The sequence below is a fragment of the Balaenoptera borealis genome, assembly GCF_965194805.1.
Source record: "Balaenoptera borealis genome assembly, chromosome: 5".
NCBI lineage: Eukaryota > Metazoa > Chordata > Mammalia > Artiodactyla > Balaenopteridae > Balaenoptera > Balaenoptera borealis.
The window spans coordinates 14,428,097-14,500,185 of NC_138862.1; the positions used below are offsets into that span (position 1 = coordinate 14,428,097).

At 37.5% G+C, this 72,089-nt stretch overlaps 1 protein-coding gene across 1 annotated transcript; it reads left to right on the top strand.

The window, feature by feature from the left end:
- Positions 1 to 5,182: 5,182 nt before the first annotated feature.
- On the top strand, positions 5,183 to 40,876 carry LOC309629010 (uncharacterized protein; the record flags this gene model as incomplete). The annotated part of the gene is made up of 3 exons (XM_082392582.1): positions 5,183 to 5,299; positions 9,866 to 9,991; positions 40,853 to 40,876. 3 exons carry the CDS (start codon positions 5,183 to 5,185, stop codon positions 40,874 to 40,876), a joined length of 267 nt encoding a protein of 88 aa, XP_082248708.1.
- Positions 40,877 to 72,089: the final 31,213 nt, after the last annotated feature.

A 72,089-nucleotide genomic window follows, 5' to 3' on the forward strand; every position in this document is an offset into this window, starting at 1 on the left:
GGCAGAACACTCTTTGACAGAAATTGTAGCATTACTTTTTTGGATCTGTATCCCAAGGCCAAAGAAATAAAAGCAAAAATAAACAAATGGGACATAATTACACTTAAAAGGTTTTGCACAGCAAAGGAAGCAGTTGAGAAGATAGAAAGACAACCTATGAAATGTGAGAAAATATTTGCAAATGATGTGACTGACTCGGTGTTAATGTCCAAATTATACAAACACCTCATACAACTCAAAGGCAAAAAAAACAAACAACCCAACCAAAAAATCAGTTACTGGGCACACGATTCTACTGAGACAATTCTTCAGCAGAACAAATTAAAATGATGCTCTTTAAATAAAACTGGAGTATTCAAACTAACGAGCTCATTTTAAAGGAACTATTACTGACTGTCACCCGTGACCGGCATATAATGGTTGCTTGCATATTTGTTGTCTATGTCAGGGAATGAATGGTATGCTCTGCCAATTACTGGCAGTATATAAAGGTCCATGGGAAGTAGACGACACACACACTTCAGAAACATCCTCTTGCAACCCACCTGAATCCACTTCCCTTGACAACATGTGTTGCAACTACTACGGCAACTCTTGTGGCTATGGCCATGGATTTAGTCCCTATTACCGCTGTGGATATGGGACTCGCTATGGCTGTGGCTATGGCTCAAGATACGGCTGTGGATATGGCTCCCCTTATGGCTGTGTTTATGGACCAGGATATGGCTGTGGATATGACACTGGCCGCTGCTGCTACTGGCCAGTTTGCCACTGGAGATGTTATTCTCCTTGCTGCTAAAACGTCACCATCCAAACCTCGTGTGTTCCTGAAATGACACATCTAAAGATAATGAGATTCAAGGATCTATAACCCATGATTTCTATATCCAGGAAACTACATGCCTAACAGAGGCTTTGACCTCCAACTACCCATTTTTAGATTGACATCTTTGTGGCTGGAGGTTCCATGATAGCGTCTGCTTATTGTCTGAAAGTTAGCCTTTAACTTCCTTAATCTCTGATTCACTGTTATGACTGTGTTGATGATCCTAACATCCTCCAGTTGGGGAAATCACTCATTCTCAATAAAAAAGGTGCATTGTTTCTAACAAACCTTTGTGTACTTGCTTGTGAATTAGTCATTTTTTGAGATGTTATGGCCTCTGGTGCAAGTTGGGTAATATCTTGCCTGAACCTTGAGTTCTTCCTTGATATAATACAAGCATTTCTTCTTACATTTGCACCAGAAAAAATGTCTCCTCCTCCTATTTCTTGTTTCTCACATACTCAGGCGCTCATACACCCAGGCACAAATCTCACAGTATTTCACGACTGTGCTTTGCAGATCCCACTTTGTCTAGGTTGGAGCTGGAGGGGAAAGAGGAGGGGGAATGACACTTTATTCAGGATGTGAATGCAGAGTCCAAGGTAGAGAAGAGGTGCCCTGAGTGCTTAAAGGAATTGAAGAGATATTTTCCAGAATTAATGAGGAATTAGAATTAGACATAGGTATGGAAAACACGAGAATAAAGAACTAAGCAACAGATAAGTGAGAATAAACATATTCTCTTATATCACCTGCTTTTGATGGAACTGAAAATGTATTTGTTTTCATATATCGTGGTTGAGGAAATTGATTGCGGTCACTTAATTGACAAATAGTTTTGAGTAGTTTAGAAAGGGCCTCATCTTAGTGAAGACAAAGTAGGAAAATTATAGACAAGTTACTTGCTCTCACAGTGTTTATATTCTAGTACGTTAAGATAGAAAAACAGAGAGTAAAAAACAATTAAGCTGATTTCAAACTGACAGTTGGGAGAGGGGACTAACACCGGTTGATGGGAAAGAGAGTAAGGATCGAAGTATCAGAGGGATGGTTCAGGGAGGTATTTTGAAGTTGTGATGAGCTGATGCCAATGGCAAAGGAAGATTAGAAAGGGCAGTGGCAAGCGTAAAGTGGGAAAAGAAGTCCGTGAAGTTTTGGCAGAATATGATTTATTAGGCATGTATGAGTTCACTTATATATCCAGAAAAGAGTCTTCACGAACCCTTCCCATACTTTCAAAGTCATAAGTGTTGTGACTCCTTAGTTAAAGAACATCTGAGACACTCAGCTTTACAGAAGTGAGAAAATGGTGATAATATTTACAAGTATCCTCTAATTTATATGTGCCACACAAATGTTTGACTTCATATTCTTATCGGAGAAATATTGTTTGAGTGTAAGTTATGTGCCAGGCACTGTTCTCAGAGCTGATTATGCAGTGATGTACAGAATAGATATGGTTTCTCTTGTTTTGCATCCATATCCAGATGTTTGAATGGAAAGGTATTCGAAGTAATGCAGTAAAGGTAGAAGAATTTTCACTAACCCATGGGTATTGTGGAAGGAAAGTGTGTGTTGGCAGGGTATTGAAAAGTGGCGTGCGTATCACAGGTAATTTGTGAAGTAAAATTGATAGTTTTGAATTTAAAAGATGACAGAAAAGGAAAGAAACTGAAGAATAAGAAAAATTGGAGTGGAGGTGTATTTTCTTTATGTTTATTGTTGTGGATTAAACATAGCAGAGTGATCAGATTAGAGCAGTGACGAATATCAGAAAAAAATAGGTAGAAAGATTTCTCAGCTGAAAGAAAATGTTCCAATCATGAATGTTCTCAGAAAATGAAATCAGCAGCTTCGTGAAAATTCCTGTTGAAGCCACTCTATAGACTACTGGATCATAGCTCATTTTGTGTTGTTGAAATGTGGGATTCCAGTGGAAGGAATCACCTTCCAGAGTTTATACTCCCTTCCAACTTGGATTTCCTAATTGTTACTATAAAAAGTTACTTTCATTTTGATCAGAAAGGAAAGAGGAGAAATAACAGCTGATACCACAGACATACAAAACATCATAAGCAATACTATGAACAGTTATATGCCAACAAATTGGACAGCCTAGAAGAAACAGACAAATTTCTAGAAACATACAGAATGACTAGACTGAATCAAGAAGAAACAGAACATTTGAACAGATTGATCACTAGAAGTGAAGTCGAATCTGTAATTTGAAAAACTCCCAGCAAACAAAAGTCCAGGACCAGAGAGCTTCACAGGGGAATTCTATCAAACATAAAAAGAAGAACTTATACCAATCCTTCTCGAAATGTTCCAGAAAACTGAAGATGAGCAAACACTCCCAAATTCATTCGACAAGGCCACCATTACCCTGATACCAAAGCCAGACAAAGAGATTATAGATAAAAGAAAATTATAGTCCAATATCTTCGATGAACAATAGATGCAAAAGTCCTCACCAAAATATTAGCAAACCAAATCCAATAATACACAAAAGGATCATACGCCATGATCAAGTTGGATTTATTCCAGGGGCACAAGGATGGATTAGCATGTGCAAATCAATCAATGTGATACACCCCATCAACAAAAAGAAAGACCAAAATCACATGATCACATCAATAGATGCAGATAAAGCATTGGAAAAAATTCAACTTCGATTCATGATAAAAATCCTTGCCAAAGTGGGTGTAGAGGGAAAATACATTAACATAATAAAGGCCATTTACGACAAACCAACAGCCAACACAATACTCAATGGTGAAAAGGTGAAAGCCTTCCTCCTCAATTCAGGAAGGAGACAAGGATGATGACTGTTTCCCCTTCTGCTTAAATTGGAAGTTCTAGCCGCAGCAGTGGTAAGAAAAAGAAATTAAGTGTATGCAGATTGGAACGGAAGAGTTAACACCGTAACTATTTGCCGATGATATGGTACTTCATATAGAGAACTCTACAGTCTCCACCCAAAAACCATTAGAACCAATAAACAAATACAAGATTAACATACAGAAATCTGTTGTGTTTCTATACACTAATGAGGAAATGTTAAAAAGAGAAAGTAAAACAAATCCCATTTAAAACTGCATCAAAAATTACCTAGGAAGAAACTTCAACAAGGAGGTGAAACACCTATGCTCTGAAAACTATAAAATTTGATGAAGGAAATTGAAATTGATATAAAGAAAAGGAAATATATCCTTTGTCCCTAGATTTGAGGAACTAATGTTATAAAAATGACCATCCCTCCCAATGAAATCTACAGATTTAATGCAATCCCTATGAAAATACCTGTGACATTTTTCACAGAACTAGAACAAATATTTTTAAAATTCACAGAACTAAGACGCATAATCCTTATACAACCCTAAAATTCATAGAACAACTATTTCTAAAACTAGGACAACAAAAGACCCCCAGTTTTCAAAGGGCTCTTCATAATAAAGGACAAAGCTAGAGGTTCAACCCTACCAGACTTCAGACTATACTACAGGGTGGTATTTGCTCCAAAACAGACACATAGGTCCGTGGAACAGAAGACAGAGCCCAGAAATAATCCCGCACACTTATGATCAATTAATCTGTGACAAAAGAGGCAGGAATATACCAAGAGAAAAGACCGTCTCTTCAACAAGTGGTGCTGGGAAAACTGGACAGCCATATGTATAACAGTGAGAGTAGAACATTCCCTCACACCATATACAAAAACAAACTCAAAATGGGCTGAAGACTTAAATGGAAGACCTGAAAATATAAAACTCTTAGAAGAAAACATAGGCAGAACACTCTTTGACAGAAATTGTAGCATTACTTTTTTGGATCTGTATCCCAAGGCCAAAGAAATAAAAGCAAAAATAAACAAATGGGACATAATTACACTTAAAAGGTTTTGCACAGCAAAGGAAGCAGTTGAGAAGATAGAAAGACAACCTATGAAATGTGAGAAGATATTTGCAAATGATGTGACTGACTCGGTGTTAATGTCCAAATTATACAAACACCTCATACAACTCAAAGGCAAAAAAAACAAACAACCCAACCAAAAAATCAGTTACTGGGCACATGATTCTACTGAGACAATTCTTCAGCAGAACAAATTAAAATGATGCTCTTTAAATAAAACTGGAGTATTCAAACTAACGAGCTCATTTTAAAGGAACTATTACTGACTGTCACCCGTGACCGGCATATAATGGTTGCTTGCATATTTGTTGTCTATGTCAGGGAATGAATGGTATGCTCTGCCAATTACTGGCAGTATATAAAGGTCCATGGGAAGTAGACGACACACACACTTCAGAAACATCCTCTTGCAACCCACCTGAATCCACTTCCCTTGACAACATGTGTTGCAACTACTACGGCAACTCTTGTGGCTATGGCCATGGATTTAGTCCCTATTACCGCTGTGGATATGGGACTCGCTATGGCTGTGGCTATGGCTCAAGATACGGCTGTGGATATGGCTCCCCTTATGGCTGTGTTTATGGACCAGGATATGGCTGTGGATATGACACTGGCCGCTGCTGCTACTGGCCAGTTTGCCACTGGAGATGTTATTCTCCTTGCTGCTAAAACGTCACCATCCAAACCTCGTGTGTTCCTGAAATGACACATCTAAAGATAATGAGATTCAAGGATCTATAACCCATGATTTCTATATCCAGGAAACTACATGCCTAACAGAGGCTTTGACCTCCAACTACCCATTTTTAGATTGACATCTTTGTGGCTGGAGGTTCCATGATAGCGTCTGCTTATTGTCTGAAAGTTAGCCTTTAACTTCCTTAATCTCTGATTCACTGTTATGACTGTGTTGATGATCCTAACATCCTCCAGTTGGGGAAATCACTCATTCTCAATAAAAAAGGTGCATTGTTTCTAACAAACCTTTGTGTACTTGCTTGTGAATTAGTCATTTTTTGAGATGTTATGGCCTCTGGTGCAAGTTGGGTAATATCTTGCCTGAACCTTGAGTTCTTCCTTGATATAATACAAGCATTTCTTCTTACATTTGCACCAGAAAAAATGTCTCCTCCTCCTATTTCTTGTTTCTCACATACTCAGGCGCTCATACACCCAGGCACAAATCTCACAGTATTTCACGACTGTGCTTTGCAGATCCCACTTTGTCTAGGTTGGAGCTGGAGGGGAAAGAGGAGGGGGAATGACACTTTATTCAGGATGTGAATGCAGAGTCCAAGGTAGAGAAGAGGTGCCCTGAGTGCTTAAAGGAATTGAAGAGATATTTTCCAGAATTAATGAGGAATTAGAATTAGACATAGGTATGGAAAACACGAGAATAAAGAACTAAGCAACAGATAAGTGAGAATAAACATATTCTCTTATATCACCTGCTTTTGATGGAACTGAAAATGTATTTGTTTTCATATATCGTGGTTGAGGAAATTGATTGCGGTCACTTAATTGACAAATAGTTTTGAGTAGTTTAGAAAGGGCCTCATCTTAGTGAAGACAAAGTAGGAAAATTATAGACAAGTTACTTGCTCTCACAGTGTTTATATTCTAGTACGTTAAGATAGAAAAACAGAGAGTAAAAAACAATTAAGCTGATTTCAAACTGACAGTTGGGAGGGGGGACTAACACCGGTTGATGGGAAAGAGAGTAAGGATCGAAGTATCAGAGGGATGGTTCAGGGAGGTATTTTGAAGTTGTGATGAGCTGATGCCAATGGCAAAGGAAGATTAGAAAGGGCAGTGGCAAGCGTAAAGTGGGAAAAGAAGTCCGTGAAGTTTTGGCAGAATATGATTTATTAGGCATGTATGAGTTCACTTATATATCCAGAAAAGAGTCTTCACGAACCCTTCCCATACTTTCAAAGTCATAAGTGTTGTGACTCCTTAGTTAAAGAACATCTGAGACACTCAGCTTTACAGAAGTGAGAAAATGGTGATAATATTTACAAGTATCCTCTAATTTATATGTGCCACACAAATGTTTGACTTCATATTCTTATCGGAGAAATATTGTTTGAGTGTAAGTTATGTGCCAGGCACTGTTCTCAGAGCTGATTATGCAGTGATGTACAGAATAGATATGGTTTCTCTTGTTTTGCATCCATATCCAGATGTTTGAATGGAAAGGTATTCGAAGTAATGCAGTAAAGGTAGAAGAATTTTCACTAACCCATGGGTATTGTGGAAGGAAAGTGTGTGTTGGCAGGGTATTGAAAAGTGGCGTGCGTATCACAGGTAATTTGTGAAGTAAAATTGATAGTTTTGAATTTAAAAGATGACAGAAAAGGAAAGAAACTGAAGAATAAGAAAAATTGGAGTGGAGGTGTATTTTCTTTATGTTTATTGTTGTGGATTAAACATAGCAGAGTGATCAGATTAGAGCAGTGACGAATATCAGAAAAAAATAGGTAGAAAGATTTCTCAGCTGAAAGAAAATGTTCCAATCATGAATGTTCTCAGAAAATGAAATCAGCAGCTTCGTGAAAATTCCTGTTGAAGCCACTCTATAGACTACTGGATCATAGCTCATTTTGTGTTGTTGAAATGTGGGATTCCAGTGGAAGGAATCACCTTCCAGAGTTTATACTCCCTTCCAACTTGGATTTCCTAATTGTTACTATAAAAAGTTACTTTCATTTTGATCAGAAAGGAAAGAGGAGAAATAACAGCTGATACCACAGACATACAAAACATCATAAGCAATACTATGAACAGTTATATGCCAACAAATTGGACAGCCTAGAAGAAACAGACAAATTTCTAGAAACATACAGAATGACTAGACTGAATCAAGAAGAAACAGAACATTTGAACAGATTGATCACTAGAAGTGAAGTCGAATCTGTAATTTGAAAAACTCCCAGCAAACAAAAGTCCAGGACCAGAGAGCTTCACAGGGGAATTCTATCAAACATAAAAAGAAGAACTTATACCAATCCTTCTCGAAATGTTCCAGAAAACTGAAGATGAGCAAACACTCCCAAATTCATTCGACAAGGCCACCATTACCCTGATACCAAAGCCAGACAAAGAGATTATAGATAAAAGAAAATTATAGTCCAATATCTTCGATGAACAATAGATGCAAAAGTCCTCACCAAAATATTAGCAAACCAAATCCAATAATACACAAAAGGATCATACGCCATGATCAAGTTGGATTTATTCCAGGGGCACAAGGATGGATTAGCATGTGCAAATCAATCAATGTGATACACCCCATCAACAAAAAGAAAGACCAAAATCACATGATCACATCAATAGATGCAGATAAAGCATTGGAAAAAATTCAACTTCGATTCATGATAAAAATCCTTGCCAAAGTGGGTGTAGAGGGAAAATACATTAACATAATAAAGGCCATTTACGACAAACCAACAGCCAACACAATACTCAATGGTGAAAAGGTGAAAGCCTTCCTCCTCAATTCAGGAAGGAGACAAGGATGATGACTGTTTCCCCTTCTGCTTAAATTGGAAGTTCTAGCCGCAGCAGTGGTAAGAAAAAGAAATTAAGTGTATGCAGATTGGAACGGAAGAGTTAACACCGTAACTATTTGCCGATGATATGGTACTTCATATAGAGAACTCTACAGTCTCCACCCAAAAACCATTAGAACCAATAAACAAATACAAGATTAACATACAGAAATCTGTTGTGTTTCTATACACTAATGAGGAAATGTTAAAAAGAGAAAGTAAAACAAATCCCATTTAAAACTGCATCAAAAATTACCTAGGAAGAAACTTCAACAAGGAGGTGAAACACCTATGCTCTGAAAACTATAAAATTTGATGAAGGAAATTGAAATTGATATAAAGAAAAGGAAATATATCCTTTGTCCCTAGATTTGAGGAACTAATGTTATAAAAATGACCATCCCTCCCAATGAAATCTACAGATTTAATGCAATCCCTATGAAAATACCTGTGACATTTTTCACAGAACTAGAACAAATATTTTTAAAATTCACAGAACTAAGACGCATAATCCTTATACAACCCTAAAATTCATAGAACAACTATTTCTAAAACTAGGACAACAAAAGACCCCCAGTTTTCAAAGGGCTCTTCATAATAAAGGACAAAGCTAGAGGTTCAACCCTACCAGACTTCAGACTATACTACAGGGTGGTATTTGCTCCAAAACAGACACATAGGTCCGTGGAACAGAAGACAGAGCCCAGAAATAATCCCGCACACTTATGATCAATTAATCTGTGACAAAAGAGGCAGGAATATACCAAGAGAAAAGACCGTCTCTTCAACAAGTGGTGCTGGGAAAACTGGACAGCCATATGTATAACAGTGAGAGTAGAACATTCCCTCACACCATATACAAAAACAAACTCAAAATGGGCTGAAGACTTAAATGGAAGACCTGAAAATATAAAACTCTTAGAAGAAAACATAGGCAGAACACTCTTTGACAGAAATTGTAGCATTACTTTTTTGGATCTGTATCCCAAGGCCAAAGAAATAAAAGCAAAAATAAACAAATGGGACATAATTACACTTAAAAGGTTTTGCACAGCAAAGGAAGCAGTTGAGAAGATAGAAAGACAACCTATGAAATGTGAGAAGATATTTGCAAATGATGTGACTGACTCGGTGTTAATGTCCAAATTATACAAACACCTCATACAACTCAAAGGCAAAAAAAACAAACAACCCAACCAAAAAATCAGTTACTGGGCACATGATTCTACTGAGACAATTCTTCAGCAGAACAAATTAAAATGATGCTCTTTAAATAAAACTGGAGTATTCAAACTAACGAGCTCATTTTAAAGGAACTATTACTGACTGTCACCCGTGACCGGCATATAATGGTTGCTTGCATATTTGTTGTCTATGTCAGGGAATGAATGGTATGCTCTGCCAATTACTGGCAGTATATAAAGGTCCATGGGAAGTAGACGACACACACACTTCAGAAACATCCTCTTGCAACCCACCTGAATCCACTTCCCTTGACAACATGTGTTGCAACTACTACGGCAACTCTTGTGGCTATGGCCATGGATTTAGTCCCTATTACCGCTGTGGATATGGGACTCGCTATGGCTGTGGCTATGGCTCAAGATACGGCTGTGGATATGGCTCCCCTTATGGCTGTGTTTATGGACCAGGATATGGCTGTGGATATGACACTGGCCGCTGCTGCTACTGGCCAGTTTGCCACTGGAGATGTTATTCTCCTTGCTGCTAAAACGTCACCATCCAAACCTCGTGTGTTCCTGAAATGACACATCTAAAGATAATGAGATTCAAGGATCTATAACCCATGATTTCTATATCCAGGAAACTACATGCCTAACAGAGGCTTTGACCTCCAACTACCCATTTTTAGATTGACATCTTTGTGGCTGGAGGTTCCATGATAGCGTCTGCTTATTGTCTGAAAGTTAGCCTTTAACTTCCTTAATCTCTGATTCACTGTTATGACTGTGTTGATGATCCTAACATCCTCCAGTTGGGGAAATCACTCATTCTCAATAAAAAAGGTGCATTGTTTCTAACAAACCTTTGTGTACTTGCTTGTGAATTAGTCATTTTTTGAGATGTTATGGCCTCTGGTGCAAGTTGGGTAATATCTTGCCTGAACCTTGAGTTCTTCCTTGATATAATACAAGCATTTCTTCTTACATTTGCACCAGAAAAAATGTCTCCTCCTCCTATTTCTTGTTTCTCACATACTCAGGCGCTCATACACCCAGGCACAAATCTCACAGTATTTCACGACTGTGCTTTGCAGATCCCACTTTGTCTAGGTTGGAGCTGGAGGGGAAAGAGGAGGGGGAATGACACTTTATTCAGGATGTGAATGCAGAGTCCAAGGTAGAGAAGAGGTGCCCTGAGTGCTTAAAGGAATTGAAGAGATATTTTCCAGAATTAATGAGGAATTAGAATTAGACATAGGTATGGAAAACACGAGAATAAAGAACTAAGCAACAGATAAGTGAGAATAAACATATTCTCTTATATCACCTGCTTTTGATGGAACTGAAAATGTATTTGTTTTCATATATCGTGGTTGAGGAAATTGATTGCGGTCACTTAATTGACAAATAGTTTTGAGTAGTTTAGAAAGGGCCTCATCTTAGTGAAGACAAAGTAGGAAAATTATAGACAAGTTACTTGCTCTCACAGTGTTTATATTCTAGTACGTTAAGATAGAAAAACAGAGAGTAAAAAACAATTAAGCTGATTTCAAACTGACAGTTGGGAGGGGGGACTAACACCGGTTGATGGGAAAGAGAGTAAGGATCGAAGTATCAGAGGGATGGTTCAGGGAGGTATTTTGAAGTTGTGATGAGCTGATGCCAATGGCAAAGGAAGATTAGAAAGGGCAGTGGCAAGCGTAAAGTGGGAAAAGAAGTCCGTGAAGTTTTGGCAGAATATGATTTATTAGGCATGTATGAGTTCACTTATATATCCAGAAAAGAGTCTTCACGAACCCTTCCCATACTTTCAAAGTCATAAGTGTTGTGACTCCTTAGTTAAAGAACATCTGAGACACTCAGCTTTACAGAAGTGAGAAAATGGTGATAATATTTACAAGTATCCTCTAATTTATATGTGCCACACAAATGTTTGACTTCATATTCTTATCGGAGAAATATTGTTTGAGTGTAAGTTATGTGCCAGGCACTGTTCTCAGAGCTGATTATGCAGTGATGTACAGAATAGATATGGTTTCTCTTGTTTTGCATCCATATCCAGATGTTTGAATGGAAAGGTATTCGAAGTAATGCAGTAAAGGTAGAAGAATTTTCACTAACCCATGGGTATTGTGGAAGGAAAGTGTGTGTTGGCAGGGTATTGAAAAGTGGCGTGCGTATCACAGGTAATTTGTGAAGTAAAATTGATAGTTTTGAATTTAAAAGATGACAGAAAAGGAAAGAAACTGAAGAATAAGAAAAATTGGAGTGGAGGTGTATTTTCTTTATGTTTATTGTTGTGGATTAAACATAGCAGAGTGATCAGATTAGAGCAGTGACGAATATCAGAAAAAAATAGGTAGAAAGATTTCTCAGCTGAAAGAAAATGTTCCAATCATGAATGTTCTCAGAAAATGAAATCAGCAGCTTCGTGAAAATTCCTGTTGAAGCCACTCTATAGACTACTGGATCATAGCTCATTTTGTGTTGTTGAAATGTGGGATTCCAGTGGAAGGAATCACCTTCCAGAGTTTATACTCCCTTCCAACTTGGATTTCCTAATTGTTACTATAAAAAGTTACTTTCATTTTGATCAGAAAGGAAAGAGGAGAAATAACAGCTGATACCACAGACATACAAAACATCATAAGCAATACTATGAACAGTTATATGCCAACAAATTGGACAGCCTAGAAGAAACAGACAAATTTCTAGAAACATACAGAATGACTAGACTGAATCAAGAAGAAACAGAACATTTGAACAGATTGATCACTAGAAGTGAAGTCGAATCTGTAATTTGAAAAACTCCCAGCAAACAAAAGTCCAGGACCAGAGAGCTTCACAGGGGAATTCTATCAAACATAAAAAGAAGAACTTATACCAATCCTTCTCGAAATGTTCCAGAAAACTGAAGATGAGCAAACACTCCCAAATTCATTCGACAAGGCCACCATTACCCTGATACCAAAGCCAGACAAAGAGATTATAGATAAAAGAAAATTATAGTCCAATATCTTCGATGAACAATAGATGCAAAAGTCCTCACCAAAATATCAGCAAACCAAATCCAATAATACACAAAAGGATCATACGCCATGATCAAGTTGGATTTATTCCAGGGGCACAAGGATGGATTAGCATGTGCAAATCAATCAATGTGATACACCCCATCAACAAAAAGAAAGACCAAAATCACATGATCACATCAATAGATGCAGATAAAGCATTGGAAAAAATTCAACTTCGATTCATGATAAAAATCCTTGCCAAAGTGGGTGTAGAGGGAAAATACATTAACATAATAAAGGCCATTTACGACAAACCAACAGCCAACACAATACTCAATGGTGAAAAGGTGAAAGCCTTCCTCCTCAATTCAGGAAGGAGACAAGGATGATGACTGTTTCCCCTTCTGCTTAAATTGGAAGTTCTAGCCGCAGCAGTGGTAAGAAAAAGAAATTAAGTGTATGCAGATTGGAACGGAAGAGTTAACACCGTAACTATTTGCCGATGATATGGTACTTCATATAGAGAACTCTACAGTCTCCACCCAAAAACCATTAGAACCAATAAACAAATACAAGATTAACATACAGAAATCTGTTGTGTTTCTATACACTAATGAGGAAATGTTAAAAAGAGAAAGTAAAACAAATCCCATTTAAAACTGCATCAAAAATTACCTAGGAAGAAACTTCAACAAGGAGGTGAAACACCTATGCTCTGAAAACTATAAAATTTGATGAAGGAAATTGAAATTGATATAAAGAAAAGGAAATATATCCTTTGTCCCTAGATTTGAGGAACTAATGTTATAAAAATGACCATCCCTCCCAATGAAATCTACAGATTTAATGCAATCCCTATGAAAATACCTGTGACATTTTTCACAGAACTAGAACAAATATTTTTAAAATTCACAGAACTAAGACGCATAATCCTTATACAACCCTAAAATTCATAGAACAACTATTTCTAAAACTAGGACAACAAAAGACCCCCAGTTTTCAAAGGGCTCTTCATAATAAAGGACAAAGCTAGAGGTTCAACCCTACCAGACTTCAGACTATACTACAGGGTGGTATTTGCTCCAAAACAGACACATAGGTCCGTGGAACAGAAGACAGAGCCCAGAAATAATCCCGCACACTTATGATCAATTAATCTGTGACAAAAGAGGCAGGAATATACCAAGAGAAAAGACCGTCTCTTCAACAAGTGGTGCTGGGAAAACTGGACAGCCATATGTATAACAGTGAGAGTAGAACATTCCCTCACACCATATACAAAAACAAACTCAAAATGGGCTGAAGACTTAAATGGAAGACCTGAAAATATAAAACTCTTAGAAGAAAACATAGGCAGAACACTCTTTGACAGAAATTGTAGCATTACTTTTTTGGATCTGTATCCCAAGGCCAAAGAAATAAAAGCAAAAATAAACAAATGGGACATAATTACACTTAAAAGGTTTTGCACAGCAAAGGAAGCAGTTGAGAAGATAGAAAGACAACCTATGAAATGTGAGAAGATATTTGCAAATGATGTGACTGACTCGGTGTTAATGTCCAAATTATACAAACATCTCATACAACTCAAAGGCAAAAAAAACAAACAACCCAACCAAAAAATCAGTTACTGGGCACATGATTCTACTGAGACAATTCTTCAGCAGAACAAATTAAAATGATGCTCTTTAAATAAAACTGGAGTATTCAAACTAACGAGCTCATTTTAAAGGAACTATTACTGACTGTCACCCGTGACCGGCATATAATGGTTGCTTGCATATTTGTTGTCTATGTCAGGGAATGAATGGTATGCTCTGCCAATTACTGGCAGTATATAAAGGTCCATGGGAAGTAGACGACACACACACTTCAGAAACATCCTCTTGCAACCCACCTGAATCCACTTCCCTTGACAACATGTGTTGCAACTACTACGGCAACTCTTGTGGCTATGGCCATGGATTTAGTCCCTATTACCGCTGTGGATATGGGGCTCGCTATGGCTGTGGCTATGGCTCAAGATACGGCTGTGGATATGGCTCCCCTTATGGCTGTGTTTATGGACCAGGATATGGCTGTGGATATGACACTGGCCGCTGCTGCTACTGGCCAGTTTGCCACTGGAGATGTTATTCTTCTTGCTGCTAAAACGTCACCATCCAAACCTCGTGTGTTCCTGAAATGACACATCTAAAGATAATGAGATTCAAGGATCTATAACCCATGATTTCTATATCCAGGAAACTACATGCCTAACAGAGGCTTTGACCTCCAACTACCCATTTTTAGATTGACATCTTTGTGGCTGGAGGTTCCATGATAGCGTCTGCTTATTGTCTGAAAGTTAGCCTTTAACTTCCTTAATCTCTGATTCACTGTTATGACTGTGTTGATGATCCTAACATCCTCCAGTTGGGGAAATCACTCATTCTCAATAAAAAAGGTGCATTGTTTCTAACAAACCTTTGTGTACTTGCTTGTGAATTAGTCATTTTTTGAGATGTTATGGCCTCTGGTGCAAGTTGGGTAATATCTTGCCTGAACCTTGAGTTCTTCCTTGATATAATACAAGCATTTCTTCTTACATTTGCACCAGAAAAAATGTCTCCTCCTCCTATTTCTTGTTTCTCACATACTCAGGCGCTCATACACCCAGGCACAAATCTCACAGTATTTCACGACTGTGCTTTGCAGATCCCACTTTGTCTAGGTTGGAGCTGGAGGGGAAAGAGGAGGGGGAATGACACTTTATTCAGGATGTGAATGCAGAGTCCAAGGTAGAGAAGAGGTGCCCTGAGTGCTTAAAGGAATTGAAGAGATATTTTCCAGAATTAATGAGGAATTAGAATTAGACATAGGTATGGAAAACACGAGAATAAAGAACTAAGCAACAGATAAGTGAGAATAAACATATTCTCTTATATCACCTGCTTTTGATGGAACTGAAAATGTATTTGTTTTCATATATCGTGGTTGAGGAAATTGATTGCGGTCACTTAATTGACAAATAGTTTTGAGTAGTTTAGAAAGGGCCTCATCTTAGTGAAGACAAAGTAGGAAAATTATAGACAAGTTACTTGCTCTCACAGTGTTTATATTCTAGTACGTTAAGATAGAAAAACAGAGAGTAAAAAACAATTAAGCTGATTTCAAACTGACAGTTGGGAGGGGGGACTAACACCGGTTGATGGGAAAGAGAGTAAGGATCGAAGTATCAGAGGGATGGTTCAGGGAGGTATTTTGAAGTTGTGATGAGCTGATGCCAATGGCAAAGGAAGATTAGAAAGGGCAGTGGCAAGCGTAAAGTGGGAAAAGAAGTCCGTGAAGTTTTGGCAGAATATGATTTATTAGGCATGTATGAGTTCACTTATATATCCAGAAAAGAGTCTTCACGAACCCTTCCCATACTTTCAAAGTCATAAGTGTTGTGACTCCTTAGTTAAAGAACATCTGAGACACTCAGCTTTACAGAAGTGAGAAAATGGTGATAATATTTACAAGTATCCTCTAATTTATATGTGCCACACAAATGTTTGACTTCATATTCTTATCGGAGAAATATTGTTTGAGTGTAAGTTATGTGCCAGGCACTGTTCTCAGAGCTGATTATGCAGTGATGTACAGAATAGATATGGTTTCTCTTGTTTTGCATCCATATCCAGATGTTTGAATGGAAAGGTATTCGAAGTAATGCAGTAAAGGTAGAAGAATTTTCACTAACCCATGGGTATTGTGGAAAGAAAGTGTGTGTTGGCAGGGTATTGAAAAGTGGCGTGCGTATCACAGGTAATTTGTGAAGTAAAATTGATAGTTTTGAATTTAAAAGATGACAGAAAAGGAAAGAAACTGAAGAATAAGAAAAATTGGAGTGGAGGTATATTTTCTTTACATTTATTGTTGTGGATTAAACATAGCAGAGTGATCAGATTAGAGCAGTGACGAATATCAGAAAAAAATAGGTAGAAAGATTTCTCAGCTGAAAGAAAATGTTCCAATCATGAATGTTCTCAGAAAATGAAATCAGCAGCTTCGTGAAAATTCCTGTTGAAGCCACTCTATAGACTACTGGATCATAGCTCATTTTGTGTTGTTGAAATGTGGGATTCCAGTGGAAGGAATCACCTTCCAGAGTTTATACTCCCTTCCAACTTGGATTTCCTAATTGTTACTATAAAAAGTTACTTTCATTTTGATCAGAAAGGAAAGAGGAGAAATAACAGCTGATACCACAGACATACAAAACATCATAAGCAATACTATGAACAGTTATATGCCAACAAATTGGACAGCCTAGAAGAAACAGACAAATTTCTAGAAACATACAGAATGACTAGACTGAATCAAGAAGAAACAGAACATTTGAACAGATTGATCACTAGAAGTGAAGTCGAATCTGTAATTTGAAAAACTCCCAGCAAACAAAAGTCCAGGACCAGAGAGCTTCACAGGGGAATTCTATCAAACATAAAAAGAAGAACTTATACCAATCCTTCTCGAAATGTTCCAGAAAACTGAAGATGAGCAAACACTCCCAAATTCATTCGACAAGGCCACCATTACCCTGATACCAAAGCCAGACAAAGAGATTATAGATAAAAGAAAATTATAGTCCAATATCTTCGATGAACAATAGATGCAAAAGTCCTCACCAAAATATCAGCAAACCAAATCCAATAATACACAAAAGGATCATACGCCATGATCAAGTTGGATTTATTCCAGGGGCACAAGGATGGATTAGCATGTGCAAATCAATCAATGTGATACACCCCATCAACAAAAAGAAAGACCAAAATCACATGATCACATCAATAGATGCAGATAAAGCATTGGAAAAAATTCAACTTCGATTCATGATAAAAATCCTTGCCAAAGTGGGTGTAGAGGGAAAATACATTAACATAATAAAGGCCATTTACGACAAACCAACAGCCAACACAATACTCAATGGTGAAAAGGTGAAAGCCTTCCTCCTCAATTCAGGAAGGAGACAAGGATGATGACTGTTTCCCCTTCTGCTTAAATTGGAAGTTCTAGCCGCAGCAGTGGTAAGAAAAAGAAATTAAGTGTATGCAGATTGGAACGGAAGAGTTAACACCGTAACTATTTGCCGATGATATGGTACTTCATATAGAGAACTCTACAGTCTCCACCCAAAAACCATTAGAACCAATAAACAAATACAAGATTAACATACAGAAATCTGTTGTGTTTCTATACACTAATGAGGAAATGTTAAAAAGAGAAAGTAAAACAAATCCCATTTAAAACTGCATCAAAAATTACCTAGGAAGAAACTTCAACAAGGAGGTGAAACACCTATGCTCTGAAAACTATAAAATTTGATGAAGGAAATTGAAATTGATATAAAGAAAAGGAAATATATCCTTTGTCCCTAGATTTGAGGAACTAATGTTATAAAAATGACCATCCCTCCCAATGAAATCTACAGATTTAATGCAATCCCTATGAAAATACCTGTGACATTTTTCACAGAACTAGAACAAATATTTTTAAAATTCACAGAACTAAGACGCATAATCCTTATACAACCCTAAAATTCATAGAACAACTATTTCTAAAACTAGGACAACAAAAGACCCCCAGTTTTCAAAGGGCTCTTCATAATAAAGGACAAAGCTAGAGGTTCAACCCTACCAGACTTCAGACTATACTACAGGGTGGTATTTGCTCCAAAACAGACACATAGGTCCGTGGAACAGAAGACAGAGCCCAGAAATAATCCCGCACACTTATGATCAATTAATCTGTGACAAAAGAGGCAGGAATATACCAAGAGAAAAGACCGTCTCTTCAACAAGTGGTGCTGGGAAAACTGGACGGCCATATGTATAACAGTGAGAGTAGAACATTCCCTCACACCATATACAAAAACAAACTCAAAATGGGCTGAAGACTTAAATGGAAGACCTGAAAATATAAAACTCTTAGAAGAAAACATAGGCAGAACACTCTTTGACAGAAATTGTAGCATTACTTTTTTGGATCTGTATCCCAAGGCCAAAGAAATAAAAGCAAAAATAAACAAATGGGACATAATTACACTTAAAAGGTTTTGCACAGCAAAGGAAGCAGTTGAGAAGATAGAAAGACAACCTATGAAATGTGAGAAGATATTTGCAAATGATGTGACTGACTCGGTGTTAATGTCCAAATTATACAAACACCTCATACAACTCAAAGGCAAAAAAAACAAACAACCCAACCAAAAAATCAGTTACTGGGCACATGATTCTACTGAGACAATTCTTCAGCAGAACAAATTAAAATGATGCTCTTTAAATAAAACTGGAGTATTCAAACTAACGAGCTCATTTTAAAGGAACTATTACTGACTGTCACCCGTGACCGGCATATAATGGTTGCTTGCATATTTGTTGTCTATGTCAGGGAATGAATGGTATGCTCTGCCAATTACTGGCAGTATATAAAGGTCCATGGGAAGTAGACGACACACACACTTCAGAAACATCCTCTTGCAACCCACCTGAATCCACTTCCCTTGACAACATGTGTTGCAACTACTACGGCAACTCTTGTGGCTATGGCCATGGATTTAGTCCCTATTACCGCTGTGGATATGGGACTCGCTATGGCTGTGGCTATGGCTCAAGATACGGCTGTGGATATGGCTCCCCTTATGGCTGTGTTTATGGACCAGGATATGGCTGTGGATATGACACTGGCCGCTGCTGCTACTGGCCAGTTTGCCACTGGAGATGTTATTCTTCTTGCTGCTAAAACGTCACCATCCAAACCTCGTGTGTTCCTGAAATGACACATCTAAAGATAATGAGATTCAAGGATCTATAACCCATGATTTCTATATCCAGGAAACTACATGCCTAACAGAGGCTTTGACCTCCAACTACCCATTTTTAGATTGACATCTTTGTGGCTGGAGGTTCCATGATAGCGTCTGCTTATTGTCTGAAAGTTAGCCTTTAACTTCCTTAATCTCTGATTCACTGTTATGACTGTGTTGATGATCCTAACATCCTCCAGTTGGGGAAATCACTCATTCTCAATAAAAAAGGTGCATTGTTTCTAACAAACCTTTGTGTACTTGCTTGTGAATTAGTCATTTTTTGAGATGTTATGGCCTCTGGTGCAAGTTGGGTAATATCTTGCCTGAACCTTGAGTTCTTCCTTGATATAATACAAGCATTTCTTCTTACATTTGCACCAGAAAAAATGTCTCCTCCTCCTATTTCTTGTTTCTCACATACTCAGGCGCTCATACACCCAGGCACAAATCTCACAGTATTTCACGACTGTGCTTTGCAGATCCCACTTTGTCTAGGTTGGAGCTGGAGGGGAAAGAGGAGGGGGAATGACACTTTATTCAGGATGTGAATGCAGAGTCCAAGGTAGAGAAGAGGTGCCCTGAGTGCTTAAAGGAATTGAAGAGATATTTTCCAGAATTAATGAGGAATTAGAATTAGACATAGGTATGGAAAACACGAGAATAAAGAACTAAGCAACAGATAAGTGAGAATAAACATATTCTCTTATATCACCTGCTTTTGATGGAACTGAAAATGTATTTGTTTTCATATATCGTGGTTGAGGAAATTGATTGCGGTCACTTAATTGACAAATAGTTTTGAGTAGTTTAGAAAGGGCCTCATCTTAGTGAAGACAAAGTAGGAAAATTATAGACAAGTTACTTGCTCTCACAGTGTTTATATTCTAGTACGTTAAGATAGAAAAACAGAGAGTAAAAAACAATTAAGCTGATTTCAAACTGACAGTTGGGAGGGGGGACTAACACCGGTTGATGGGAAAGAGAGTAAGGATCGAAGTATCAGAGGGATGGTTCAGGGAGGTATTTTGAAGTTGTGATGAGCTGATGCCAATGGCAAAGGAAGATTAGAAAGGGCAGTGGCAAGCGTAAAGTGGGAAAAGAAGTCCGTGAAGTTTTGGCAGAATATGATTTATTAGGCATGTATGAGTTCACTTATATATCCAGAAAAGAGTCTTCACGAACCCTTCCCATACTTTCAAAGTCATAAGTGTTGTGACTCCTTAGTTAAAGAACATCTGAGACACTCAGCTTTACAGAAGTGAGAAAATGGTGATAATATTTACAAGTATCCTCTAATTTATATGTGCCACACAAATGTTTGACTTCATATTCTTATCGGAGAAATATTGTTTGAGTGTAAGTTATGTGCCAGGCACTGTTCTCAGAGCTGATTATGCAGTGATGTACAGAATAGATATGGTTTCTCTTGTTTTGCATCCATATCCAGATGTTTGAATGGAAAGGTATTCGAAGTAATGCAGTAAAGGTAGAAGAATTTTCACTAACCCATGGGTATTGTGGAAGGAAAGTGTGTGTTGGCAGGGTATTGAAAAGTGGCGTGCGTATCACAGGTAATTTGTGAAGTAAAATTGATAGTTTTGAATTTAAAAGATGACAGAAAAGGAAAGAAACTGAAGAATAAGAAAAATTGGAGTGGAGGTGTATTTTCTTTATGTTTATTGTTGTGGATTAAACATAGCAGAGTGATCAGATTAGAGCAGTGACGAATATCAGAAAAAAATAGGTAGAAAGATTTCTCAGCTGAAAGAAAATGTTCCAATCATGAATGTTCTCAGAAAATGAAATCAGCAGCTTCGTGAAAATTCCTGTTGAAGCCACTCTATAGACTACTGGATCATAGCTCATTTTGTGTTGTTGAAATGTGGGATTCCAGTGGAAGGAATCACCTTCCAGAGTTTATACTCCCTTCCAACTTGGATTTCCTAATTGTTACTATAAAAAGTTACTTTCATTTTGATCAGAAAGGAAAGAGGAGAAATAACAGCTGATACCACAGACATACAAAACATCATAAGCAATACTATGAACAGTTATATGCCAACAAATTGGACAGCCTAGAAGAAACAGACAAATTTCTAGAAACATACAGAATGACTAGACTGAATCAAGAAGAAACAGAACATTTGAACAGATTGATCACTAGAAGTGAAGTCGAATCTGTAATTTGAAAAACTCCCAGCAAACAAAAGTCCAGGACCAGAGAGCTTCACAGGGGAATTCTATCAAACATAAAAAGAAGAACTTATACCAATCCTTCTCGAAATGTTCCAGAAAACTGAAGATGAGCAAACACTCCCAAATTCATTCGACAAGGCCACCATTACCCTGATACCAAAGCCAGACAAAGAGATTATAGATAAAAGAAAATTATAGTCCAATATCTTCGATGAACAATAGATGCAAAAGTCCTCACCAAAATATTAGCAAACCAAATCCAATAATACACAAAAGGATCATACGCCATGATCAAGTTGGATTTATTCCAGGGGCACAAGGATGGATTAGCATGTGCAAATCAATCAATGTGATACACCCCATCAACAAAAAGAAAGACCAAAATCACATGATCACATCAATAGATGCAGATAAAGCATTGGAAAAAATTCAACTTCGATTCATGATAAAAATCCTTGCCAAAGTGGGTGTAGAGGGAAAATACATTAACATAATAAAGGCCATTTACGACAAACCAACAGCCAACACAATACTCAATGGTGAAAAGGTGAAAGCCTTCCTCCTCAATTCAGGAAGGAGACAAGGATGATGACTGTTTCCCCTTCTGCTTAAATTGGAAGTTCTAGCCGCAGCAGTGGTAAGAAAAAGAAATTAAGTGTATGCAGATTGGAACGGAAGAGTTAACACCGTAACTATTTGCCGATGATATGGTACTTCATATAGAGAACTCTACAGTCTCCACCCAAAAACCATTAGAACCAATAAACAAATACAAGATTAACATACAGAAATCTGTTGTGTTTCTATACACTAATGAGGAAATGTTAAAAAGAGAAAGTAAAACAAATCCCATTTAAAACTGCATCAAAAATTACCTAGGAAGAAACTTCAACAAGGAGGTGAAACACCTATGCTCTGAAAACTATAAAATTTGATGAAGGAAATTGAAATTGATATAAAGAAAAGGAAATATATCCTTTGTCCCTAGATTTGAGGAACTAATGTTATAAAAATGACCATCCCTCCCAATGAAATCTACAGATTTAATGCAATCCCTATCAAAATACCTGTGACATTTTTCACAGAACTAGAACAAATATTTTTAAAATTCACAGAACTAAGACGCATAATCCTTATACAACCCTAAAATTCATAGAACAACTATTTCTAAAACTAGGACAACAAAAGACCCCCAGTTTTCAAAGGGCTCTTCATAATAAAGGACAAAGCTAGAGGTTCAACCCTACCAGACTTCAGACTATACTACAGGGTGGTATTTGCTCCAAAACAGACACATAGGTCCGTGGAACAGAAGACAGAGCCCAGAAATAATCCCGCACACTTATGATCAATTAATCTGTGACAAAAGAGGCAGGAATATACCAAGAGAAAAGACCGTCTCTTCAACAAGTGGTGCTGGGAAAACTGGACGGCCATATGTATAACAGTGAGAGTAGAACATTCCCTCACACCATATACAAAAACAAACTCAAAATGGGCTGAAGACTTAAATGGAAGACCTGAAAATATAAAACTCTTAGAAGAAAACATAGGCAGAACACTCTTTGACAGAAATTGTAGCATTACTTTTTTGGATCTGTATCCCAAGGCCAAAGAAATAAAAGCAAAAATAAACAAATGGGACATAATTACACTTAAAAGGTTTTGCACAGCAAAGGAAGCAGTTGAGAAGATAGAAAGACAACCTATGAAATGTGAGAAGATATTTGCAAATGATGTGACTGACTCGGTGTTAATGTCCAAATTATACAAACACCTCATACAACTCAAAGGCAAAAAAAACAAACAACCCAACCAAAAAATCAGTTACTGGGCACATGATTCTACTGAGACAATTCTTCAGCAGAACAAATTAAAATGATGCTCTTTAAATAAAACTGGAGTATTCAAACTAACGAGCTCATTTTAAAGGAACTATTACTGACTGTCACCCGTGACCGGCATATAATGGTTGCTTGCATATTTGTTGTCTATGTCAGGGAATGAATGGTATGCTCTGCCAATTACTGGCAGTATATAAAGGTCCATGGGAAGTAGACGACACACACACTTCAGAAACATCCTCTTGCAACCCACCTGAATCCACTTCCCTTGACAACATGTGTTGCAACTACTACGGCAACTCTTGTGGCTATGGCCATGGATTTAGTCCCTATTACCGCTGTGGATATGGGACTCGCTATGGCTGTGGCTATGGCTCAAGATACGGCTGTGGATATGGCTCCCCTTATGGCTGTGTTTATGGACCAGGATATGGCTGTGGATATGACACTGGCCGCTGCTGCTACTGGCCAGTTTGCCACTGGAGATGTTATTCTTCTTGCTGCTAAAACGTCACCATCCAAACCTCGTGTGTTCCTGAAATGACACATCTAAAGATAATGAGATTCAAGGATCTATAACCCATGATTTCTATATCCAGGAAACTACATGCCTAACAGAGGCTTTGACCTCCAACTACCCATTTTTAGATTGACATCTTTGTGGCTGGAGGTTCCATGATAGCGTCTGCTTATTGTCTGAAAGTTAGCCTTTAACTTCCTTAATCTCTGATTCACTGTTATGACTGTGTTGATGATCCTAACATCCTCCAGTTGGGGAAATCACTCATTCTCAATAAAAAAGGTGCATTGTTTCTAACAAACCTTTGTGTACTTGCTTGTGAATTAGTCATTTTTTGAGATGTTATGGCCTCTGGTGCAAGTTGGGTAATATCTTGCCTGAACCTTGAGTTCTTCCTTGATATAATACAAGCATTTCTTCTTACATTTGCACCAGAAAAAATGTCTCCTCCTCCTATTTCTTGTTTCTCACATACTCAGGCGCTCATACACCCAGGCACAAATCTCACAGTATTTCACGACTGTGCTTTGCAGATCCCACTTTGTCTAGGTTGGAGCTGGAGGGGAAAGAGGAGGGGGAATGACACTTTATTCAGGATGTGAATGCAGAGTCCAAGGTAGAGAAGAGGTGCCCTGAGTGCTTAAAGGAATTGAAGAGATATTTTCCAGAATTAATGAGGAATTAGAATTAGACATAGGTATGGAAAACACGAGAATAAAGAACTAAGCAACAGATAAGTGAGAATAAACATATTCTCTTATATCACCTGCTTTTGATGGAACTGAAAATGTATTTGTTTTCATATATCGTGGTTGAGGAAATTGATTGCGGTCACTTAATTGACAAATAGTTTTGAGTAGTTTAGAAAGGGCCTCATCTTAGTGAAGACAAAGTAGGAAAATTATAGACAAGTTACTTGCTCTCACAGTGTTTATATTCTAGTACGTTAAGATAGAAAAACAGAGAGTAAAAAACAATTAAGCTGATTTCAAACTGACAGTTGGGAGGGGGGACTAACACCGGTTGATGGGAAAGAGAGTAAGGATCGAAGTATCAGAGGGATGGTTCAGGGAGGTATTTTGAAGTTGTGATGAGCTGATGCCAATGGCAAAGGAAGATTAGAAAGGGCAGTGGCAAGCGTAAAGTGGGAAAAGAAGTCCGTGAAGTTTTGGCAGAATATGATTTATTAGGCATGTATGAGTTCACTTATATATCCAGAAAAGAGTCTTCACGAACCCTTCCCATACTTTCAAAGTCATAAGTGTTGTGACTCCTTAGTTAAAGAACATCTGAGACACTCAGCTTTACAGAAGTGAGAAAATGGTGATAATATTTACAAGTATCCTCTAATTTATATGTGCCACACAAATGTTTGACTTCATATTCTTATCGGAGAAATATTGTTTGAGTGTAAGTTATGTGCCAGGCACTGTTCTCAGAGCTGATTATGCAGTGATGTACAGAATAGATATGGTTTCTCTTGTTTTGCATCCATATCCAGATGTTTGAATGGAAAGGTATTCGAAGTAATGCAGTAAAGGTAGAAGAATTTTCACTAACCCATGGGTATTGTGGAAGGAAAGTGTGTGTTGGCAGGGTATTGAAAAGTGGCGTGCGTATCACAGGTAATTTGTGAAGTAAAATTGATAGTTTTGAATTTAAAAGATGACAGAAAAGGAAAGAAACTGAAGAATAAGAAAAATTGGAGTGGAGGTGTATTTTCTTTATGTTTATTGTTGTGGATTAAACATAGCAGAGTGATCAGATTAGAGCAGTGACGAATATCAGAAAAAAATAGGTAGAAAGATTTCTCAGCTGAAAGAAAATGTTCCAATCATGAATGTTCTCAGAAAATGAAATCAGCAGCTTCGTGAAAATTCCTGTTGAAGCCACTCTATAGACTACTGGATCATAGCTCATTTTGTGTTGTTGAAATGTGGGATTCCAGTGGAAGGAATCACCTTCCAGAGTTTATACTCCCTTCCAACTTGGATTTCCTAATTGTTACTATAAAAAGTTACTTTCATTTTGATCAGAAAGGAAAGAGGAGAAATAACAGCTGATACCACAGACATACAAAACATCATAAGCAATACTATGAACAGTTATATGCCAACAAATTGGACAGCCTAGAAGAAACAGACAAATTTCTAGAAACATACAGAATGACTAGACTGAATCAAGAAGAAACAGAACATTTGAACAGATTGATCACTAGAAGTGAAGTCGAATCTGTAATTTGAAAAACTCCCAGCAAACAAAAGTCCAGGACCAGAGAGCTTCACAGGGGAATTCTATCAAACATAAAAAGAAGAACTTATACCAATCCTTCTCGAAATGTTCCAGAAAACTGAAGATGAGCAAACACTCCCAAATTCATTCGACAAGGCCACCATTACCCTGATACCAAAGCCAGACAAAGAGATTATAGATAAAAGAAAATTATAGTCCAATATCTTCGATGAACAATAGATGCAAAAGTCCTCACCAAAATATTAGCAAACCAAATCCAATAATACACAAAAGGATCATACGCCATGATCAAGTTGGATTTATTCCAGGGGCACAAGGATGGATTAGCATGTGCAAATCAATCAATGTGATACACCCCATCAACAAAAAGAAAGACCAAAATCACATGATCACATCAATAGATGCAGATAAAGCATTGGAAAAAATTCAACTTCGATTCATGATAAAAATCCTTGCCAAAGTGGGTGTAGAGGGAAAATACATTAACATAATAAAGGCCATTTACGACAAACCAACAGCCAACACAATACTCAATGGTGAAAAGGTGAAAGCCTTCCTCCTCAATTCAGGAAGGAGACAAGGATGATGACTGTTTCCCCTTCTGCTTAAATTGGAAGTTCTAGCCGCAGCAGTGGTAAGAAAAAGAAATTAAGTGTATGCAGATTGGAACGGAAGAGTTAACACCGTAACTATTTGCCGATGATATGGTACTTCATATAGAGAACTCTACAGTCTCCACCCAAAAACCATTAGAACCAATAAACAAATACAAGATTAACATACAGAAATCTGTTGTGTTTCTATACACTAATGAGGAAATGTTAAAAAGAGAAAGTAAAACAAATCCCATTTAAAACTGCATCAAAAATTACCTAGGAAGAAACTTCAACAAGGAGGTGAAACACCTATGCTCTGAAAACTATAAAATTTGATGAAGGAAATTGAAATTGATATAAAGAAAAGGAAATATATCCTTTGTCCCTAGATTTGAGGAACTAATGTTATAAAAATGACCATCCCTCCCAATGAAATCTACAGATTTAATGCAATCCCTATCAAAATACCTGTGACATTTTTCACAGAACTAGAACAAATATTTTTAAAATTCACAGAACTAAGACGCATAATCCTTATACAACCCTAAAATTCATAGAACAACTATTTCTAAAACTAGGACAACAAAAGACCCCCAGTTTTCAAAGGGCTCTTCATAATAAAGGACAAAGCTAGAGGTTCAACCCTACCAGACTTCAGACTATACTACAGGGTGGTATTTGCTCCAAAACAGACACATAGGTCCGTGGAACAGAAGACAGAGCCCAGAAATAATCCCGCACACTTATGATCAATTAATCTATGACAAAAGAGGCAGGAATATACCAAGAGAAAAGACCGTCTCTTCAACAAGTGGTGCTGGGAAAACTGGCAGCCATATGTATAACAGTGAGAGTAGAACATTCCCTCACACCATATACAAAAACAAACTCAAAATGGGCTGAAGACTTAAATGGAAGACCTGAAAATATAAAACTCTTAGAAGAAAACATAGGCAGAACACTCTTTGACAGAAATTGTAGCATTACTTTTTTGGATCTGTATCCCAAGGCCAAAGAAATAAAAGCAAAAATAAACAAATGGGACATAATTACACTTAAAAGGTTTTGCACAGCAAAGGAAGCAGTTGAGAAGATAGAAAGACAACCTATGAAATGTGAGAAAATATTTGCAAATGATGTGACTGACTCGGTGTTAATGTCCAAATTATACAAACATCTCATACAACTCAAAGGCAAAAAAAACAAACAACCCAACCAAAAAATCAGTTATTGGGCACATGATTCTACTGAGACAATTCTTCAGCAGAACAAATTAAAATGATGCTCTTTAAATAAAACTGGAGTATTCAAACTAACGAGCTCATTTTAAAGGAACTATTACTGACTGTCACCCGTGACCGGCATATAATGGTTGCTTGCATATTTGTTGTCTATGTCAGGGAATGAATGGTATGCTCTGCCAATTACTGGCAGTATATAAAGGTCCATGGGAAGTAGACGACACACACACTTCAGAAACATCCTCTTGCAACCCACCTGAATCCACTTCCCTTGACAACATGTGTTGCAACTACTACGGCAACTCTTGTGGCTATGGCCATGGATTTAGTCCCTATTACCGCTGTGGATATGGGACTCGCTATGGCTGTGGCTATGGCTCAAGATACGGCTGTGGATATGGCTCCCCTTATGGCTGTGTTTATGGACCAGGATATGGCTGTGGATATGACACTGGCCGCTGCTGCTACTGGCCAGTTTGCCACTGGAGATGTTATTCTTCTTGCTGCTAAAACGTCACCATCCAAACCTCGTGTGTTCCTGAAATGACACATCTAAAGATAATGAGATTCAAGGATCTATAACCCATGATTTCTATATCCAGGAAACTACATGCCTAACAGAGGCTTTGACCTCCAACTACCCATTTTTAGATTGACATCTTTGTGGCTTGAGGTTCCATGATAGCGTCTGCTTATTGTCTGAAAGTTAGCCTTTAACTTCCTTAATCTCTGATTCACTGTTATGACTGTGTTGATGATCCTAACATCCTCCAGTTGGGGAAATCACTCATTCTCAATAAAAAAGGTGCATTGTTTCTAACAAACCTTTGTGTACTTGCTTGTGAATTAGTCATTTTTTGAGATGTTATGGCCTCTGGTGCAAGTTGGGTAATATCTTGCCTGAACCTTGAGTTCTTCCTTGATATAATACAAGCATTTCTTCTTACATTTGCACCAGAAAAAATGTCTCCTCCTCCTATTTCTTGTTTCTCACATACTCAGGCGCTCATACACCCAGGCACAAATCTCACAGTATTTCACGACTGTGCTTTGCAGATCCCACTTTGTCTAGGTTGGAGCTGGAGGGGAAAGAGGAGGGGGAATGACACTTTATTCAGGATGTGAATGCAGAGTCCAAGGTAGAGAAGAGGTGCCCTGAGTGCTTAAAGGAATTGAAGAGATATTTTCCAGAATTAATGAGGAATTAGAATTAGACATAGGTATGGAAAACACGAGAATAAAGAACTAAGCAACAGATAAGTGAGAATAAACATATTCTCTTATATCAGCTGCTTTTGATGGAACTGAAAATGTATTTGTTTTCATATATCGTGGTTGAGGAAATTGATTGCGGTCACTTAATTGACAAATAGTTTTGAGTAGTTTAGAAAGGGCCTCATCTTAGTGAAGACAAAGTAGGAAAATTATAGACAAGTTACTTGCTCTCACAGTGTTTATATTCTAGTACGTTAAGATAGAAAAACAGAGAGTAAAAAACAATTAAGCTGATTTCAAACTGACAGTTGGGAGGGGGGACTAACACCGGTTGATGGGAAAGAGAGTAAGGATCGAAGTATCAGAGGGATGGTTCAGGGAGGTATTTTGAAGTTGTGATGAGCTGATGCCAATGGCAAAGGAAGATTAGAAAGGGCAGTAGCAAGCGTAAAGTGGGAAAAGAAGTCCGTGAAGTTTTGGCAGAATATGATTTATTAGGCATGTATGAGTTCACTTATATATCCAGAAAAGAGTCTTCACGAACCCTTCCCATACTTTCAAAGTCATAAGTGTTGTGACTCCTTAGTTAAAGAACATCTGAGACACTCAGCTTTACAGAAGTGAGAAAATGGTGATAATATTTACAAGTATCCTCTAATTTATATGTGCCACACAAATGTTTGACTTCATATTCTTATCGGAGAAATATTGTTTGAGTGTAAGTTATGTGCCAGGCACTGTTCTCAGAGCTGATTATGCAGTGATGTACAGAATAGATATGGTTTCTCTTGTTTTGCATCCATATCCAGATGTTTGAATGGAAAGGTATTCGAAGTAATGCAGTAAAGGTAGAAGAATTTTCACTAACCCATGGGTATTGTGGAAAGAAAGTGTGTGTTGGCAGGGTATTGAAAAGTGGCGTGCGTATCACAGGTAATTTGTGAAGTAAAATTGATAGTTTTGAATTTAAAAGATGACAGAAAAGGAAAGAAACTGAAGAATAAGGAAAATTGGAGTGGAGGTGTATTTTCTTTATGTTTATTGTTGTGGATTAAACATAGCAGAGTGATCAGATTAGAGCAGTGACGAATATCAGAAAAAAATAGGTAGAAAGATTTCTCAGCTGAAAGAAAATGTTCCAATCATGAATGTTCTCAGAAAATGAAATCAGCAGCTTCGTGAAAATTCCTGTTGAAGCCACTCTATAGACTACTGGATCATAGCTCATTTTGTGTTGTTGAAATGTGGGATTCCAGTGGAAGGAATCACCTTCCAGAGTTTATACTCCCTTCCAACTTGGATTTCCTAATTGTTACTATAAAAAGTTACTTTCATTTTGATCAGAAAGGAAAGAGGAGAAATAACAGCTGATACCACAGACATACAAAACATCATAAGCAATACTATGAACAGTTATATGCCAACAAATTGGACAGCCTAGAAGAAACAGACAAATTTCTAGAAACATACAGAATGACTAGACTGAATCAAGAAGAAACAGAACATTTGAACAGATTGATCACTAGAAGTGAAGTCGAATCTGTAATTTGAAAAACTCCCAGCAAACAAAAGTCCAGGACCAGAGAGCTTCACAGGGGAATTCTATCAAACATAAAAAGAAGAACTTATACCAATCCTTCTCGAAATGTTCCAGAAAACTGAAGATGAGCAAACACTCCCAAATTCATTCGACAAGGCCACCATTACCCTGATACCAAAGCCAGACAAAGAGATTATAGATAAAAGAAAATTATAGTCCAATATCTTCGATGAACAATAGATGCAAAAGTCCTCACCAAAATATTAGCAAACCAAATCCAATAATACACAAAAGGATCATACGCCATGATCAAGTTGGATTTATTCCAGGGGCACAAGGATGGATTAGCATGTGCAAATCAATCAATGTGATACACCCCATCAACAAAAAGAAAGACCAAAATCACATGATCACATCAATAGATGCAGATAAAGCATTGGAAAAAATTCAACTTCGATTCATGATAAAAATCCTTGCCAAAGTGGGTGTAGAGGGAAAATACATTAACATAATAAAGGCCATTTACGACAAACCAACAGCCAACACAATACTCAATGGTGAAAAGGTGAAAGCCTTCCTCCTCAATTCAGGAAGGAGACAAGGATGATGACTGTTTCCCCTTCTGCTTAAATTGGAAGTTCTAGCCGCAGCAGTGGTAAGAAAAAGAAATTAAGTGTATGCAGATTGGAACGGAAGAGTTAACACCGTAACTATTTGCCGATGATATGGTACTTCATATAGAGAACTCTACAGTCTCCACCCAAAAACCATTAGAACCAATAAACAAATACAAGATTAACATACAGAAATCTGTTGTGTTTCTATACACTAATGAGGAAATGTCAGGAAGAGAAAGTAAAACAAATCCCATTTAAAACTGCATCAAAAATTACCTAGGAAGAAACTTCAACAAGGAGGTGAAACACCTATGCTCTGAAAACTATAAAATTTGATGAAGGAAATTGAAATTGATATAAAGAAAAGGAAATATATCCTTTGTCCCTAGATTTGAGGAACTAATGTTATAAAAATGACCATCCCTCCCAATGAAATCTACAGATTTAATGCAATCCCTATGAAAATACCTGTGACATTTTTCACAGAACTAGAACAAATATTTTTAAAATTCACAGAACTAAGACGCATAATCCTTATACAACCCTAAAATTCATAGAACAACTATTTCTAAAACTAGGACAACAAAAGACCCCCAGTTTTCAAAGGGCTCTTCATAATAAAGGACAAAGCTAGAGGTTCAACCCTACCAGACTTCAGACTATACTACAGGGTGGTATTTGCTCCAAAACAGACACATAGGTCCGTGGAACAGAAGACAGAGCCCAGAAATAATCCCGCACACTTATGATCAATTAATCTATGACAAAAGAGGCAGGAATATACCAAGAGAAAAGACCGTCTCTTCAACAAGTGGTGCTGGGAAAACTGGACAGCCATATGTATAACAGTGAGAGTAGAACATTCCCTCACACCATATACAAAAACAAACTCAAAATGGGCTGAAGACTTAAATGGAAGACCTGAAAATATAAAACTCTTAGAAGAAAACATAGGCAGAACACTCTTTGACAGAAATTGTAGCATTACTTTTTTGGATCTGTATCCCAAGGCCAAAGAAATAAAAGCAAAAATAAACAAATGGGACATAATTACACTTAAAAGGTTTTGCACAGCAAAGGAAGCAGTTGAGAAGATAGAAAGACAACCTATGAAATGTGAGAAGATATTTGCAAATGATGTGACTGACTCGGTGTTAATGTCCAAATTATACAAACATCTCATACAACTCAAAGGCAAAAAAAACAAACAACCCAACCAAAAAATCAGTTACTGGGCACATGATTCTACTGAGACAATTCTTCAGCAGAACAAATTAAAATGATGCTCTTTAAATAAAACTGGAGTATTCAAACTAACGAGCTCATTTTAAAGGAACTATTACTGACTGTCACCCGTGACCGGCATATAATGGTTGCTTGCATATTTGTTGTCTATGTCAGGGAATGAATGGTATGCTCTGCCAATTACTGGCAGTATATAAAGGTCCATGGGAAGTAGACGACACACACACTTCAGAAACATCCTCTTGCAACCCACCTGAATCCACTTCCCTTGACAACATGTGTTGCAACTACTACGGCAACTCTTGTGGCTATGGCCATGGATTTAGTCCCTATTACCGCTGTGGATATGGGACTCGCTATGGCTGTGGCTATGGCTCAAGATACGGCTGTGGATATGGCTCCCCTTATGGCTGTGTTTATGGACCAGGATATGGCTGTGGATATGACACTGGCCGCTGCTGCTACTGGCCAGTTTGCCACTGGAGATGTTATTCTTCTTGCTGCTAAAACGTCACCATCCAAACCTCGTGTGTTCCTGAAATGACACATCTAAAGATAATGAGATTCAAGGATCTATAACCCATGATTTCTATATCCAGGAAACTACATGCCTAACAGAGGCTTTGACCTCCAACTACCCATTTTTAGATTGACATCTTTGTGACTTGAGGTTCCATGATAGCGTCTGCTTATTGTCTGAAAGTTAGCCTTTAACTTCCTTAATCTCTGATTCACTGTTATGACTGTGTTGATGAATCTAACATCCTCCAGTTGGGGAAATCACTCATTCTCAATAAAAAAGGTGCATTGTTTCTAACAAACCTTTGTGTACTTGCTTGTGAATTAGTCATTTTTTGAGATGTTATGGCCTCTGGTCCAAGTTGGGTAATATCTTGCCTGAACCTTGAGTTCTTCCTTGATATAATACAAGCATTTCTTCTTACATTTGCACCAGAAAAAATGTCTCCTCCTCCTATTTCTTGTTTCTCACATACTCAGGCGCTCATACACCCAGGCACAAATCTCACAGTATTTCACGACTGTGCTTTGCAGATCCCACTTTGTCTAGGTTGGAGCTGGAGGGGAAAGAGGAGGGGGAATGACACTTTATTCAGGATGTGAATGCAGAGTCCAAGGTAGAGAAGAGGTGCCCTGAGTGCTTAAAGGAATTGAAGAGATATTTTCCAGAATTAATGAGGAATTAGAATTAGACATAGGTATGGAAAACACGAGAATAAAGAACTAAGCAACAGATAAGTGAGAATAAACATATTCTCTTATATCAGCTGCTTTTGATGGAACTGAAAATGTATTTGTTTTCATATATCGTGGTTGAGGAAATTGATTGCGGTCACTTAATTGACAAATAGTTTTGAGTAGTTTAGAAAGGGCCTCATCTTAGTGAAGACAAAGTAGGAAAATTATAGACAAGTTACTTGCTCTCACAGTGTTTATATTCTAGTACGTTAAGATAGAAAAACAGAGAGTAAAAAACAATTAAGCTGATTTCAAACTGACAGTTGGGAGGGGGGACTAACACCGGTTGATGGGAAAGAGAGTAAGGATCGAAGTATCAGAGGGATGGTTCAGGGAGGTATTTTGAAGTTGTGATGAGCTGATGCCAATGGCAAAGGAAGATTAGAAAGGGCAGTAGCAAGCGTAAAGTGGGAAAAGAAGTCCGTGAAGTTTTGGCAGAATATGATTTATTAGGCATGTATGAGTTCACTTATATATCCAGAAAAGAGTCTTCACGAACCCTTCCCATACTTTCAAAGTCATAAGTGTTGTGACTCCTTAGTTAAAGAACATCTGAGACACTCAGCTTTACAGAAGTGAGAAAATGGTGATAATATTTACAAGTATCCTCTAATTTATATGTGCCACACAAATGTTTGACTTCATATTCTTATCGGAGAAATATTGTTTGAGTGTAAGTTATGTGCCAGGCACTGTTCTCAGAGCTGATTATGCAGTGATGTACAGAATAGATATGGTTTCTCTTGTTTTGCATCCATATCCAGATGTTTGAATGGAAAGGTATTCGAAGTAATGCAGTAAAGGTAGAAGAATTTTCACTAACCCATGGGTATTGTGGAAAGAAAGTGTGTGTTGGCAGGGTATTGAAAAGTGGCGTGCGTATCACAGGTAATTTGTGAAGTAAAATTGATAGTTTTGAATTTAAAAGATGACAGAAAAGGAAAGAAACTGAAGAATAAGGAAAATTGGAGTGGAGGTGTATTTTCTTTATGTTTATTGTTGTGGATTAAACATAGCAGAGTGATCAGATTAGAGCAGTGACGAATATCAGAAAAAAATAGGTAGAAAGATTTCTCAGCTGAAAGAAAATGTTCCAATCATGAATGTTCTCAGAAAATGAAATCAGCAGCTTCGTGAAAATTCCTGTTGAAGCCACTCTATAGACTACTGGATCATAGCTCATTTTGTGTTGTTGAAATGTGGGATTCCAGTGGAAGGAATCACCTTCCAGAGTTTATACTCCCTTCCAACTTGGATTTCCTAATTGTTACTATAAAAAGTTACTTTCATTTTGATCAGAAAGGAAAGAGGAGAAATAACAGCTGATACCACAGACATACAAAACATCATAAGCAATACTATGAACAGTTATATGCCAACAAATTGGACAGCCTAGAAGAAACAGACAAATTTCTAGAAACATACAGAATGACTAGACTGAATCAAGAAGAAACAGAACATTTGAACAGATTGATCACTAGAAGTGAAGTCGAATCTGTAATTTGAAAAACTCCCAGCAAACAAAAGTCCAGGACCAGAGAGCTTCACAGGGGAATTCTATCAAACATAAAAAGAAGAACTTATACCAATCCTTCTCGAAATGTTCCAGAAAACTGAAGATGAGCAAACACTCCCAAATTCATTCGACAAGGCCACCATTACCCTGATACCAAAGCCAGACAAAGAGATTATAGATAAAAGAAAATTATAGTCCAATATCTTCGATGAACAATAGATGCAAAAGTCCTCACCAAAATATTAGCAAACCAAATCCAATAATACACAAAAGGATCATACGCCATGATCAAGTTGGATTTATTCCAGGGGCACAAGGATGGATTAGCATGTGCAAATCAATCAATGTGATACACCCCATCAACAAAAAGAAAGACCAAAATCACATGATCACATCAATAGATGCAGATAAAGCATTGGAAAAAATTCAACTTCGATTCATGATAAAAATCCTTGCCAAAGTGGGTGTAGAGGGAAAATACATTAACATAATAAAGGCCATTTACGACAAACCAACAGCCAACACAATACTCAATGGTGAAAAGGTGAAAGCCTTCCTCCTCAATTCAGGAAGGAGACAAGGATGATGACTGTTTCCCCTTCTGCTTAAATTGGAAGTTCTAGCCGCAGCAGTGGTAAGAAAAAGAAATTAAGTGTATGCAGATTGGAACGGAAGAGTTAACACCGTAACTATTTGCCGATGATATGGTACTTCATATAGAGAACTCTACAGTCTCCACCCAAAAACCATTAGAACCAATAAACAAATACAAGATTAACATACAGAAATCTGTTGTGTTTCTATACACTAATGAGGAAATGTTAAAAAGAGAAAGTAAAACAAATCCCATTTAAAACTGCATCAAAAATTACCTAGGAAGAAACTTCAACAAGGAGGTGAAACACCTATGCTCTGAAAACTATAAAATTTGATGAAGGAAATTGAAATTGATATAAAGAAAAGGAAATATATCCTTTGTCCCTAGATTTGAGGAACTAATGTTATAAAAATGACCATCCCTCCCAATGAAATCTACAGATTTAATGCAATCCCTATGAAAATACCTGTGACATTTTTCACAGAACTAGAACAAATATTTTTAAAATTCACAGAACTAAGACGCATAATCCTTATACAACCCTAAAATTCATAGAACAACTATTTCTAAAACTAGGACAACAAAAGACCCCCAGTTTTCAAAGGGCTCTTCATAATAAAGGACAAAGCTAGAGGTTCAACCCTACCAGACTTCAGACTATACTACAGGGTGGTATTTGCTCCAAAACAGACACATAGGTCCGTGGAACAGAAGACAGAGCCCAGAAATAATCCCGCACACTTATGATCAATTAATCTATGACAAAAGAGGCAGGAATATACCAAGAGAAAAGACCGTCTCTTCAACAAGTGGTGCTGGGAAAACTGGACAGCCATATGTATAACAGTGAGAGTAGAACATTCCCTCACACCATATACAAAAACAAACTCAAAATGGGCTGAAGACTTAAATGGAAGACCTGAAAATATAAAACTCTTAGAAGAAAACATAGGCAGAACACTCTTTGACAGAAATTGTAGCATTACTTTTTTGGATCTGTATCCCAAGGCCAAAGAAATAAAAGCAAAAATAAACAAATGGGACATAATTACACTTAAAAGGTTTTGCACAGCAAAGGAAGCAGTTGAGAAGATAGAAAGACAACCTATGAAATGTGAGAAGATATTTGCAAATGATGTGACTGACTCGGTGTTAATGTCCAAATTATACAAACATCTCATACAACTCAAAGGCAAAAAAAACAAACAACCCAACCAAAAAATCAGTTACTGGGCACATGATTCTACTGAGACAATTCTTCAGCAGAACAAATTAAAATGATGCTCTTTAAATAAAACTGGAGTATTCAAACTAACGAGCTCATTTTAAAGGAACTATTACTGACTGTCACCCGTGACCGGCATATAATGGTTGCTTGCATATTTGTTGTCTATGTCAGGGAATGAATGGTATGCTCTGCCAATTACTGGCAGTATATAAAGGTCCATGGGAAGTAGACGACACACACACTTCAGAAACATCCTCTTGCAACCCACCTGAATCCACTTCCCTTGACAACATGTGTTGCAACTACTACGGCAACTCTTGTGGCTATGGCCATGGATTTAGTCCCTATTACCGCTGTGGATATGGGACTCGCTATGGCTGTGGCTATGGCTCAAGATACGGCTGTGGATATGGCTCCCCTTATGGCTGTGTTTATGGACCAGGATATGGCTGTGGATATGACACTGGCCGCTGCTGCTACTGGCCAGTTTGCCACTGGAGATGTTATTCTTCTTGCTGCTAAAACGTCACCATCCAAACCTCGTGTGTTCCTGAAATGACACATCTAAAGATAATGAGATTCAAGGATCTATAACCCATGATTTCTATATCCAGGAAACTACATGCCTAACAGAGGCTTTGACCTCCAACTACCCATTTTTAGATTGACATCTTTGTGACTTGAGGTTCCATGATAGCGTCTGCTTATTGTCTGAAAGTTAGCCTTTAACTTCCTTAATCTCTGATTCACTGTTATGACTGTGTTGATGAATCTAACATCCTCCAGTTGGGGAAATCACTCATTCTCAATAAAAAAGGTGCATTGTTTCTAACAAACCTTTGTGTACTTGCTTGTGAATTAGTCATTTTTTGAGATGTTATGGCCTCTGGTCCAAGTTGGGTAATATCTTGCCTGAACCTTGAGTTCTTCCTTGATATAATACAAGCATTTCTTCTTACATTTGCACCAGAAAAAATGTCTCCTCCTCCTATTTCTTGTTTCTCACATACTCAGGCGCTCATACACCCAGGCACAAATCTCACAGTATTTCACGACTGTGCTTTGCAGATCCCACTTTGTCTAGGTTGGAGCTGGAGGGGAAAGAGGAGGGGGAATGACACTTTATTCAGGATGTGAATGCAGAGTCCAAGGTAGAGAAGAGGTGCCCTGAGTGCTTAAAGGAATTGAAGAGATATTTTCCAGAATTAATGAGGAATTAGAATTAGACATAGGTATGGAAAACACGAGAATAAAGAACTAAGCAACAGATAAGTGAGAATAAACATATTCTCTTATATCACCTGCTTTTGATGGAACTGAAAATGTATTTGTTTTCATATATCGTGGTTGAGGAAATTGATTGCGGTCACTTAATTGACAAATAGTTTTGAGTAGTTTAGAAAGGGCCTCATCTTAGTGAAGACAAAGTAGGAAAATTATAGACAAGTTACTTGCTCTCACAGTGTTTATATTCTAGTACGTTAAGATAGAAAAACAGAGAGTAAAAAACAATTAAGCTGATTTCAAACTGACAGTTGGGAGGGGGGACTAACACCGGTTGATGGGAAAGAGAGTAAGGATCGAAGTATCAGAGGGATGGTTCAGGGAGGTATTTTGAAGTTGTGATGAGCTGATGCCAATGGCAAAGGAAGATTAGAAAGGGCAGTAGCAAGCGTAAAGTGGGAAAAGAAGTCCGTGAAGTTCTGGCAGAATATGATTTATTAGGCATGTATGAGTTCACTTATATATCCAGAAAAGAGTCTTCACGAACCCTTCCCATACTTTCAAAGTCATAAGTGTTGTGACTCCTTAGTTAAAGAACATCTGAGACACTCAGCTTTACAGAAGTGAGAAAATGGTGATAATATTTACAAGTATCCTCTAATTTATATGTGCCACACAAATGTTTGACTTCATATTCTTATCGGAGAAATATTGTTTGAGTGTAAGTTATGTGCCAGGCACTGTTCTCAGAGCTGATTATGCAGTGATGTACAGAATAGATATGGTTTCTCTTGTTTTGCATCCATATCCAGATGTTTGAATGGAAAGGTATTCGAAGTAATGCAGTAAAGGTAGAAGAATTTTCACTAACCCATGGGTATTGTGGAAAGAAAGTGTGTGTTGGCAGGGTATTGAAAAGTGGCGTGCGTATCACAGGTAATTTGTGAAGTAAAATTGATAGTTTTGAATTTAAAAGATGACAGAAAAGGAAAGAAACTGAAGAATAAGAAAAATTGGAGTGGAGGTATATTTTCTTTACGTTTATTGTTGTGGATTAAACATAGCAGAGTGATCAGATTAGAGCAGTGACGAATATCAGAAAAAAATAGGTAGAAAGATTTCTCAGCTGAAAGAAAATGTTCCAATCATGAATGTTCTCAGAAAATGAAATCAGCAGCTTCGTGAAAATTCCTGTTGAAGCCACTCTATAGACTACTGGATCATAGCTCATTTTGTGTTGTTGAAATGTGGGATTCCAGTGGAAGGAATCACCTTCCAGAGTTTATACTCCCTTCCAACTTGGATTTCCTAATTGTTACTATAAAAAGTTACTTTCATTTTGATCAGAAAGGAAAGAAGAGAAATAACAGCTGATACCACAGACATACAAAACATCATAAGCAATACTATGAACAGTTATATGCCAACAAATTGGACAGCCTAGAAGAAACAGACAAATTTCTAGAAACATACAGAATGACTAGACTGAATCAAGAAGAAACAGAACATTTGAACAGATTGATCACTAGAAGTGAAGTCGAATCTGTAATTTGAAAAACTCCCAGCAAACAAAAGTCCAGGACCAGAGAGCTTCACAGGGGAATTCTATCAAACATAAAAAGAAGAACTTATACCAATCCTTCTCGAAATGTTCCAGAAAACTGAAGATGAGCAAACACTCCCAAATTCATTCGACAAGGCCACCATTACCCTGATACCAAAGCCAGACAAAGAGATTATAGATAAAAGAAAATTATAGTCCAATATCTTCGATGAACAATAGATGCAAAAGTCCTCACCAAAATATCAGCAAACCAAATCCAATAATACACAAAAGGATCATACGCCATGATCAAGTTGGATTTATTCCAGGGGCACAAGGATGGATTAGCATGTGCAAATCAATCAATGTGATACACCCCATCAACAAAAAGAAAGACCAAAATCACATGATCACATCAATAGATGCAGATAAAGCATTGGAAAAAATTCAACTTCGATTCATGATAAAAATCCTTGCCAAAGTGGGTGTAGAGGGAAAATACATTAACATAATAAAGGCCATTTACGACAAACCAACAGCCAACACAATACTCAATGGTGAAAAGGTGAAAGCCTTCCTCCTCAATTCAGGAAGGAGACAAGGATGATGACTGTTTCCCCTTCTACTTAAATTGGAAGTTCTAGCCGCAGCAGTCGTAAGAAAAAGAAATTAAGTGTATGCAGATTGGAACGGAAGAGTTAACACCGTAACTATTTGCCGATGATATGGTACTTCATATAGAGAACTCTACAGTCTCCACCCAAAAACCATTAGAACCAATAAACAAATACAAGATTAACATACAGAAATCTGTTTTGTTTCTATACACAAATGAGGAAATGTTAGGAAGAGAAAGTAAAAGAAATCCCATTTAAAACTGCATCAAAAATTACCTAGGTAAAAACTTCAACATGGAGGTGAAACACCTATGCTCTGAAAACTATAAAATTTGATGAAGGAAATTGAAATTGATATAAAGAAAAGGAAATATATCCTTTGTCCCTAGATTTGAGGAACTAATGTTATAAAAATGACCATCCCTCCCAATGAAATCTACAGATTTAATGCAATCCCTATCAAAATACCTGTGACATTTTTCACAGAACTAGAACAAATATTTTTAAAATTCACAGAACTAAGACGCATAATCCTTATACAACCCTAAAATTCATAGAACAACTATTTCTAAAACTAGGACAACAAAAGACCCCCAGTTTTCAAAGGGCTCTTCATAATAAAGGACAAAGCTAGAGGTTCAACCCTACCAGACTTCAGACTATACTACAGGGTGGTATTTGCTCCAAAACAGACACATAGGTCCGTGGAACAGAAGACAGAGCCCAGAAATAATCCCGCACACTTATGATCAATTAATCTATGACAAAAGAGGCAGGAATATACCAAGAGAAAAGACCGTCTCTTCAACAAGTGGTGCTGGGAAAACTGGCAGCCATATGTATAACAGTGAGAGTAGAACATTCCCTCACACCATATACAAAAACAAACTCAAAATGGGCTGAAGACTTAAATGGAAGACCTGAAAATATAAAACTCTTAGAAGAAAACATAGGCAGAACACTCTTTGACAGAAATTGTAGCATTACTTTTTTGGATCTGTATCCCAAGGCCAAAGAAATAAAAGCAAAAATAAACAAATGGGACATAATTACACTTAAAAGGTTTTGCACAGCAAAGGAAGCAGTTGAGAAGATAGAAAGACAACCTATGAAATGTGAGAAAATATTTGCAAATGATGTGACTGACTCGGTGTTAATGTCCAAATTATACAAACATCTCATACAACTCAAAGGCAAAAAAAACAAACAACCCAACCAAAAAATCAGTTATTGGGCACATGATTCTACTGAGACAATTCTTCAGCAGAACAAATTAAAATGATGCTCTTTAAATAAAACTGGAGTATTCAAACTAACGAGCTCATTTTAAAGGAACTATTACTGACTGTCACCCGTGACCGGCATATAATGGTTGCTTGCATATTTGTTGTCTATGTCAGGGAATGAATGGTATGCTCTGCCAATTACTGGCAGTATATAAAGGTCCATGGGAAGTAGACGACACACACACTTCAGAAACATCCTCTTGCAACCCACCTGAATCCACTTCCCTTGACAACATGTGTTGCAACTACTACGGCAACTCTTGTGGCTATGGCCATGGATTTAGTCCCTATTACCGCTGTGGATATGGGACTCGCTATGGCTGTGGCTATGGCTCAAGATACGGCTGTGGATATGGCTCCCCTTATGGCTGTGTTTATGGACCAGGATATGGCTGTGGATATGACACTGGCCGCTGCTGCTACTGGCCAGTTTGCCACTGGAGATGTTATTCTTCTTGCTGCTAAAACGTCACCATCCAAACCTCGTGTGTTCCTGAAATGACACATCTAAAGATAATGAGATTCAAGGATCTATAACCCATGATTTCTATATCCAGGAAACTACATGCCTAACAGAGGCTTTGACCTCCAACTACCCATTTTTAGATTGACATCTTTGTGGCTTGAGGTTCCATGATAGCGTCTGCTTATTGTCTGAAAGTTAGCCTTTAACTTCCTTAATCTCTGATTCACTGTTATGACTGTGTTGATGATCCTAACATCCTCCAGTTGGGGAAATCACTCACTCTCAATAAAAAAGGTGCATTGTTTCTAACAAACCTTTGTGTACTTGCTTGTGAATTAGTCATTTTTTGAGATGTTATGGCCTCTGGTGCAAGTTGGGTGATATCTTGCCTGAACCTTGAGTTCTTCCTTGATATAATACAAGCATTTCTTCTTACATTTGCACCAGAAAAAATGTCTCCTCCTCCTATTTCTTGTTTCTCACATACTCAGGCGCTCATACACCCAGGCACAAATCTCACAGTATTTCACGACTGTGCTTTGCAGATCCCACTTTGTCTAGGTTGGAGCTGGAGGGGAAAGAGGAGGGGGAATGACACTTTATTCAGGATGTGAATGCAGAGTCCAAGGTAGAGAAGAGGTGCCCTGAGTGCTTAAAGGAATTGAAGAGATATTTTCCAGAATTAATGAGGAATTAGAATTAGACATAGGTATGGAAAACACGAGAATAAAGAACTAAGCAACAGATAAGTGAGAATAAACATATTCTCTTATATCAGCTGCTTTTGATGGAACTGAAAATGTATTTGTTTTCATATATCGTGGTTGAGGAAATTGATTGCGGTCACTTAATTGACAAATAGTTTTGAGTAGTTTAGAAAGGGCCTCATCTTAGTGAAGACAAAGTAGGAAAATTATAGACAAGTTACTTGCTCTCACAGTGTTTATATTCTAGTACGTTAAGATAGAAAAACAGAGAGTAAAAAACAATTAAGCTGATTTCAAACTGACAGTTGGGAGGGGGGACTAACACCGGTTGATGGGAAAGAGAGTAAGGATCGAAGTATCAGAGGGATGGTTCAGGGAGGTATTTTGAAGTTGTGATGAGCTGATGCCAATGGCAAAGGAAGATTAGAAAGGGCAGTAGCAAGCGTAAAGTGGGAAAAGAAGTCCGTGAAGTTTTGGCAGAATATGATTTATTAGGCATGTATGAGTTCACTTATATATCCAGAAAAGAGTCTTCACGAACCCTTCCCATACTTTCAAAGTCATAAGTGTTGTGACTCCTTAGTTAAAGAACATCTGAGACACTCAGCTTTACAGAAGTGAGAAAATGGTGATAATATTTAAAAGTATCCTCTAATTTATATGTGCCACACAAATGTTTGACTTCATATTCTTATCGGAGAAATATTGTTTGAGTGTAAGTTATGTGCCAGGCACTGTTCTCAGAGCTGATTATGCAGTGATGTACAGAATAGATATGGTTTCTCTTGTTTTGCATCCATATCCAGATGTTTGAATGGAAAGGTATTCGAAGTAATGCAGTAAAGGTAGAAGAATTTTCACTAACCCATGGGTATTGTGGAAAGAAAGTGTGTGTTGGCAGGGTATTGAAAAGTGGCGTGCGTATCACAGGTAATTTGTGAAGTAAAATTGATAGTTTTGAATTTAAAAGATGACAGAAAAGGAAAGAAACTGAAGAATAAGGAAAATTGGAGTGGAGGTGTATTTTCTTTATGTTTATTGTTGTGGATTAAACATAGCAGAGTGATCAGATTAGAGCAGTGACGAATATCAGAAAAAAATAGGTAGAAAGATTTCTCAGCTGAAAGAAAATGTTCCAATCATGAATGTTCTCAGAAAATGAAATCAGCAGCTTCGTGAAAATTCCTGTTGAAGCCACTCTATAGACTACTGGATCATAGCTCATTTTGTGTTGTTGAAATGTGGGATTCCAGTGGAAGGAATCACCTTCCAGAGTTTATACTCCCTTCCAACTTGGATTTCCTAATTGTTACTATAAAAAGTTACTTTCATTTTGATCAGAAAGGAAAGAGGAGAAATAACAGCTGATACCACAGACATACAAAACATCATAAGCAATACTATGAACAGTTATATGCCAACAAATTGGACAGCCTAGAAGAAACAGACAAATTTCTAGAAACATACAGAATGACTAGACTGAATCAAGAAGAAACAGAACATTTGAACAGATTGATCACTAGAAGTGAAGTCGAATCTGTAATTTGAAAAACTCCCAGCAAACAAAAGTCCAGGACCAGAGAGCTTCACAGGGGAATTCTATCAAACATAAAAAGAAGAACTTATACCAATCCTTCTCGAAATGTTCCAGAAAACTGCAGATGAGCAAACACTCCCAAATTCATTCGACAAGGCCACCATTACCCTGATACCAAAGCCAGACAAAGAGATTATAGATAAAAGAAAATTATAGTCCAATATCTTCGATGAACAATAGATGCAAAAGTCCTCACCAAAATATTAGCAAACCAAATCCAATAATACACAAAAGGATCATACGCCATGATCAAGTTGGATTTATTCCAGGGGCACAAGGATGGATTAGCATGTGCAAATCAATCAATGTGATACACCCCATCAACAAAAAGAAAGACCAAAATCACATGATCACATCAATAGATGCAGATAAAGCATTGGAAAAAATTCAACTTCGATTCATGATAAAAATCCTTGCCAAAGTGGGTGTAGAGGGAAAATACATTAACATAATAAAGGCCATTTACGACAAACCAACAGCCAACACAATACTCAATGGTGAAAAGGTGAAAGCCTTCCTCCTCAATTCAGGAAGGAGACAAGGATGATGACTGTTTCCCCTTCTGCTTAAATTGGAAGTTCTAGCCGCAGCAGTGGTAAGAAAAAGAAATTAAGTGTATGCAGATTGGAACGGAAGAGTTAACACCGTAACTATTTGCCGATGATATGGTACTTCATATAGAGAACTCTACAGTCTCCACCCAAAAACCATTAGAACCAATAAACAAATACAAGATTAACATACAGAAATCTGTTGTGTTTCTATACACTAATGAGGAAATGTCAGGAAGAGAAAGTAAAACAAATCCCATTTAAAACTGCATCAAAAATTACCTAGGAAGAAACTTCAACAAGGAGGTGAAACACCTATGCTCTGAAAACTATAAAATTTGATGAAGGAAATTGAAATTGATATAAAGAAAAGGAAATATATCCTTTGTCCCTAGATTTGAGGAACTAATGTTATAAAAATGACCATCCCTCCCAATGAAATCTACAGATTTAATGCAATCCCTATGAAAATACCTGTGACATTTTTCACAGAACTAGAACAAATATTTTTAAAATTCACAGAACTAAGACGCATAATCCTTATACAACCCTAAAATTCATAGAACAACTATTTCTAAAACTAGGACAACAAAAGACCCCCAGTTTTCAAAGGGCTCTTCATAATAAAGGACAAAGCTAGAGGTTCAACCCTACCAGACTTCAGACTATACTACAGGGTGGTATTTGCTCCAAAACAGACACATAGGTCCGTGGAACAGAAGACAGAGCCCAGAAATAATCCCGCACACTTATGATCAATTAATCTATGACAAAAGAGGCAGGAATATACCAAGAGAAAAGACCGTCTCTTCAACAAGTGGTGCTGGGAAAACTGGACAGCCATATGTATAACAGTGAGAGTAGAACATTCCCTCACACCATATACAAAAACAAACTCAAAATGGGCTGAAGACTTAAATGGAAGACCTGAAAATATAAAACTCTTAGAAGAAAACATAGGCAGAACACTCTTTGACAGAAATTGTAGCATTACTTTTTTGGATCTGTATCCCAAGGCCAAAGAAATAAAAGCAAAAATAAACAAATGGGACATAATTACACTTAAAAGGTTTTGCACAGCAAAGGAAGCAGTTGAGAAGATAGAAAGACAACCTATGAAATGTGAGAAGATATTTGCAAATGATGTGACTGACTCGGTGTTAATGTCCAAATTATACAAACATCTCATACAACTCAAAGGCAAAAAAAACAAACAACCCAACCAAAAAATCAGTTACTGGGCACATGATTCTAATGAGACAATTCTTCAGCAGAACAAATTAAAATGATGCTCTTTAAATAAAACTGGAGTATTCAAACTAACGAGCTCATTTTAAAGGAACTATTACTGACTGTCACCCGTGACCGGCATATAATGGTTGCTTGCATATTTGTTGTCTATGTCAGGGAATGAATGGTATGCTCTGCCAATTACTGGCAGTATATAAAGGTCCATGGGAAGTAGACGACACACACACTTCAGAAACATCCTCTTGCAACCCACCTGAATCCACTTCCCTTGACAACATGTGTTGCAACTACTACGGCAACTCTTGTGGCTATGGCCATGGATTTAGTCCCTATTACCGCTGTGGATATGGGACTCGCTATGGCTGTGGCTATGGCTCAAGATACGGCTGTGGATATGGCTCCCCTTATGGCTGTGTTTATGGACCAGGATATGGCTGTGGATATGACACTGGCCGCTGCTGCTACTGGCCAGTTTGCCACTGGAGATGTTATTCTTCTTGCTGCTAAAACGTCACCATCCAAACCTCGTGTGTTCCTGAAATGACACATCTAAAGATAATGAGATTCAAGGATCTATAACCCATGATTTCTATATCCAGGAAACTACATGCCTAACAGAGGCTTTGACCTCCAACTACCCATTTTTAGATTGACATCTTTGTGGCTGGAGGTTCCATGATAGCGTCTGCTTATTGTCTGAAAGTTAGCCTTTAACTTCCTTAATCTCTGATTCACTGTTATGACTGTGTTGATGATCCTAACATCCTCCAGTTGGGGAAATCACTCATTCTCAATAAAAAAGGTGCATTGTTTCTAACAAACCTTTGTGTACTTGCTTGTGAATTAGTCATTTTTTGAGATGTTATGGCCTCTGGTGCAATTTGGGTAATATCTTGCCTGAACCTTGAGTTCTTCCTTGATATAATACAAGCATTTCTTCTTACATTTGCACCAGAAAAAATGTCTCCTCCTCCTATTTCTTGTTTCTCACATACTCAGGCGCTCATACACCCAGGCACAAATCTCACAGTATTTCACGACTGTGCTTTGCAGATCCCACTTTGTCTAGGTTGGAGCTGGAGGGGAAAGAGGAGGGGGAATGACACTTTATTCAGGATGTGAATGCAGAGTCCAAGGTAGAGAAGAGGTGCCCTGAGTGCTTAAAGGAATTGAAGAGATATTTTCCAGAATTAATGAGGAATTAGAATTAGACATAGGTATGGAAAACACGAGAATAAAGAACTAAGCAACAGATAAGTGAGAATAAACATATTCTCTTATATCAGCTGCTTTTGATGGAACTGAAAATGTATTTGTTTTCATATATCGTGGTTGAGGAAATTGATTGCGGTCACTTAATTGACAAATAGTTTTGAGTAGTTTAGAAAGGGCCTCATCTTAGTGAAGACAAAGTAGGAAAATTATAGACAAGTTACTTGCTCTCACAGTGTTTATATTCTAGTACGTTAAGATAGAAAAACAGAGAGTAAAAAACAATTAAGCTGATTTCAAACTGACAGTTGGGAGGGGGGACTAACACCGGTTGATGGGAAAGAGAGTAAGGATCGAAGTATCAGAGGGATGGTTCAGGGAGGTATTTTGAAGTTGTGATGAGCTGATGCCAATGGCAAAGGAAGATTAGAAAGGGCAGTGGCAAGCGTAAAGTGGGAAAAGAAGTCCGTGAAGTTTTGGCAGAATATGATTTATTAGGCATGTATGAGTTCACTTATATATCCAGAAAAGAGTCTTCACGAACCCTTCCCATACTTTCAAAGTCATAAGTGTTGTGACTCCTTAGTTAAAGAACATCTGAGACACTCAGCTTTACAGAAGTGAGAAAATGGTGATAATATTTACAAGTATCCTCTAATTTATATGTGCCACACAAATGTTTGACTTCATATTCTTATCGGAGAAATATTGTTTGAGTGTAAGTTATGTGCCAGGCACTGTTCTCAGAGCTGATTATGCAGTGATGTACAGAATAGATATGGTTTCTCTTGTTTTGCATCCATATCCAGATGTTTGAATGGAAAGGTATTCGAAGTAATGCAGTAAAGGTAGAAGAATTTTCACTAACCCATGGGTATTGTGGAAAGAAAGTGTGTGTTGGCAGGGTATTGAAAAGTGGCGTGCGTATCACAGGTAATTTGTGAAGTAAAATTGATAGTTTTGAATTTAAAAGATGACAGAAAAGGAAAGAAACTGAAGAATAAGAAAAATTGGAGTGGAGGTGTATTTTCTTTACGTTTATTGTTGTGGATTAAACATAGCAGAGTGATCAGATTAGAGCAGTGACGAATATCAGAAAAAAATAGGTAGAAAGATTTCTCAGCTGAAAGAAAATGTTCCAATCATGAATGTTCTCAGAAAATGAAATCAGCAGCTTCGTGAAAATTCCTGTTGAAGCCACTCTATAGACTACTGGATCATAGCTCATTTTGTGTTGTTGAAATGTGGGATTCCAGTGGAAGGAATCACCTTCCAGAGTTTATACTCCCTTCCAACTTGGATTTCCTAATTGTTACTATAAAAAGTTACTTTCATTTTGATCAGAAAGGAAAGAAGAGAAATAACAGCTGATACCACAGACATACAAAACATCATAAGCAATACTATGAACAGTTATATGCCAACAAATTGGACAGCCTAGAAGAAACAGACAAATTTCTAGAAACATACAGAATGACTAGACTGAATCAAGAAGAAACAGAACATTTGAACAGATTGATCACTAGAAGTGAAGTCGAATCTGTAATTTGAAAAACTCCCAGCAAACAAAAGTCCAGGACCAGAGAGCTTCACAGGGGAATTCTATCAAACATAAAAAGAAGAACTTATACCAATCCTTCTCGAAATGTTCCAGAAAACTGAAGATGAGCAAACACTCCCAAATTCATTCGACAAGGCCACCATTACCCTGATACCAAAGCCAGACAAAGAGATTATAGATAAAAGAAAATTATAGTCCAATATCTTCGATGAACAATAGATGCAAAAGTCCTCACCAAAATATTAGCAAACCAAATCCAATAATACACAAAAGGATCATACGCCATGATCAAGTTGGATTTATTCCAGGGGCACAAGGATGGATTAGCATGTGCAAATCAATCAATGTGATACACCCCATCAACAAAAAGAAAGACCAAAATCACATGATCACATCAATAGATGCAGATAAAGCATTGGAAAAAATTCAACTTCGATTCATGATAAAAATCCTTGCCAAAGTGGGTGTAGAGGGAAAATACATTAACATAATAAAGGCCATTTACGACAAACCAACAGCCAACACAATACTCAATGGTGAAAAGGTGAAAGCCTTCCTCCTCAATTCAGGAAGGAGACAAGGATGATGACTGTTTCCCCTTCTGCTTAAATTGGAAGTTCTAGCCGCAGCAGTGGTAAGAAAAAGAAATTAAGTGTATGCAGATTGGAACGGAAGAGTTAACACCGTAACTATTTGCCGATGATATGGTACTTCATATAGAGAACTCTACAGTCTCCACCCAAAAACCATTAGAACCAATAAACAAATACAAGATTAACATACAGAAATCTGTTGTGTTTCTATACACTAATGAGGAAATGTTAAAAAGAGAAAGTAAAACAAATCCCATTTAAAACTGCATCAAAAATTACCTAGGAAGAAACTTCAACAAGGAGGTGAAACACCTATGCTCTGAAAACTATAAAATTTGATGAAGGAAATTGAAATTGATATAAAGAAAAGGAAATATATCCTTTGTCCCTAGATTTGAGGAACTAATGTTATAAAAATGACCATCCCTCCCAATGAAATCTACAGATTTAATGCAATCCCTATGAAAATACCTGTGACATTTTTCACAGAACTAGAACAAATATTTTTAAAATTCACAGAACTAAGACGCATAATCCTTATACAACCCTAAAATTCATAGAACAACTATTTCTAAAACTAGGACAACAAAAGACCCCCAGTTTTCAAAGGGCTCTTCATAATAAAGGACAAAGCTAGAGGTTCAACCCTACCAGACTTCAGACTATACTACAGGGTGGTATTTGCTCCAAAACAGACACATAGGTCCGTGGAACAGAAGACAGAGCCCAGAAATAATCCCGCACACTTATGATCAATTAATCTATGACAAAAGAGGCAGGAATATACCAAGAGAAAAGACCGTCTCTTCAACAAGTGGTGCTGGGAAAACTGGACAGCCATATGTATAACAGTGAGAGTAGAACATTCCCTCACACCATATACAAAAACAAACTCAAAATGGGCTGAAGACTTAAATGGAAGACCTGAAAATATAAAACTCTTAGAAGAAAACATAGGCAGAACACTCTTTGACAGAAATTGTAGCATTACTTTTTTGGATCTGTATCCCAAGGCCAAAGAAATAAAAGCAAAAATAAACAAATGGGACATAATTACACTTAAAAGGTTTTGCACAGCAAAGGAAGCAGTTGAGAAGATAGAAAGACAACCTATGAAATGTGAGAAGATATTTGCAAATGATGTGACTGACTCGGTGTTAATGTCCAAATTATACAAACATCTCATACAACTCAAAGGCAAAAAAAACAAACAACCCAACCAAAAAATCAGTTACTGGGCACACGATTCTACTGAGACAATTCTTCAGCAGAACAAATTAAAATGATGCTCTTTAAATAAAACTGGAGTATTCAAACTAACGAGCTCATTTTAAAGGAACTATTACTGTCACCCGTGACCGGCATATAATGGTTGCTTGCATATTTGTTGTCTATGTCAGGGAATGAATGGTATGCTCTGCCAATTACTGGCAGTATATAAAGGTCCATGGGAAGTAGACGACACACACACTTCAGAAACATCCTCTTGCAACCCACCTGAATCCACTTCCCTTGACAACATGTGTTGCAACTACTACGGCAACTCTTGTGGCTATGGCCATGGATTTAGTCCCTATTACCGCTGTGGATATGGGACTCGCTATGGCTGTGGCTATGGCTCAAGATACGGCTGTGGATATGGCTCCCCTTATGGCTGTGTTTATGGACCAGGATATGGCTGTGGATATGACACTGGCCGCTGCTGCTACTGGCCAGTTTGCCACTGGAGATGTTATTCTTCTTGCTGCTAAAACGTCACCATCCAAACCTCGTGTGTTCCTGAAATGACACATCTAAAGATAATGAGATTCAAGGATCTATAACCCATGATTTCTATATCCAGGAAACTACATGCCTAACAGAGGCTTTGACCTCCAACTACCCATTTTTAGATTGACATCTTTGTGGCTGGAGGTTCCATGATAGCGTCTGCTTATTGTCTGAAAGTTAGCCTTTAACTTCCTTAATCTCTGATTCACTGTTATGACTGTGTTGATGATCCTAACATCCTCCAGTTGGGGAAATCACTCATTCTCAATAAAAAAGGTGCATTGTTTCTAACAAACCTTTGTGTACTTGCTTGTGAATTAGTCATTTTTTGAGATGTTATGGCCTCTGGTGCAAGTTGGGTAATATCTTGCCTGAACCTTGAGTTCTTCCTTGATATAATACAAGCATTTCTTCTTACATTTGCACCAGAAAAAATGTCTCCTCCTCCTATTTCTTGTTTCTCACATACTCAGGCGCTCATACACCCAGGCACAAATCTCACAGTATTTCACGACTGTGCTTTGCAGATCCCACTTTGTCTAGGTTGGAGCTGGAGGGGAAAGAGGAGGGGGAATGACACTTTATTCAGGATGTGAATGCAGAGTCCAAGGTAGAGAAGAGGTGCCCTGAGTGCTTAAAGGAATTGAAGAGATATTTTCCAGAATTAATGAGGAATTAGAATTAGACATAGGTATGGAAAACACGAGAATAAAGAACTAAGCAACAGATAAGTGAGAATAAACATATTCTCTTATATCAGCTGCTTTTGATGGAACTGAAAATGTATTTGTTTTCATATATCGTGGTTGAGGAAATTGATTGCGGTCACTTAATTGACAAATAGTTTTGAGTAGTTTAGAAAGGGCCTCATCTTAGTGAAGACAAAGTAGGAAAATTATAGACAAGTTACTTGCTCTCACAGTGTTTATATTCTAGTACGTTAAGATAGAAAAACAGAGAGTAAAAAACAATTAAGCTGATTTCAAACTGACAGTTGGGAGGGGGGACTAACACCGGTTGATGGGAAAGAGAGTAAGGATCGAAGTATCAGAGGGATGGTTCAGGGAGGTATTTTGAAGTTGTGATGAGCTGATGCCAATGGCAAAGGAAGATTAGAAAGGGCAGTGGCAAGCGTAAAGTGGGAAAAGAAGTCCGTGAAGTTTTGGCAGAATATGATTTATTAGGCATGTATGAGTTCACTTATATATCCAGAAAAGAGTCTTCACGAACCCTTCCCATACTTTCAAAGTCATAAGTGTTGTGACTCCTTAGTTAAAGAACATCTGAGACACTCAGCTTTACAGAAGTGAGAAAATGGTGATAATATTTACAAGTATCCTCTAATTTATATGTGCCACACAAATGTTTGACTTCATATTCTTATCGGAGAAATATTGTTTGAGTGTAAGTTATGTGCCAGGCACTGTTCTCAGAGCTGATTATGCAGTGATGTACAGAATAGATATGGTTTCTCTTGTTTTGCATCCATATCCAGATGTTTGAATGGAAAGGTATTCGAAGTAATGCAGTAAAGGTAGAAGAATTTTCACTAACCCATGGGTATTGTGGAAAGAAAGTGTGTGTTGGCAGGGTATTGAAAAGTGGCGTGCGTATCACAGGTAATTTGTGAAGTAAAATTGATAGTTTTGAATTTAAAAGATGACAGAAAAGGAAAGAAACTGAAGAATAAGAAAAATTGGAGTGGAGGTATATTTTCTTTACGTTTATTGTTGTGGATTAAACATAGCAGAGTGATCAGATTAGAGCAGTGACGAATATCAGAAAAAAATAGGTAGAAAGATTTCTCAGCTGAAAGAAAATGTTCCAATCATGAATGTTCTCAGAAAATGAAATCAGCAGCTTCGTGAAAATTCCTGTTGAAGCCACTCTATAGACTACTGGATCATAGCTCATTTTGTGTTGTTGAAATGTGGGATTCCAGTGGAAGGAATCACCTTCCAGAGTTTATACTCCCTTCCAACTTGGATTTCCTAATTGTTACTATAAAAAGTTACTTTCATTTTGATCAGAAAGGAAAGAAGAGAAATAACAGCTGATACCACAGACATACAAAACATCATAAGCAATACTATGAACAGTTATATGCCAACAAATTGGACAGCCTAGAAGAAACAGACAAATTTCTAGAAACATACAGAATGACTAGACTGAATCAAGAAGAAACAGAACATTTGAACAGATTGATCACTAGAAGTGAAGTCGAATCTGTAATTTGAAAAACTCCCAGCAAACAAAAGTCCAGGACCAGAGAGCTTCACAGGGGAATTCTATCAAACATAAAAAGAAGAACTTATACCAATCCTTCTCGAAATGTTCCAGAAAACTGAAGATGAGCAAACACTCCCAAATTCATTCGACAAGGCCACCATTACCCTGATACCAAAGCCAGACAAAGAGATTATAGATAAAAGAAAATTATAGTCCAATATCTTCGATGAACAATAGATGCAAAAGTCCTCACCAAAATATTAGCAAACCAAATCCAATAATACACAAAAGGATCATACGCCATGATCAAGTTGGATTTATTCCAGGGGCACAAGGATGGATTAGCATGTGCAAATCAATCAATGTGATACACCCCATCAACAAAAAGAAAGACCAAAATCACATGATCACATCAATAGATGCAGATAAAGCATTGGAAAAAATTCAACTTCGATTCATGATAAAAATCCTTGCCAAAGTGGGTGTAGAGGGAAAATACATTAACATAATAAAGGCCATTTACGACAAACCAACAGCCAACACAATACTCAATGGTGAAAAGGTGAAAGCCTTCCTCCTCAATTCAGGAAGGAGACAAGGATGATGACTGTTTCCCCTTCTGCTTAAATTGGAAGTTCTAGCCGCAGCAGTGGTAAGAAAAAGAAATTAAGTGTATGCAGATTGGAACGGAAGAGTTAACACCGTAACTATTTGCCGATGATATGGTACTTCATATAGAGAACTCTACAGTCTCCACCCAAAAACCATTAGAACCAATAAACAAATACAAGATTAACATACAGAAATCTGTTGTGTTTCTATACACTAATGAGGAAATGTTAAAAAGAGAAAGTAAAACAAATCCCATTTAAAACTGCATCAAAAATTACCTAGGAAGAAACTTCAACAAGGAGGTGAAACACCTATGCTCTGAAAACTATAAAATTTGATGAAGGAAATTGAAATTGATATAAAGAAAAGGAAATATATCCTTTGTCCCTAGATTTGAGGAACTAATGTTATAAAAATGACCATCCCTCCCAATGAAATCTACAGATTTAATGCAATCCCTATGAAAATACCTGTGACATTTTTCACAGAACTAGAACAAATATTTTTAAAATTCACAGAACTAAGACGCATAATCCTTATACAACCCTAAAATTCATAGAACAACTATTTCTAAAACTAGGACAACAAAAGACCCCCAGTTTTCAAAGGGCTCTTCATAATAAAGGACAAAGCTAGAGGTTCAACCCTACCAGACTTCAGACTATACTACAGGGTGGTATTTGCTCCAAAACAGACACATAGGTCCGTGGAACAGAAGACAGAGCCCAGAAATAATCCCGCACACTTATGATCAATTAATCTATGACAAAAGAGGCAGGAATATACCAAGAGAAAAGACCGTCTCTTCAACAAGTGGTGCTGGGAAAACTGGACAGCCATATGTATAACAGTGAGAGTAGAACATTCCCTCACACCATATACAAAAACAAACTCAAAATGGGCTGAAGACTTAAATGGAAGACCTGAAAATATAAAACTCTTAGAAGAAAACATAGGCAGAACACTCTTTGACAGAAATTGTAGCATTACTTTTTTGGATCTGTATCCCAAGGCCAAAGAAATAAAAGCAAAAATAAACAAATGGGACATAATTACACTTAAAAGGTTTTGCACAGCAAAGGAAGCAGTTGAGAAGATAGAAAGACAACCTATGAAATGTGAGAAAATATTTGCAAATGATGTGACTGACTCGGTGTTAATGTCCAAATTATACAAACATCTCATACAACTCAAAGGCAAAAAAAACAAACAACCCAACCAAAAAATCAGTTACTGGGCACACGATTCTACTGAGACAATTCTTCAGCAGAACAAATTAAAATGATGCTCTTTAAATAAAACTGGAGTATTCAAACTAACGAGCTCATTTTAAAGGAACTATTACTGTCACCCGTGACCGGCATATAATGGTTGCTTGCATATTTGTTGTCTATGTCAGGGAATGAATGGTATGCTCTGCCAATTACTGGCAGTATATAAAGGTCCATGGGAAGTAGACGACACACACACTTCAGAAACATCCTCTTGCAACCCACCTGAATCCACTTCCCTTGACAACATGTGTTGCAACTACTACGGCAACTCTTGTGGCTATGGCCATGGATTTAGTCCCTATTACCGCTGTGGATATGGGACTCGCTATGGCTGTGGCTATGGCTCAAGATACGGCTGTGGATATGGCTCCCCTTATGGCTGTGTTTATGGACCAGGATATGGCTGTGGATATGACACTGGCCGCTGCTGCTACTGGCCAGTTTGCCACTGGAGATGTTATTCTTCTTGCTGCTAAAACGTCACCATCCAAACCTCGTGTGTTCCTGAAATGACACATCTAAAGATAATGAGATTCAAGGATCTATAACCCATGATTTCTATATCCAGGAAACTACATGCCTAACAGAGGCTTTGACCTCCAACTACCCATTTTTAGATTGACATCTTTGTGGCTGGAGGTTCCATGATAGCGTCTGCTTATTGTCTGAAAGTTAGCCTTTAACTTCCTTAATCTCTGATTCACTGTTATGACTGTGTTGATGATCCTAACATCCTCCAGTTGGGGAAATCACTCATTCTCAATAAAAAAGGTGCATTGTTTCTAACAAACCTTTGTGTACTTGCTTGTGAATTAGTCATTTTTTGAGATGTTATGGCCTCTGGTGCAATTTGGGTAATATCTTGCCTGAACCTTGAGTTCTTCCTTGATATAATACAAGCATTTCTTCTTACATTTGCACCAGAAAAAATGTCTCCTCCTCCTATTTCTTGTTTCTCACATACTCAGGCGCTCATACACCCAGGCACAAATCTCACAGTATTTCACGACTGTGCTTTGCAGATCCCACTTTGTCTAGGTTGGAGCTGGAGGGGAAAGAGGAGGGGGAATGACACTTTATTCAGGATGTGAATGCAGAGTCCAAGGTAGAGAAGAGGTGCCCTGAGTGCTTAAAGGAATTGAAGAGATATTTTCCAGAATTAATGAGGAATTAGAATTAGACATAGGTATGGAAAACACGAGAATAAAGAACTAAGCAACAGATAAGTGAGAATAAACATATTCTCTTATATCAGCTGCTTTTGATGGAACTGAAAATGTATTTGTTTTCATATATCGTGGTTGAGGAAATTGATTGCGGTCACTTAATTGACAAATAGTTTTGAGTAGTTTAGAAAGGGCCTCATCTTAGTGAAGACAAAGTAGGAAAATTATAGACAAGTTACTTGCTCTCACAGTGTTTATATTCTAGTACGTTAAGATAGAAAAACAGAGAGTAAAAAACAATTAAGCTGATTTCAAACTGACAGTTGGGAGGGGGGACTAACACCGGTTGATGGGAAAGAGAGTAAGGATCGAAGTATCAGAGGGATGGTTCAGGGAGGTATTTTGAAGTTGTGATGAGCTGATGCCAATGGCAAAGGAAGATTAGAAAGGGCAGTGGCAAGCGTAAAGTGGGAAAAGAAGTCCGTGAAGTTTTGGCAGAATATGATTTATTAGGCATGTATGAGTTCACTTATATATCCAGAAAAGAGTCTTCACGAACCCTTCCCATACTTTCAAAGTCATAAGTGTTGTGACTCCTTAGTTAAAGAACATCTGAGACACTCAGCTTTACAGAAGTGAGAAAATGGTGATAATATTTACAAGTATCCTCTAATTTATATGTGCCACACAAATGTTTGACTTCATATTCTTATCGGAGAAATATTGTTTGAGTGTAAGTTATGTGCCAGGCACTGTTCTCAGAGCTGATTATGCAGTGATGTACAGAATAGATATGGTTTCTCTTGTTTTGCATCCATATCCAGATGTTTGAATGGAAAGGTATTCGAAGTAATGCAGTAAAGGTAGAAGAATTTTCACTAACCCATGGGTATTGTGGAAAGAAAGTGTGTGTTGGCAGGGTATTGAAAAGTGGCGTGCGTATCACAGGTAATTTGTGAAGTAAAATTGATAGTTTTGAATTTAAAAGATGACAGAAAAGGAAAGAAACTGAAGAATAAGAAAAATTGGAGTGGAGGTGTATTTTCTTTACGTTTATTGTTGTGGATTAAACATAGCAGAGTGATCAGATTAGAGCAGTGACGAATATCAGAAAAAAATAGGTAGAAAGATTTCTCAGCTGAAAGAAAATGTTCCAATCATGAATGTTCTCAGAAAATGAAATCAGCAGCTTCGTGAAAATTCCTGTTGAAGCCACTCTATAGACTACTGGATCATAGCTCATTTTGTGTTGTTGAAATGTGGGATTCCAGTGGAAGGAATCACCTTCCAGAGTTTATACTCCCTTCCAACTTGGATTTCCTAATTGTTACTATAAAAAGTTACTTTCATTTTGATCAGAAAGGAAAGAAGAGAAATAACAGCTGATACCACAGACATACAAAACATCATAAGCAATACTATGAACAGTTATATGCCAACAAATTGGACAGCCTAGAAGAAACAGACAAATTTCTAGAAACATACAGAATGACTAGACTGAATCAAGAAGAAACAGAACATTTGAACAGATTGATCACTAGAAGTGAAGTCGAATCTGTAATTTGAAAAACTCCCAGCAAACAAAAGTCCAGGACCAGAGAGCTTCACAGGGGAATTCTATCAAACATAAAAAGAAGAACTTATACCAATCCTTCTCGAAATGTTCCAGAAAACTGAAGATGAGCAAACACTCCCAAATTCATTCGACAAGGCCACCATTACCCTGATACCAAAGCCAGACAAAGAGATTATAGATAAAAGAAAATTATAGTCCAATATCTTCGATGAACAATAGATGCAAAAGTCCTCACCAAAATATCAGCAAACCAAATCCAATAATACACAAAAGGATCATACGCCATGATCAAGCTGGATTTATTCCAGGGGCACAAGGATGGATTAGCATGTGCAAATCAATCAATGTGATACACCCCATCAACAAAAAGAAAGACCAAAATCACATGATCACATCAATAGATGCAGATAAAGCATTGGAAAAAATTCAACTTCGATTCATGATAAAAATCCTTGCCAAAGTGGGTGTAGAGGGAAAATACATTAACATAATAAAGGCCATTTACGACAAACCAACAGCCAACACAATACTCAATGGTGAAAAGGTGAAAGCCTTCCTCCTCAATTCAGGAAGGAGACAAGGATGATGACTGTTTCCCCTTCTGCTTAAATTGGAAGTTCTAGCCGCAGCAGTGGTAAGAAAAAGAAATTAAGTGTATGCAGATTGGAACGGAAGAGTTAACACCGTAACTATTTGCCGATGATATGGTACTTCATATAGAGAACTCTACAGTCTCCACCCAAAAACCATTAGAACCAATAAACAAATACAAGATTAACATACAGAAATCTGTTGTGTTTCTATACACTAATGAGGAAATGTTAAAAAGAGAAAGTAAAACAAATCCCATTTAAAACTGCATCAAAAATTACCTAGGAAGAAACTTCAACAAGGAGGTGAAACACCTATGCTCTGAAAACTATAAAATTTGATGAAGGAAATTGAAATTGATATAAAGAAAAGGAAATATATCCTTTGTCCCTAGATTTGAGGAACTAATGTTATAAAAATGACCATCCCTCCCAATGAAATCTACAGATTTAATGCAATCCCTATGAAAATACCTGTGACATTTTTCACAGAACTAGAACAAATATTTTTAAAATTCACAGAACTAAGACGCATAATCCTTATACAACCCTAAAATTCATAGAACAACTATTTCTAAAACTAGGACAACAAAAGACCCCCAGTTTTCAAAGGGCTCTTCATAATAAAGGACAAAGCTAGAGGTTCAACCCTACCAGACTTCAGACTATACTACAGGGTGGTATTTGCTCCAAAACAGACACATAGGTCCGTGGAACAGAAGACAGAGCCCAGAAATAATCCCGCACACTTATGATCAATTAATCTATGACAAAAGAGGCAGGAATATACCAAGAGAAAAGACCGTCTCTTCAACAAGTGGTGCTGGGAAAACTGGACAGCCATATGTATAACAGTGAGAGTAGAACATTCCCTCACACCATATACAAAAACAAACTCAAAATGGGCTGAAGACTTAAATGGAAGACCTGAAAATATAAAACTCTTAGAAGAAAACATAGGCAGAACACTCTTTGACAGAAATTGTAGCATTACTTTTTTGGATCTGTATCCCAAGGCCAAAGAAATAAAAGCAAAAATAAACAAATGGGACATAATTACACTTAAAAGGTTTTGCACAGCAAAGGAAGCAGTTGAGAAGATAGAAAGACAACCTATGAAATGTGAGAAGATATTTGCAAATGATGTGACTGACTCGGTGTTAATGTCCAAATTATACAAACATCTCATACAACTCAAAGGCAAAAAAAACAAACAACCCAACCAAAAAATCAGTTACTGGGCACACGATTCTACTGAGACAATTCTTCAGCAGAACAAATTAAAATGATGCTCTTTAAATAAAACTGGAGTATTCAAACTAACGAGCTCATTTTAAAGGAACTATTACTGTCACCCGTGACCGGCATATAATGGTTGCTTGCATATTTGTTGTCTATGTCAGGGAATGAATGGTATGCTCTGCCAATTACTGGCAGTATATAAAGGTCCATGGGAAGTAGACGACACACACACTTCAGAAACATCCTCTTGCAACCCACCTGAATCCACTTCCCTTGACAACATGTGTTGCAACTACTACGGCAACTCTTGTGGCTATGGCCATGGATTTAGTCCCTATTACCGCTGTGGATATGGGACTCGCTATGGCTGTGGCTATGGCTCAAGATACGGCTGTGGATATGGCTCCCCTTATGGCTGTGTTTATGGACCAGGATATGGCTGTGGATATGACACTGGCCGCTGCTGCTACTGGCCAGTTTGCCACTGGAGATGTTATTCTTCTTGCTGCTAAAACGTCACCATCCAAACCTCGTGTGTTCCTGAAATGACACATCTAAAGATAATGAGATTCAAGGATCTATAACCCATGATTTCTATATCCAGGAAACTACATGCCTAACAGAGGCTTTGACCTCCAACTACCCATTTTTAGATTGACATCTTTGTGGCTGGAGGTTCCATGATAGCGTCTGCTTATTGTCTGAAAGTTAGCCTTTAACTTCCTTAATCTCTGATTCACTGTTATGACTGTGTTGATGATCCTAACATCCTCCAGTTGGGGAAATCACTCATTCTCAATAAAAAAGGTGCATTGTTTCTAACAAACCTTTGTGTACTTGCTTGTGAATTAGTCATTTTTTGAGATGTTATGGCCTCTGGTGCAAGTTGGGTAATATCTTGCCTGAACCTTGAGTTCTTCCTTGATATAATACAAGCATTTCTTCTTACATTTGCACCAGAAAAAATGTCTCCTCCTCCTATTTCTTGTTTCTCACATACTCAGGCGCTCATACACCCAGGCACAAATCTCACAGTATTTCACGACTGTGCTTTGCAGATCCCACTTTGTCTAGGTTGGAGCTGGAGGGGAAAGAGGAGGGGGAATGACACTTTATTCAGGATGTGAATGCAGAGTCCAAGGTAGAGAAGAGGTGCCCTGAGTGCTTAAAGGAATTGAAGAGATATTTTCCAGAATTAATGAGGAATTAGAATTAGACATAGGTATGGAAAACACGAGAATAAAGAACTAAGCAACAGATAAGTGAGAATAAACATATTCTCTTATATCAGCTGCTTTTGATGGAACTGAAAATGTATTTGTTTTCATATATCGTGGTTGAGGAAATTGATTGCGGTCACTTAATTGACAAATAGTTTTGAGTAGTTTAGAAAGGGCCTCATCTTAGTGAAGACAAAGTAGGAAAATTATAGACAAGTTACTTGCTCTCACAGTGTTTATATTCTAGTACGTTAAGATAGAAAAACAGAGAGTAAAAAACAATTAAGCTGATTTCAAACTGACAGTTGGGAGGGGGGACTAACACCGGTTGATGGGAAAGAGAGTAAGGATCGAAGTATCAGAGGGATGGTTCAGGGAGGTATTTTGAAGTTGTGATGAGCTGATGCCAATGGCAAAGGAAGATTAGAAAGGGCAGTGGCAAGCGTAAAGTGGGAAAAGAAGTCCGTGAAGTTTTGGCAGAATATGATTTATTAGGCATGTATGAGTTCACTTATATATCCAGAAAAGAGTCTTCACGAACCCTTCCCATACTTTCAAAGTCATAAGTGTTGTGACTCCTTAGTTAAAGAACATCTGAGACACTCAGCTTTACAGAAGTGAGAAAATGGTGATAATATTTACAAGTATCCTCTAATTTATATGTGCCACACAAATGTTTGACTTCATATTCTTATCGGAGAAATATTGTTTGAGTGTAAGTTATGTGCCAGGCACTGTTCTCAGAGCTGATTATGCAGTGATGTACAGAATAGATATGGTTTCTCTTGTTTTGCATCCATATCCAGATGTTTGAATGGAAAGGTATTCGAAGTAATGCAGTAAAGGTAGAAGAATTTTCACTAACCCATGGGTATTGTGGAAAGAAAGTGTGTGTTGGCAGGGTATTGAAAAGTGGCGTGCGTATCACAGGTAATTTGTGAAGTAAAATTGATAGTTTTGAATTTAAAAGATGACAGAAAAGGAAAGAAACTGAAGAATAAGAAAAATTGGAGTGGAGGTATATTTTCTTTACGTTTATTGTTGTGGATTAAACATAGCAGAGTGATCAGATTAGAGCAGTGACGAATATCAGAAAAAAATAGGTAGAAAGATTTCTCAGCTGAAAGAAAATGTTCCAATCATGAATGTTCTCAGAAAATGAAATCAGCAGCTTCGTGAAAATTCCTGTTGAAGCCACTCTATAGACTACTGGATCATAGCTCATTTTGTGTTGTTGAAATGTGGGATTCCAGTGGAAGGAATCACCTTCCAGAGTTTATACTCCCTTCCAACTTGGATTTCCTAATTGTTACTATAAAAAGTTACTTTCATTTTGATCAGAAAGGAAAGAAGAGAAATAACAGCTGATACCACAGACATACAAAACATCATAAGCAATACTATGAACAGTTATATGCCAACAAATTGGACAGCCTAGAAGAAACAGACAAATTTCTAGAAACATACAGAATGACTAGACTGAATCAAGAAGAAACAGAACATTTGAACAGATTGATCACTAGAAGTGAAGTCGAATCTGTAATTTGAAAAACTCCCAGCAAACAAAAGTCCAGGACCAGAGAGCTTCACAGGGGAATTCTATCAAACATAAAAAGAAGAACTTATACCAATCCTTCTCGAAATGTTCCAGAAAACTGAAGATGAGCAAACACTCCCAAATTCATTCGACAAGGCCACCATTACCCTGATACCAAAGCCAGACAAAGAGATTATAGATAAAAGAAAATTATAGTCCAATATCTTCGATGAACAATAGATGCAAAAGTCCTCACCAAAATATTAGCAAACCAAATCCAATAATACACAAAAGGATCATACGCCATGATCAAGTTGGATTTATTCCAGGGGCACAAGGATGGATTAGCATGTGCAAATCAATCAATGTGATACACCCCATCAACAAAAAGAAAGACCAAAATCACATGATCACATCAATAGATGCAGATAAAGCATTGGAAAAAATTCAACTTCGATTCATGATAAAAATCCTTGCCAAAGTGGGTGTAGAGGGAAAATACATTAACATAATAAAGGCCATTTACGACAAACCAACAGCCAACACAATACTCAATGGTGAAAAGGTGAAAGCCTTCCTCCTCAATTCAGGAAGGAGACAAGGATGATGACTGTTTCCCCTTCTGCTTAAATTGGAAGTTCTAGCCGCAGCAGTGGTAAGAAAAAGAAATTAAGTGTATGCAGATTGGAACGGAAGAGTTAACACCGTAACTATTTGCCGATGATATGGTACTTCATATAGAGAACTCTACAGTCTCCACCCAAAAACCATTAGAACCAATAAACAAATACAAGATTAACATACAGAAATCTGTTGTGTTTCTATACACTAATGAGGAAATGTTAAAAAGAGAAAGTAAAACAAATCCCATTTAAAACTGCATCAAAAATTACCTAGGAAGAAACTTCAACAAGGAGGTGAAACACCTATGCTCTGAAAACTATAAAATTTGATGAAGGAAATTGAAATTGATATAAAGAAAAGGAAATATATCCTTTGTCCCTAGATTTGAGGAACTAATGTTATAAAAATGACCATCCCTCCCAATGAAATCTACAGATTTAATGCAATCCCTATGAAAATACCTGTGACATTTTTCACAGAACTAGAACAAATATTTTTAAAATTCACAGAACTAAGACGCATAATCCTTATACAACCCTAAAATTCATAGAACAACTATTTCTAAAACTAGGACAACAAAAGACCCCCAGTTTTCAAAGGGCTCTTCATAATAAAGGACAAAGCTAGAGGTTCAACCCTACCAGACTTCAGACTATACTACAGGGTGGTATTTGCTCCAAAACAGACACATAGGTCCGTGGAACAGAAGACAGAGCCCAGAAATAATCCCGCACACTTATGATCAATTAATCTATGACAAAAGAGGCAGGAATATACCAAGAGAAAAGACCGTCTCTTCAACAAGTGGTGCTGGGAAAACTGGACAGCCATATGTATAACAGTGAGAGTAGAACATTCCCTCACACCATATACAAAAACAAACTCAAAATGGGCTGAAGACTTAAATGGAAGACCTGAAAATATAAAACTCTTAGAAGAAAACATAGGCAGAACACTCTTTGACAGAAATTGTAGCATTACTTTTTTGGATCTGTATCCCAAGGCCAAAGAAATAAAAGCAAAAATAAACAAATGGGACATAATTACACTTAAAAGGTTTTGCACAGCAAAGGAAGCAGTTGAGAAGATAGAAAGACAACCTATGAAATGTGAGAAAATATTTGCAAATGATGTGACTGACTCGGTGTTAATGTCCAAATTATACAAACATCTCATACAACTCAAAGGCAAAAAAAACAAACAACCCAACCAAAAAATCAGTTACTGGGCACACGATTCTACTGAGACAATTCTTCAGCAGAACAAATTAAAATGATGCTCTTTAAATAAAACTGGAGTATTCAAACTAACGAGCTCATTTTAAAGGAACTATTACTGTCACCCGTGACCGGCATATAATGGTTGCTTGCATATTTGTTGTCTATGTCAGGGAATGAATGGTATGCTCTGCCAATTACTGGCAGTATATAAAGGTCCATGGGAAGTAGACGACACACACACTTCAGAAACATCCTCTTGCAACCCACCTGAATCCACTTCCCTTGACAACATGTGTTGCAACTACTACGGCAACTCTTGTGGCTATGGCCATGGATTTAGTCCCTATTACCGCTGTGGATATGGGACTCGCTATGGCTGTGGCTATGGCTCAAGATACGGCTGTGGATATGGCTCCCCTTATGGCTGTGTTTATGGACCAGGATATGGCTGTGGATATGACACTGGCCGCTGCTGCTACTGGCCAGTTTGCCACTGGAGATGTTATTCTTCTTGCTGCTAAAACGTCACCATCCAAACCTCGTGTGTTCCTGAAATGACACATCTAAAGATAATGAGATTCAAGGATCTATAACCCATGATTTCTATATCCAGGAAACTACATGCCTAACAGAGGCTTTGACCTCCAACTACCCATTTTTAGATTGACATCTTTGTGGCTGGAGGTTCCATGATAGCGTCTGCTTATTGTCTGAAAGTTAGCCTTTAACTTCCTTAATCTCTGATTCACTGTTATGACTGTGTTGATGATCCTAACATCCTCCAGTTGGGGAAATCACTCATTCTCAATAAAAAAGGTGCATTGTTTCTAACAAACCTTTGTGTACTTGCTTGTGAATTAGTCATTTTTTGAGATGTTATGGCCTCTGGTGCAAGTTGGGTAATATCTTGCCTGAACCTTGAGTTCTTCCTTGATATAATACAAGCATTTCTTCTTACATTTGCACCAGAAAAAATGTCTCCTCCTCCTATTTCTTGTTTCTCACATACTCAGGCGCTCATACACCCAGGCACAAATCTCACAGTATTTCACGACTGTGCTTTGCAGATCCCACTTTGTCTAGGTTGGAGCTGGAGGGGAAAGAGGAGGGGGAATGACACTTTATTCAGGATGTGAATGCAGAGTCCAAGGTAGAGAAGAGGTGCCCTGAGTGCTTAAAGGAATTGAAGAGATATTTTCCAGAATTAATGAGGAATTAGAATTAGACATAGGTATGGAAAACACGAGAATAAAGAACTAAGCAACAGATAAGTGAGAATAAACATATTCTCTTATATCAGCTGCTTTTGATGGAACTGAAAATGTATTTGTTTTCATATATCGTGGTTGAGGAAATTGATTGCGGTCACTTAATTGACAAATAGTTTTGAGTAGTTTAGAAAGGGCCTCATCTTAGTGAAGACAAAGTAGGAAAATTATAGACAAGTTACTTGCTCTCACAGTGTTTATATTCTAGTACGTTAAGATAGAAAAACAGAGAGTAAAAAACAATTAAGCTGATTTCAAACTGACAGTTGGGAGGGGGGACTAACACCGGTTGATGGGAAAGAGAGTAAGGATCGAAGTATCAGAGGGATGGTTCAGGGAGGTATTTTGAAGTTGTGATGAGCTGATGCCAATGGCAAAGGAAGATTAGAAAGGGCAGTGGCAAGCGTAAAGTGGGAAAAGAAGTCCGTGAAGTTTTGGCAGAATATGATTTATTAGGCATGTATGAGTTCACTTATATATCCAGAAAAGAGTCTTCACGAACCCTTCCCATACTTTCAAAGTCATAAGTGTTGTGACTCCTTAGTTAAAGAACATCTGAGACACTCAGCTTTACAGAAGTGAGAAAATGGTGATAATATTTACAAGTATCCTCTAATTTATATGTGCCACACAAATGTTTGACTTCATATTCTTATCGGAGAAATATTGTTTGAGTGTAAGTTATGTGCCAGGCACTGTTCTCAGAGCTGATTATGCAGTGATGTACAGAATAGATATGGTTTCTCTTGTTTTGCATCCATATCCAGATGTTTGAATGGAAAGGTATTCGAAGTAATGCAGTAAAGGTAGAAGAATTTTCACTAACCCATGGGTATTGTGGAAAGAAAGTGTGTGTTGGCAGGGTATTGAAAAGTGGCGTGCGTATCACAGGTAATTTGTGAAGTAAAATTGATAGTTTTGAATTTAAAAGATGACAGAAAAGGAAAGAAACTGAAGAATAAGAAAAATTGGAGTGGAGGTATATTTTCTTTACGTTTATTGTTGTGGATTAAACATAGCAGAGTGATCAGATTAGAGCAGTGACGAATATCAGAAAAAAATAGGTAGAAAGATTTCTCAGCTGAAAGAAAATGTTCCAATCATGAATGTTCTCAGAAAATGAAATCAGCAGCTTCGTGAAAATTCCTGTTGAAGCCACTCTATAGACTACTGGATCATAGCTCATTTTGTGTTGTTGAAATGTGGGATTCCAGTGGAAGGAATCACCTTCCAGAGTTTATACTCCCTTCCAACTTGGATTTCCTAATTGTTACTATAAAAAGTTACTTTCATTTTGATCAGAAAGGAAAGAAGAGAAATAACAGCTGATACCACAGACATACAAAACATCATAAGCAATACTATGAACAGTTATATGCCAACAAATTGGACAGCCTAGAAGAAACAGACAAATTTCTAGAAACATACAGAATGACTAGACTGAATCAAGAAGAAACAGAACATTTGAACAGATTGATCACTAGAAGTGAAGTCGAATCTGTAATTTGAAAAACTCCCAGCAAACAAAAGTCCAGGACCAGAGAGCTTCACAGGGGAATTCTATCAAACATAAAAAGAAGAACTTATACCAATCCTTCTCGAAATGTTCCAGAAAACTGAAGATGAGCAAACACTCCCAAATTCATTCGACAAGGCCACCATTACCCTGATACCAAAGCCAGACAAAGAGATTATAGATAAAAGAAAATTATAGTCCAATATCTTCGATGAACAATAGATGCAAAAGTCCTCACCAAAATATTAGCAAACCAAATCCAATAATACACAAAAGGATCATACGCCATGATCAAGTTGGATTTATTCCAGGGGCACAAGGATGGATTAGCATGTGCAAATCAATCAATGTGATACACCCCATCAACAAAAAGAAAGACCAAAATCACATGATCACATCAATAGATGCAGATAAAGCATTGGAAAAAATTCAACTTCGATTCATGATAAAAATCCTTGCCAAAGTGGGTGTAGAGGGAAAATACATTAACATAATAAAGGCCATTTACGACAAACCAACAGCCAACACAATACTCAATGGTGAAAAGGTGAAAGCCTTCCTCCTCAATTCAGGAAGGAGACAAGGATGATGACTGTTTCCCCTTCTGCTTAAATTGGAAGTTCTAGCCGCAGCAGTGGTAAGAAAAAGAAATTAAGTGTATGCAGATTGGAACGGAAGAGTTAACACCGTAACTATTTGCCGATGATATGGTACTTCATATAGAGAACTCTACAGTCTCCACCCAAAAACCATTAGAACCAATAAACAAATACAAGATTAACATACAGAAATCTGTTGTGTTTCTATACACTAATGAGGAAATGTTAAAAAGAGAAAGTAAAACAAATCCCATTTAAAACTGCATCAAAAATTACCTAGGAAGAAACTTCAACAAGGAGGTGAAACACCTATGCTCTGAAAACTATAAAATTTGATGAAGGAAATTGAAATTGATATAAAGAAAAGGAAATATATCCTTTGTCCCTAGATTTGAGGAACTAATGTTATAAAAATGACCATCCCTCCCAATGAAATCTACAGATTTAATGCAATCCCTATGAAAATACCTGTGACATTTTTCACAGAACTAGAACAAATATTTTTAAAATTCACAGAACTAAGACGCATAATCCTTATACAACCCTAAAATTCATAGAACAACTATTTCTAAAACTAGGACAACAAAAGACCCCCAGTTTTCAAAGGGCTCTTCATAATAAAGGACAAAGCTAGAGGTTCAACCCTACCAGACTTCAGACTATACTACAGGGTGGTATTTGCTCCAAAACAGACACATAGGTCCGTGGAACAGAAGACAGAGCCCAGAAATAATCCCGCACACTTATGATCAATTAATCTATGACAAAAGAGGCAGGAATATACCAAGAGAAAAGACCGTCTCTTCAACAAGTGGTGCTGGGAAAACTGGACAGCCATATGTATAACAGTGAGAGTAGAACATTCCCTCACACCATATACAAAAACAAACTCAAAATGGGCTGAAGACTTAAATGGAAGACCTGAAAATATAAAACTCTTAGAAGAAAACATAGGCAGAACACTCTTTGACAGAAATTGTAGCATTACTTTTTTGGATCTGTATCCCAAGGCCAAAGAAATAAAAGCAAAAATAAACAAATGGGACATAATTACACTTAAAAGGTTTTGCACAGCAAAGGAAGCAGTTGAGAAGATAGAAAGACAACCTATGAAATGTGAGAAAATATTTGCAAATGATGTGACTGACTCGGTGTTAATGTCCAAATTATACAAACATCTCATACAACTCAAAGGCAAAAAAAACAAACAACCCAACCAAAAAATCAGTTACTGGGCACACGATTCTACTGAGACAATTCTTCAGCAGAACAAATTAAAATGATGCTCTTTAAATAAAACTGGAGTATTCAAACTAACGAGCTCATTTTAAAGGAACTATTACTGTCACCCGTGACCGGCATATAATGGTTGCTTGCATATTTGTTGTCTATGTCAGGGAATGAATGGTATGCTCTGCCAATTACTGGCAGTATATAAAGGTCCATGGGAAGTAGACGACACACACACTTCAGAAACATCCTCTTGCAACCCACCTGAATCCACTTCCCTTGACAACATGTGTTGCAACTACTACGGCAACTCTTGTGGCTATGGCCATGGATTTAGTCCCTATTACCGCTGTGGATATGGGACTCGCTATGGCTGTGGCTATGGCTCAAGATACGGCTGTGGATATGGCTCCCCTTATGGCTGTGTTTATGGACCAGGATATGGCTGTGGATATGACACTGGCCGCTGCTGCTACTGGCCAGTTTGCCACTGGAGATGTTATTCTTCTTGCTGCTAAAACGTCACCATCCAAACCTCGTGTGTTCCTGAAATGACACATCTAAAGATAATGAGATTCAAGGATCTATAACCCATGATTTCTATATCCAGGAAACTACATGCCTAACAGAGGCTTTGACCTCCAACTACCCATTTTTAGATTGACATCTTTGTGGCTGGAGGTTCCATGATAGCGTCTGCTTATTGTCTGAAAGTTAGCCTTTAACTTCCTTAATCTCTGATTCACTGTTATGACTGTGTTGATGATCCTAACATCCTCCAGTTGGGGAAATCACTCATTCTCAATAAAAAAGGTGCATTGTTTCTAACAAACCTTTGTGTACTTGCTTGTGAATTAGTCATTTTTTGAGATGTTATGGCCTCTGGTGCAAGTTGGGTAATATCTTGCCTGAACCTTGAGTTCTTCCTTGATATAATACAAGCATTTCTTCTTACATTTGCACCAGAAAAAATGTCTCCTCCTCCTATTTCTTGTTTCTCACATACTCAGGCGCTCATACACCCAGGCACAAATCTCACAGTATTTCACGACTGTGCTTTGCAGATCCCACTTTGTCTAGGTTGGAGCTGGAGGGGAAAGAGGAGGGGGAATGACACTTTATTCAGGATGTGAATGCAGAGTCCAAGGTAGAGAAGAGGTGCCCTGAGTGCTTAAAGGAATTGAAGAGATATTTTCCAGAATTAATGAGGAATTAGAATTAGACATAGGTATGGAAAACACGAGAATAAAGAACTAAGCAACAGATAAGTGAGAATAAACATATTCTCTTATATCAGCTGCTTTTGATGGAACTGAAAATGTATTTGTTTTCATATATCGTGGTTGAGGAAATTGATTGCGGTCACTTAATTGACAAATAGTTTTGAGTAGTTTAGAAAGGGCCTCATCTTAGTGAAGACAAAGTAGGAAAATTATAGACAAGTTACTTGCTCTCACAGTGTTTATATTCTAGTACGTTAAGATAGAAAAACAGAGAGTAAAAAACAATTAAGCTGATTTCAAACTGACAGTTGGGAGGGGGGACTAACACCGGTTGATGGGAAAGAGAGTAAGGATCGAAGTATCAGAGGGATGGTTCAGGGAGGTATTTTGAAGTTGTGATGAGCTGATGCCAATGGCAAAGGAAGATTAGAAAGGGCAGTAGCAAGCGTAAAGTGGGAAAAGAAGTCCGTGAAGTTTTGGCAGAATATGATTTATTAGGCATGTATGAGTTCACTTATATATCCAGAAAAGAGTCTTCACGAACCCTTCCCATACTTTCAAAGTCATAAGTGTTGTGACTCCTTAGTTAAAGAACATCTGAGACACTCAGCTTTACAGAAGTGAGAAAATGGTGATAATATTTACAAGTATCCTCTAATTTATATGTGCCACACAAATGTTTGACTTCATATTCTTATCGGAGAAATATTGTTTGAGTGTAAGTTATGTGCCAGGCACTGTTCTCAGAGCTGATTATGCAGTGATGTACAGAATAGATATGGTTTCTCTTGTTTTGCATCCATATCCAGATGTTTGAATGGAAAGGTATTCGAAGTAATGCAGTAAAGATAGAAGAATTTTCACTAACCCATGGGTATTGTGGAAAGAAAGTGTGTGTTGGCAGGGTATTGAAAAGTGGCGTGCGTATCACAGGTAATTTGTGAAGTAAAATTGATAGTTTTGAATTTAAAAGATGACAGAAAAGGAAAGAAACTGAAGAATAAGAAAAATTGGAGTGGAGGTGTATTTTCTTTATGTTTATTGTTGTGGATTAAACATAGCAGAGTGATCAGATTAGAGCAGTGACGAATATCAGAAAAAAATAGGTAGAAAGATTTCTCAGCTGAAAGAAAATGTTCCAATCATGAATGTTCTCAGAAGATGAAATCAGCAGCTTCGTGAAAATTCCTGTTGAAGCCACTCTATAGACTACTGGATCATAGCTCATTTTGTGTTGTTGAAATGTGGGATTCCAGTGGAAGGAATCACCTTCCAGAGTTTATACTCCCTTCCAACTTGGATTTCCTAATTGTTACTATAAAAAGTTACTTTCATTTTGATCAGAAAGGAAAGAGGAGAAATAACAGCTGATACCACAGACATACAAAACATCATAA